The sequence below is a fragment of the Schistocerca cancellata genome, chromosome 3 (genome assembly GCF_023864275.1).
Source record: "Schistocerca cancellata isolate TAMUIC-IGC-003103 chromosome 3, iqSchCanc2.1, whole genome shotgun sequence".
Classification (NCBI taxonomy): Eukaryota; Metazoa; Arthropoda; class Insecta; order Orthoptera; family Acrididae; genus Schistocerca; species Schistocerca cancellata.
The window spans coordinates 211,407,312-211,479,400 of record NC_064628.1 but is presented as its reverse complement, the minus strand read 5'-3'; the positions used below and the strand labels follow the sequence as shown (position 1 = coordinate 211,479,400).

The window sequence follows — 72,089 nt, the reverse complement described above, 5'->3', positions numbered from 1 at the left end:
TATGTATATACTCATTCCATGTATACAGTTGACGACATCCATACAACACAAGTTGTCTACGGATGAATAAATAAATAAATATCTGATTATGGTATTGCTGCAGATCTGTTCCAAGGAGAGTGGGATCTAAATAATGTAGAGCACACAACCATAGCTTTTGCCAGGCATAGTCTAAATAAGCATGAATTAAATTATACAGCTACCGAAAAAGGACTATTGGCAATTGTATGGAGTATTCATAAATTTCAGACACTAGTATGGGAATTGGAAATCCATCTTTATACCGATCATCAAGCTCTATCCTTTCTAATGAGTAGTCGAATGTTGCACAGTAGGTTAATGCGATGGATGCTCTTCCTACAGGAATATGATATCCGAATACAGTATGTAAAAGGTTGGAGAGTATTGCACTGAATGCTTTGTCAAGGCTACCAATAGGAATGGAAGAGTTAAGACGTACAGAAGGAACTGGCGTTATTTTTGCAATTAATTTTATGTCAGTAGAATATCCGAACATCACGGTACAAGAGATGTCTCAAAGAATAACAGAAAATATCCATCATAGTCCCTATTTTACAGAAATGTTTCCTATGTGTCTCTGAAATTCCTTACCTCCTAATCAAGTCTGTCTGAGCATCATATTGTCACTGATATGCAAAAGGTTAACATCAATGGGTACAAATTAGCAGCACATGTAAGTAGAGATAATATGATGAGAGGAGGAGTTGCCATATATGTCAAAAGCTTCCACAGTGTAAAAAATTTAGAAACTAAAAAAAATTGTGTAGAGCAACACATGGAAGCATGTGCCACTGAACTTAAACTAAATGATGGCACTTTCATAATTGTAACAGTGTGTAGGTCCCCCTCAGGGAATTTCCAGCTATTTCTAGAAAACTTGGATGCTTTGTTGTGCTATCTGTCAGACAGGGGGAAGCAAATTATCATTTGTGGGGATTTCAATGTTGATTCCCTGAAAGAGTGTAATAGGAAGAATGACCTTGTAGTATTACTCAGGTCTTTCAATTTGAGCTCCGTCATTGATTTTCCTACTCGGATAACAAAGAACAGCAGTACATTGATAGATAACTTTTTTAGAGACCAAGATAAGTTTAAGGACATAAATGCTTATCCTGTTGAGAATGGTCTTTCAGATCATGGTGCACAGCTAGCTACAGTACATGACATAGCTCCATGCAGTATATCAAATCAGACTTTCAAAGCAGTGCGTTCAATTAACAATATAAATATTGCAAACTTTAGGGAAAGCCTACAGCAGCTAGACTGGGACAAAGTGTATAAGGAACCCGATGCAAATTTGAAATACAACTTATTTCACGATACATTTTTAAGGGTACCTATTTGAAAATTGTTCATCATCATCATCATCATCATTTAAGACTGATTATGCCTTTCAGCGTTCAGTCTGGAGCATAGCCCCCCTTATACAGTTCCTCCATGATCCCCTATTCAGTGCTAACATTGGTGCCTCTTCTGATGTTAAACCTATTACTTCAAAATCATTCTCAACCGAATCCAGGTACCTTCTCCTCGGTCTGCCCCAACTCCTCCTACCCTCTACTGCTGAATCCATGAGTCTCTTGGGTAACCTTGCTTCTCCCATGCGTGTAACATGACCCCACCATCTAAGCCTGTTCGCCCTGACTGCTACATCTATAGAATTCATTCCCAGTTTTTCTTTGATTTCCTCATTGTGGACACCCTCCTGCCATTGTTCCCATCTACTAGTACCTGCAATCATCCTAGCTTCTTTCATATCCGTAACCTCAACCTTGTTGATAAGGTAACCTGAATCCACCCAGCTTTCGCTCCCATACAACAAAGTTGGTCGAAAGATTGAACGGTGCACAGATAACTTAGTCTTGGTACTGACTTCCTTCTTGCAGAAGAGAGTAGATAGTAGCTGAGCACTCACTGCATTAGCTTTGCTACACCTCGCTTCCAGTTCTTTCACTATGTTGCCATCCTGTGAGAATATGCATCCTAAGTACTTGAAACCGTCCACCTGTTCTAACTTTGTTCCTCCTATTTGGCACTCAATCCGTTTATATTTCTTTCCCACTGACATTACTTTCGTTTTGGAGATGCTAATCTTCATACCATAGTCCTTACATTTCTGATCTAGCTCTGAAATATTACTTTGCAAACTTTCAATCGAATCTGCCATCACAACTAAGTCATCCGCATATGCAAGACTGCTTATTTTGTATTCACATATCTTAATCTCACCCAGCCAGTCTATTGTTTTCAACATATGATCCATAAATAATATGAACAACAGTGGAGACAGGTTGCAGCCTTGTCTTACCCCTGAAACTACTCTGAACCATGAACTCAATTTACCGTAAACTCTAACTGCTGCCTGACTATCCATGTAAAGACCTTTAATTGCTTGCAAAAGTTTGCCTCCTATTCCATAATCTTGTAGAACAGACAATAACTTCCTCCTAGGAACCCGGTCATATGCCTTTTCTAGATCTATAAAGCATAGATACAATTCCCTGTTCCACTCATAACACTTCTCCATTATTTGCCGTAAGCTAAAGATCTGGTCCTGACAACCTCTAAGGGGCCTAAACCCACACTGATTTTCATCCAGTTGGTCCTCAGCTAATACTCACACTTTCCTTTCAACAATACCTGAGAAGATTTTACCCACAACGCTGATTAAAGAGATACCTCTGTAGTTGTTACAATCTTTTCTGTTTCCATGTTTAAAGATTGGTGTGATTACTGCTTTTGTCCAGTCTGATGGAACCTGTCCCGACTCCCAGGCGATTTCAATTATCCTCTGTAGCCATTTAAGACCTGACATTCCACTGTATTTGATGAGTTCCGACTTAATTTCATCCACCCCAGCCGCTTTATTGCACTGCAATCTATTAACCATTTTTTCCACTTCCTCAAATATGATCCTATTTCCATCATCATTCCTATCCCATTCTACCTCGAAATCTGAAACATTACTGATCGCATTTTCACCTACATTGAGCAACTCTTCAAAATATTCCCTCCATCTGCCCAAGGCATCCACAGGATTCACCAGCAATTTTCCTGACCTGTCCAAAATACTTGTCATTTCCTTCTTACCTCCCTTTCGAAGACTGCTAATTACACTCCAGAATGGTTTTCCAGCAGCTTGACCCATAGTCTCCAACCTGTTTCCAAAGTCTTCCCACGATTTCTTCTTGGATGCTGCAATTATCTGTTTGGCTTTGTTTCTTTCTTCATCATAACTTTCTCTGTCTACCCAGGTTCTGGTATGTAGCCATTTTTGATACGCCTTCTTTTTCCTTTTACAGGCTGCCTTGACTGTATCATTCCACCAAGCTGTTTGCTTCATCCTACTTTTACATACTACTGTTCCAAGACATTCTTTAGCCACTTCTAGTACTGTGTCCCTGTACCTTGTCCATTCCTTTTCCAATTACTGTAATTGATTACATTCAACTAACTGGTACCTTTCTGAGATCGCTGTTATGTACTTGTGCCTGATTTCCTTATCCTGAAGTTTCTCCACTCTTATCCTCCTACATATGGACCTGACCTCCTGCACTTTCGGCCTCACAATCCCAATTTCACTGCAGATTAAATAATGATCAGTGTCATCAAAGAATCCCCTGAATACACATGTGTCCCTCACAGCCTTCCTGAATTCCTGATCTGTTATTATATAGTCAATGACAGATCTGGTTCCCCTGCCTTCCCAAGTATACCGGTGAATGTTCTTATGTTTAAAAAAGGAGTTTGTGATTACTAAGCCCATACTGGCACAGAAATCCAAGAGTTGTTTCCCGTTCCTGTTGGCCTCCATATCCTCTCCAAATTTACCCATAACCTTTTCATACCCTTCTGTTCGATTTCCAATCCTGGCGTTAAAATCACCCATGAGCAGAACACTGTCCTTGTCCTTTACTCTAACAACTACATCACTGAGTGCCTCATAAAAACTATCCATCTTATCTTGATCTGTCCCTTCACAATGCGAATATACTGACACAATCCTAATTTTCTTGCTAGACATTGTCAAATCTATCCACATCAGTCGTTCGTTTACATACCTTACTGCAACTACACTGGGTTCCATTTCTTTCCTGATCTAAAGCCCTACACCCCATTGTGCTATTCCTGCTTTGACTCCTGACAGGTAGACCTTGTATTCTCCCTCTTCCTCTTCTGTCTCACCCCTTACCCGAATGTCACTAACAGCTAAAACGTCCAGCCCCATCTTATTTGCAGCCTCTGCCAGCTCTACCTTCTTCCCAGAGTAGCCCCCATTGATATTAATAGCTCCCCATCAAATTACAATTTGTTTGCCAAGTCGTATCTTAGGAGTCCCTGGTTTGTCAGTTAGAGGTGGGACTCCGTCACCTCCAAAGGTCCGAGGCATTTTGCTCTGATTGTTGCCAGCATCATATTTAAAGTACCAGGGAAGCAGGTTGCTAGCCTTACTTGCCCCGAGTCCCATTGGGTTTTACCCCTAACGGCTGAGGGACTAACCGGTGGATTTGGTAGTCTTTGCCGTATGAGCACAAAGGTGACCACGACTCAGAATATGTTCGAGATGCCCAGCCTTATTCCAAAGTAACTGGTATCCCGACTGTCGGGACCACTTACTTGGCCACTCATACGTTGCCTGTGGTTCATGAACTAGGACATGACTACAGGAACCCACACCATGAACCATTGTTTTCCCAAGAAAATAGTTAAACATAATTCCAAGAAAACATATAAAAAACCTTGGCTAACTAAAGGAATAAGAATAACTTGCAACCGTAAAAGAGAACTGTATCTAACAGGAAGAGGGAGTACTGACCCCGAAATTGTTCAATATTATAAAAACTATTGTGCGGTACTAAGAAAAGTTATTAAAAAGTCCAGAAGCATGTGTATCATGTCTGAGATCAGTAACTCTAATAATAAAATTAAAGCAATTTGGAATATTATTGAAGGGGAAACAGGGCAACCAAGAGCACAGGAACACCTTAGTGCCATAAAACTGAATGACAAGTGTACTAACAAACAATCAGAAATTGAAAATACACTCCTGGAAATGGAAAAAAGAACACATTGACACCGGTGTGTCAGACCCACCATACTTGCTCCGGACACTGTGAGAGGGCTGTACAAGCAATGATCACACGCACGGCACAGCGGACACACCAGGAACCGCGGTGTTGGCCGTCGAATGGCGCTAGCTGCGCAGCATTTGTGCACCGCCGCCGTCAGTGTCAGCCAGTTTGCCGTGGCATACGGAGCTCCATCGCAGCTACACTGGTAGCATGCCGCGACAGCGTGGACGTGAACCGTATGTGCAGTTGACGGACTTTGAGCGAGGGCGTATAGTGGGCATGCGGGAGGCCGGGTGGACGTACCGCCGAATTGCTCAACACGTGGGGCGTGAGGTCTCCACAGTACATCGATGTTGTCGCCAGTGGTCGGCGGAAGGTGCACGTGCCCGTCGACCTGGGACCGGACCGCAGCGACGCACGGATGCACGCCAAGACCGTAGGATCCTACGCAGTGCCGTAGGGGACCGCACCGCCACTTCCCAGCAAATTAGGGACACTGTTGCTCCTGGGGTATCGGCGAGGACCATTCGCAACCGTCTCCATGAAGCTGGGCTACGGTCCCGCACACCGTTAGGCCATCTTCCGCTCACACCCCAACATCGTGCAGCCCGCCTCCAGTGGTGTCGCGACAGGCGTGAATGGAGGGACGAATGGAGACGTGTCGTCTTCAGCGATGAGAGTCGCTTCTGCCTTGGTGCCAATGATGGTCGTATGCGTGTTTGGCGCCGTGCAGGTGAGCGCCACAATCAGGACTGCATACGACCGAGGCACACAGGGCCAACACCCGGCATCATGGTGTGGGGAGCGATCTCCTACACTGGCCGTACACCACTGGTGATCGTCGAGGGGACACTGAATAGTGCACGGTACATCCAAACCATCATCGAACCCATCGTTCTACCATTCCTAGACCGGCAAGGGAACTTGCTGTTCCAATAGGACAATGCACGTCCGCATGTATCCCGTGCCACCCAACGTGCTCTAGAAGGTGTAAGTCAACTACCCTGGCCAGCAAGATCTCCGGATCTGTCCCCCATTGAGCATGTTTGGGACTGGATGAAGCGTCGTCTCACGCGGTCTGCACGTCCAGCACGAACGCTGGTCCAACTGAGGCGCCAGGTGGAAATGGCATGGCAAGCCGTTCCACAGGACTACATCCAGCATCTCTACGATCGTCTCCATGGGAGAATAGCAGCCTGCATTGCTGCGAAAGGTGGATATACACTGTACTAGTGCCGACATTGTGCATGCTCTGTTGCCTGTGTCTATATGCCTGTGGTTCTGTCAGTGTGATCATGTGATGTATCTGACCCCAGGAATGTGTCAATAAAGTTTCCCCTTCCTGGGACAATGAATTCACGGTGTCCTTATTTCAATTTCCAGGAGTGTATTTTCAATAATCATTTTTTAAATGTTGCGGAGAAAATAGGATATAGATCTTCACTAGAAGAGGCAAGGCTACTAATAGAAGAGGGCATACCTGTACAGTTTGAAACAACTGTAATTCCACCAACCTCTCCCTCTGAAATCAGTAAAATAATAAACTCACTGAAAAGTAAAAGCTCTTACGGAATTGATGGCATTTCCAGCAAGGTACTTAAAGCTTGTTCCCCACAGATAAGTAGGATTCTCAGCCACGTATGTAATAGCTCTTTGGAGCAGGGTGTTTTCCCCGATAGACTGAAATATGCCATTGTAAAACCATTGCATAAAAAAGGGGATACGTCGGATGTCAACAACTACCGCCCAATCTCTCCTCTGACAGCTCTATCAAAAATTTTTGAGAAAGTAATGTATTCAAGAGTAGCCTCCCATACATGTAAAAATAAAGTACTAACAAGATGTCAGTTTGGTTTTCAGAAAGGCTTTTCAACAGAAAATGCTATATATGCTTTCACTGATCAAATATTAAATGCTCTGAATAACCGGACATCACCCATTGGTATTTTTTGTGATCTGTGAAAGGCCTTTGATTGTGTAAATCATGGAATTCTTTTAGATAAGCTAAATCATTATGGTTTGAGGGGGGCAGTGCACAAATGGTTTAATTCATACATAACTGGAAGAATGCAGAAAGTTGAAATAAGTGGTTCATGTAATGTTAAAACAACAGCTGATTCCTCAAACTGGGGGGCTATCAAGTACGGGGTCCCACAGGGTTCAGTCTTAGGTCTTTTTACTGTTCGTGATATACATTAATGACTTACCATTCCACATTGATGAAGATGCAAAGTTAGTTCTTTTTGCTGATGATACAAGTATAGTAATAACATCCAAAAACCAAGAACTAAGTGATGTAATTATAAATGATATTTTTCACAAAATTATTAAGTGGTTCTCAGCAAACGGACTCTCTTTAAATTTTGATAAAACACAGTATATACAGTTCCGTACAGTAAATGGCACAACTCCATTAATAAATATAGACTTTGAACAGAAGTCTGTAGCTAAGGTAGAATTTTCAAAATTTTTAGGTGTGTCCATTGATGAGAGGCTAAACTGGAAGCAACACATTGATGGTCTGCTTAAACGTCTGAGTTCAGCTACGTATGCTATTAGGATTATTACAAATTTTGATGATAAGAATCTCAGTAAATTAGCTTACTATGCCTGCTTTCATTCACTGCTTTCGTATGGCATATTCTGGGGTAATTCATCGTTGAGTAGAAAAGTATTCATTGCTCAAAAACGTGTAATCAGAATAATTGCTGGAGCCCACCCGTGGTCATCCTGCAGACATCTATTTAAGGATCTAGGGATCCTCACAGTAACCTCACAGTATATATATATTCACTTATGGAATTTGTTGTTAATAATCCAACCCAGTTCAAAAGTAATAGCAGTGTGCATAGCTATAACACCAGGAGAAAGGATGATCTTCACTATGCAGGGTTAAATCTGACTTTGGCACAGAAAGAGGTAAATTATGCTGCCACAAAAGTCTTTGGTCACCTACCAAACAGCATCAAAAGCCTGACAGATAGCCAACTAACATTTAAAAATAAAGTAAAAGAATTTCTAGGTGACAACTCCTTCTACTCATTGGCTGAATTTTTAGATATAAATTAAGGGGAAAACAAACAACAACTTAAACATTGGTGTCATGCAATATTTTGTGTAATGTAATATCTTGTACAGACATCTTTTATTAACCTGACACATTCAAAATCATTACGAATTGTCGTATTCATGATCTATGGAACAAGTATTAATCTAATCTAATCTAAGTAAAAAAATGGAAAATTGTAAGTCATAATTTGTTTTGTAGAGACCGTGTAACATCGCAATGTTGGCGCTTACACATTCCAAAGGTAATGAAAGACGCACTTGTGAGGTATGTTCATACAGGATATGGGCCCTTTGGAATAAAAAAGTGTATACCCCATATGAATAAGTTTTATTATTTTATGAAGCTAGGACCTAAAGTAGCATCTTTGATAAGAACTTGTGAAATTTGCTAGAAAGTGAAAGAGAATAATACTCATATGAAGTACAAGATGTATCCAATTATTCCTAAGTTGTTGCACGATCTCACAGCAGCATATTTTTTTGGACCAGTTACAAAAAAGAAAGGGAGAAATGTCATACATTTTGGTTATCATAGAGTGTTGGACAAAATATGTTAAACTATATCCAATCAAAAGAGCCAATATGCAGACAGTTATACACTGTTTACAACAATGCTTTCTGGAAGTAGGTAAACCGAAACAGTTTCTTACGGATAATGGCCCACAATTTGTGAGTAACAAATTTAAAGAATTTCTAACCTGGAGGATGTATTTGTCAAGTGTTAATATCCAGCTATAACCCATCCTCAAATCCGTGTGAAAGAGTAATGAAGGAAATTGGAAAACTATGCCGTACCTACTTCCATGAAAAACATACTTTATGGGCAACGAAAATTAAAGACTTTGAACTTATTCTAAATGAATTACCACATTTATCGACTGGGTTGACACCATTGGAAGTAATAAGCAAACCCTTTGTAGGAGAACCTCTGATTAAATGTTTTAATTGGCCCGAACAACCTATTGTCCAGAATGAGATGAGGTACTGGCAGAAGTAAAGCTATGAGGACAGGGTGAGAGTCGTGCTTGGGTAGCTCAGATGGTAGAGCACTTGCCCGCAAAAGGCAAAGGTCCCGAGTTCGAGTCTCGGTGCGCACACAGTTTTAATCTGACACAAAGTTTCAACCTATTGTCGATTACAAACTGAATCAGGAATTTTTTTTTAAGAATTTAATTCAAAAAGCACAACAAAGAATAAGTAAACATAATGAAAAAGCTGTTGAACATAAGTACAAGGTTGATGACCTAGTTCTTCTAAAACAACATCTTCAAAGCTGTGCCCTGAAGAAAGAAACACAAAAATGTTTCCAAAAATATGGAGGACCACACAGAGTACAAACGGTAATCCATTCCAAGACATTATTTTCAGTGGATCCTACAACTGGATCAGAAAAGGGAAAGTACAATGTAAAAGATGTAAAGTTGTACATATCCCCCATGGACGTTAACAATCTGAGTTAACGGACAGAGTGACGACCGTCGGGTCCTGAGTTATTTTCGGTGTTTCTTCTGTAATAATTTTCCTGCACCAAATTCCCTCAAATTCTTAAACTATTCTATCATCCCCCACTTAGAGGTACTGGAAAAAACCATACCAGCGAAAATTTGTGATTACGTCATCCAAAATTCCTCCTGGTAAGACATTTCCTTGTTCCAGCCAGACTACTAACAACCTCTTACTCCTCTTGTGGAACTAAAGAAGCGTCTGCATAAGTGCTTCTGGCACTACTCTTATGTACCTTCCAAGAGTATGCAGGAGGTAGGAATTTGCACAATGCATTTGCACCTACTTGTCCTCAATCTGGACTTTTCTCGACTTTGCTCAGCTGTAGCATGAGGCGGAAATTAGCACACATGTTGTCTCCGATCTCCGTCATTTGGCACAGCCTTGGGACAAGATATATTAGGTGCACCTGGTCAGCTCTTATCTCCCTCTGTTTCGACTGGCGTGGTCTCCAAGTATAGTTAGGTCATATTTTTGCTTAGAATGATTGTAGTATGTGATCTCTTCACCAATTTCCTTACAAACCTGTGTGTAGAGATCTGGGTGAAACCAACGTTATCAATTTTGTATATCGTGATGATATGAGGTGACATTACAATGACCTCAACAATGGTTTTCTTTAAGGCTGCATAGTGTTCCCTTTCTTCGTCAAATAATTTCTGAAGTCATGGGAATACTATTCTCATACTGAATGTAATATAGTCAATCCAGCTTTTGCCCTTTTGCTCTACTCAAGGTTTCTGTCCTTGCTGAGCTGGCATTAGGACACCTGCGTTATTCTTTGACAAATGTACCACCATAATTGGCCAGAGTTCCAATTTATCTTTCTTGAAGCATATTTTTCTTAGTGAACTGAAGGAAATATTAAGTTAGCAGAACATATAATATTGGATGACTAATTAAACAACTTTGACAACATAGTATGTAGATTGTCTACTTTGTATAGAATATTTTATACCTTTTTATGAGATGTGATGTAGATGGGAGGGTTTGTATCAGTTTTGAAAGGGGGGGTATTGTGGATAAAAGCATGGTTTACGAAAACACACAAATCATGACTACGAAACACACACCACACCTTTCAGACAACCTTCACAAGCAAGTGTGCCTGATTCATCACCACGTACCGTTTCCATAGGGTTGCTAAGATTTCCTTCTGGGACCTTAAGGGTGAAGGTGAGAATGTCCGCAAGGGTGAATGTGGGAATGTCCATTCTGTAGGAGACGATTTAACACCAAACCTCCTCCAGTTTCTCACTCAAGTACGTGTGAGGTAGGGGTCCTGGGGAAGGGGGTTGGGAAGGATTTCATATCTTTGGGGCTATCTTCTTTCTCTTCTATGATCTTAGCAACCATTTCTATTGACTTCCTTTCTTACTTCTCATTTGAGGACCTATCTATTTTTTCCCCTTTCCATATTCATCTACTTCTATTGCAGAAGTCCTTCCTGGTTTCCATGGTTTCCAATAACCTGCATCTTATCTTCGATAAGAAGGCCGAAGAATCAGACTACACGAACACACTTCTACATACACACACAAAGAGAGACAGATACACAAACAATGAGGTAACAGATTAGAAAGATGTGAGAACCACCAAGTGTTGTAGGGGGAAAGATATGTGTACATCGGGAAATATGCACACATCGTTTTTTATTATGACGGTTCTACATTGTCTATTTATATAAAAACTATCACACATTTATATAACTATGACAATTCCATATCGCATAGATACATAAAAAAAAACTGTGGGACTTGAATAATGTATGTAAAGATATTACCTACTCAATAGTATATAGACACGGAATCCAATAAGCATATAGTAGAAGGGCTCCAGGGCTTAGATAAAGTATTAAGAAGTAAATGTGAAGTGTAGAATAGATTTTTTATCTTTACCAGAAAATATTTAGTTATAGTATAGATAGGAATGTATACTTGGGGTAATGAACCATGAAGCCTACTCAGAAAGAATAAGGGGGGTGTACCCAGCATTTACTGAATATAAAGGGCAGGCGTACCTACATGGAGGTAGGATGACCTGTAGCCTAATGACTATTTATTTATTTATTTTATTTATTTCATATTCTGTAGATCCAGTTAGTGAGTCAATCATAAGGATATGGAACGTGTCAAATTGTACAGGTTTCAATTTAAACTTACAAGAAATACAAGGGGAATTCAACACCAAATTGTACATAGTTTAAGTAAGACATACTATAAATGCAGTAATAGATACAATGTCAGCTAGATAACACAACAACCATTTAACAGAAAAAGGAGTTTCAAATAAAGGTTAAAGATAAGAGCACAAAGTTGAATCAGATATTAGGCCTACAAGAGTAAATACAGGTACAGCCAATTTGTTGTTACAAAAAGTGTGCTAATGCTCAAATGCACAATAAAATCAATTGAACTACTTCTAGACACTATAAGTTTAGTGATGGTATACATTTTCTTTCAGATATTCATCCACAGTATAAAAAGATTTCTCTGTCAGGTAATCTTTGAGAACTTGTTTAAATTTTGGCAGTTCTGTATGAACACATTTGATATGTAGTGGTAGAGCATTGAACAGCTTAATGCTGGAATAGTAAACTCCTTTTTGTACCAGAGTGAGACGTTTCATTTTGAAATGTAGATTGTTTTTTTTCTGGTGTTATAGCCATAGAATTTACTGTTGTCTTGGTAGATAGAATAATTTTTGCACACAAAGGTCAGCAAGGAAAAAATATACTGTGAGGCAGTTGTTAGGATACCTATCTTCCAAAACAAGTGCCTGCAAGAGTGTCTTTGATGGACCCCACACATTATTCTGATTGCTTTTTTTTGGATGGTGAAAACTTTTTTTGCAAGTGGTTGATTCCCCCAGAATATGATAGCATATGACATCAATGAGTGGAAGTAGCCAAAGTTGGCAACCTTAATGGTGTCAACTTCAGCCACTGAAGAAATTACCCATAATGCAAATGAGCTAAGTTTTTTACATAGATGAAGAATGTGAACTGACCAATTACGTTTGCTGTCTATGTAAGCACCCAGGAATTTTGTATCTTCAACTTTCTGTATTGGTTGATCTCTACATTTTATGTTAATTTCATCCAGATTTGTGATGTATGGTATCTCATATAATGAGTTTTATCTGCATTGAGTGAGAGACCATTTGAGGAGAACCAATTTAAGATGTCATTAAAAACAGTATTTGTAGTTTGTTCAAGATCATGATCAATCAAATCGTCAATTGGAATTGTGGTATCATCAGCAACAGGGTAAATTTGCTGTTTGTCTCAGAACAAAGAGGAAGATCATTAATAAAGATGAGGAAAAGCAGTGGGCCCAAAACGGAGCCTTGAGGCACACCACACATTATCGTGCCCCATTCAGCTGAGGCAGGTTCTCCAGAAGAGCTATTCAGCATTACAGTCTGCTTCCGATCCTGTAGATATGATTGTAGCCACAAGCCAACAGTACCACCTAAACCATAGTATTCTGCCTTTTTCAAAAGAATTTGGTGGTTTACACAGTCAAAGGCTTTCGTAAGATCACAAAAAATATCCACTGGAGACATTTTTTTGTTAATGGCTTCCAAAACTTGGTTGCTGAAAGAGAATATTGCCTGTTCAGTACAAAGACTGGCAGGAAAACCAAACTGATTTCTGCTTAAGATACTGTGGACGTTGAGATGGTCTACAATCCACCTGTGCATGAGTTTCTCAAGAAATTTCGAGAAGGTACTTAATAGGGATATTGGGCGATAGTTTGTAACAATGCTATTACCTTTTTTAAAGAGAGGAATCGCTACAGCCAACTTTAGTCTGTCAGGGACAATCCCTTCTTGTAGGGATGTATTGTATATGTTGCATAAGATGGGACTAACAAATTTATAACAGTGTTTCAGTATTTTACTAGAAATATTGTCCACACCACCAGAATTTTTATTTTTTAATGATATAATTACTCTTATGACTTTGCTTACAGTTACTGGAGTAAAGATAACTGTGGGATTCTGTTGCTAATAGCTTTCTGTAGGAGGGACAATAATTCTTCCATAGAACTATTACAGCCTGTCTTCTCTGCTGCTCTCAAAAAGTGGTTATTAACCCTTTCTTTACCAGCGTAGCTTATAAGAAACATCGTTTTTCCATAGATGTATTTTGCATCAAACCGATTTTAACTACTCTTTGCCACTGTTTACTTGAAGCTCCATGCCAGTAGTTACTGCTCCTGACAACAGATGGCAGGAACTAACGCGCGGGAAGAAGGAAACAATTGTTGAGCGTGACTAGTTGCTGAGTCTTCATTGTGAAGAATTGATGATAAAAAACGTGTAAAATACGTAAGTTTTGCACTTTCGTTAACAGTCAAATAATTATCGTGTGTTGTGACAATCCTTCCTGCATAAGTACATCATACATTTGACTTGCATAATGATTTCCAGATAAGATAAACTGCAAAAAACCTTATGTTGCTTCAAAGCAACAGTGGAATTGAGTGGAAATTCCGTAATATAATGCCTCGCTTTACAAATCTATTGATGTAGGTGTTTGAAATTTTGCTTTGCAGGTATAAAATCACACTCTAGACACTTTTGAAATATTGCGTCACTATGTCTGGCTTTTTGACTGATGCTGACCTAGAATATATTATGAATTTACCCGATAATGAGTTCAATGCATACATTGATGTCCCTGATGGGGATATATCAGATGTTGGGGACGAAGATAAAGATGAAACTATCGAAATTGATGAAAGTTCTCAAGCTATTTCCGAAGCAGCTGTCATGAATTTCATTCAGATGGTGGAAAAGGAGGATGGAGCTGAAATTTCGGCAATTAGAGAGGAGCAAGAGACAGAATATGAATTTCCGAAGGTAGGGACCACTAACAGAAGTAACAATATTGAGAAAGTACATAATATAAGTATAATTACGTATTTTAGACGTCAATGTCTTTAAATTTCAGGCTGATGCAGTCAGGAGTGGTAAAGTTATTGATTCTCAGCCAAAATCAGATGTAATCGACAACAATACAAATGAAGGAGCACCATTTACACGTGAGCAGGAGCAGCAGCAGCAAGTAAAACATAGATGTAAGCGTAGTGATTATAAATTTAGAAAAAGTGGTTTTGTGGTACAAGACACAGAATGGAAAGGATCACTTCCACCACCACCAGTAGAGGAAATGACACCTTCGCAATATTATAAAATATTTATGAATGATGACGTATTTGAACTCATTGCTGAGCAATCCAATATCTATGCTTGGCAGAAAGATTCAGTTTCTTTGCAGACGAGCAAAAATGAAATGGAGCAGTTTGTTGGTATTTTACTGCACATGGGCATAATCAAAATGCCTTCCATTCATTTATACTGGTCGAATGAGTGTAGGTATTCACCAATAGCTGATGTGATGAGCAGAACTCGCTTCTTCCAGCTACTGCGGTATTTTCATGTTGTCAATAATCAAGACTTGCCTGAAGCTAATAGTAATCGTGACAAACTCTTCAAGATTCGCCCACTTTTATCTGCATTGCAGTCATCATTGAAGATACTCCCTCCAGAAGAATACCAAGCTGTTGATGAACAGATAATACCATTCAAGGGTAGAAGCGGTTTGAAACAATACGTAAGAAATAAGCCTCACAATTGGGGCTACAAATCTTTCACGAGAGCTGGTGCTTCAGGCATGATGTATGATTTTGAAATTTATGTTGGCAAAAACACCTGCAGTGATAGAGGATTAGGTTTGTCTGGGGATATTGTTTTGGCATTGACGGAAACATTGCCAGAGAAACAGCATTTCAAAGTGTTTGCTGATAGTTGGTTTTCTTCTATACCATTAGCAATTGCCCTGAAAGAAAGGGGGATTGAATTCTGTGGCACTATCAGGACAGACAGGATGGGAAAATGTCCCTTGAAAACTGAAGCGGAGCTCAAGAAAACTGGTCGTGGCTCCTGTGACTGGAGAGTGGAGACAACAAACAATGTAGCTTTAGTACGCTGGTTTGACAGAAAATGCATAAATTTCGTGTCAACATACGCTTGTGTTGAGCCATTGGCAACATGTAGACGCTATTCTGCATCTGAAAAGAAATTCATTGATGTACCTAGACCTTACATAGTGGAAAAGTACAACAAACATATGGGGGGCGTGGACCTTGCTGACATGTTGATAGAACTATACCGTATCAACTTGAGGTCACGGAAGTGGTATATGCGCATTGTGTACTGGTGTTTGTCTGTAGCAGTTGTCAATGGATGGCTACTCCACCGTCGTCATATGGTCCAACGTGGCAAAACCTCAAAGATGTCACTCCTGCAGTTCCAAGCTAATATTGCTGCAAGTCTTCTGCTTGCGGGGAAATCGGGTTCCAAAAAGAAGAGAGGAAGACCAAGTTCTGAAATGTTGACAAGGACTCCCGCAGCAAAAAGGACTGTAAGTGCAGCTCCAGTTATGGATGTGCGTTTTGATGGGTTCGAACACTTTGCAGATATGGTAGAGAAGAAAGGTCGATGTAAAGTTTGCATTAAGTCTACTACACAAATTTTTTGCACCAAGTGTAAAGTGCATCTGTGTCTCACAGTAAATAAGAAGTGTTTCCACATCTTTCATGGAATATAATAACTTCATAAGGCAAAGATACAACACACACTGATGTCTGATGAGATACGTGAAAGTAAAACAGTGAAATGTTTGCAGTGCAAAAATTTCAAATTTTTACTAATACACAGAGCTGAATTTGTTAATTACTCGAAGGAAAATAAGTCATCACCACATTGTCAATATTAAAAATGCTGTGCATAGACTTCTAAGCTATAAAATGTGATGTATAAACCAATATTTTCCTTACATGAACCCATGTTTATTGAATTTTGTTTCTATGATGTCACTACCTGTAAGAACCACTGTTGCTTAAAAGCAACATTAAAAATTTTTTGAAATAAAACTTATTAAAAAAAAGATTATATCATATTTTACATTTATGCACCTAAACAAGTGTAAAAACGAATGCAGATATTTTTTTTTCTCAAAACTTCGAAATTCGGTAAAGAAAGGGTTAAATATTTCTGCAACCAACTCAGGTTTCTTTATGATACTGTCCCCTGTTTTAATCTCTACCTGAGACATGTTTCCTGTTGTCCTGCCAGTTTCCCTCTTTATTACATTCCATATAGTTTTAATTTTATTTTCTGAGCTTTCAATTTCTGACTTTATGCACATACTTTTAGATTTATTTATAAACTTCTTGAGAATGCTACAGTAAAGTTTGTAGTGTTGTCGTTTCTTTGGATCATTACAAGTCCTTAGAGAACTGTTTAACATCCTCTTTGTTCTACAAGATGTTGTTATCCCTGTAGTGATCCAAGACTTCTTGGCATTGCCTATATGACTATTTCTAACTACTTTTTTGGGAAAGATGGACTCAAATAAAGACATGAATTCATTTAAAAATGAGTTGTACTTATTGTTTACATCTGTTTCCCTATAAATTGGGCTCCACTCTATCTCTTTTAGGCTGTCATTGAATTTTTTAAGGCCCTGTTCATTTATTATCCTAAAAGATTTCCAAGAATGCTCGGAACTGTTGTATAAATGGGAATACCTACCAAAATGGAAAGAGGAACTGCAATTGTATGGTCAACCCGCAGGCAAGGTATAGATACTGATCCTAGGGGAAAAGGACAGTATCGTGACAGAAGTCACACATTTTATAGGGATTATTCTGGTAAGTTTGAATTCTATACACAACGATCATTATTACATGCTATGTAAGTTTACAAGTATCAAAAGGAACACTTTCATGTTGCCCAGAGTTCCTCAAAACTACATAAAATATTAGAAGTATACATACCTAGGAAAGATAGTATTTTAATACTACCTTTACTAAGTATGAAAACAGAAAGTAGATTACAATAGATGACTCAAATGTCACAAACACCTGTAGTTTACGATTGAAAATAAAAATAAAGTCTCAAGGTTCCTAAATACTAGTCAGGTTTACTGGATCACTAATAAATACTCAGATCTTGATATCAAAGAATTGCTCAATGTATACTGTTAAAATGTGAGTTGTTATTAGGTGTGATATTAATGTACATGATGATTATGTATAAAATATCGCGTGTTCACTGTGAGGAGGGGGATATGTAGTGTTTCGAGAATTTCCACATAAATTCTAGAACCACTCGGCCTTCAACCATCTCGAACACACAATATTTTCAATATAAGTGTGAGAGATCCTCCTACTGCATGTCACCTGTCTGTATGTGCAGGTCCAAAGTGTGTAGTAAGAAAACTGTAGACATGGCGGTCGAACAGCACCAACAAGTGTTTACCGGTCGCGCAATGGAAGTTTAATGAGAGAACACGGCAGACTCAAGGAACTTTTGTGTTATTCTGTGCTGTTTTGTAACTTTTACTATTGTTGTGAAAAAAAGTAGAAAGGCTGAAATATTGTTAAATAAATGCTTCTCTTGGAGAGGATAAGACATGCATTCAGATTCAGGATTCAGGATGAGAATGGACTTTTTTTTTTAAGCCAACTTTCTCTTATGTGTAAATGAACTTTGTTTCTAACCTTTGGATATGCGAAGAGACTTACTTGACAGTGTTTGTTTATGTGGAGAATGACATTTTTTTTTTTTTTTTTTTTTAAATAAGTAGAAAGAGTCTTGAGAAATTCCTGTTCCTAGCAAATATACTTCAGAGAAGAAGAGAAAAGGAGGTTGTAGCAGGAAGCTAACCAGCAAGGAAAGTTGGCTGACAATCTCAAGTAAGTTGTAACTTTAAAGAAGTTGGAGTTTACACACCTCCTTACCACTTTAAGTCATCCAAAGCATTAGACCAGTGAAACATCCGTCACTAAGAGTGCGGCAGACAAAGTGTTAATTCTTATGCTTAACAAAAGAAGTTTTGTGTGTTGGTAGGATTGTAGAAAGTATGACCACGTAACTGACTATTTAGCCCTGGGAGCTACATTTTAATCCCTATGTTGCTTGAGTCTGACCTGTTGTTTTGAGAGGAGAGATTCTGGTGATACCAAGAAAGAGGTTTCTTTGGAGTATTCTAAGAATATCTCTATCAGAATAGGTCAGATGCAACTATAGAATGTTACAGTCTACTAAGGCTATACAAATCTTTGACACACATTCTAGCCAAAAAGTTATTTTGAACTATACATTTTGTACCCAGTTGTCACTACTGACCTTTCATTTTACATGACCGTTGCACTGAGCATTGAGATTTTTGATAGACTTTATTTATTTATTTGCATAGTTTATGCCCAGATTGGAGCACTAAAATCGAGCGTAATACAACAGAGTCTACAATGATTTAAGTTTAGTCCTTATCAGTCAGCAATTTATTCATTTCCCAAAATTTCTTCATTCACTGTGATCTGGCTGCTCGTTCTTCTGCAGATATGACATACTTTTTCCATTCTGATGGTTTGAATGTCAGCCGTTTGTATTTGTTTTTGAAAGCAGTTTCTCTTCTCTGTGTTGAATCTGGTGTATGGTGATGTTCAATTCATCCAGATCACTTTGTACTTCTTTAAACCAGATGTTTTTGGTTTTGTTGGTGTTCCATAATTAGTCAAAAAGTTGCTTCAGGATTCTAGTATTTGGTAGGTGAGATATGTGGCCAAAAAATGCAAACCTTCTTTTCTGCATTGTTTCAATAATGGATTCACTTTCTTTATACACTACTGAATTGGGCAAAAGTCTCCACTGCCCATTAACTTGATGTTTTTTACTGATAATTGTTCAGAGTATTCTTTTATCAACTTTCTGCAGTTTGTCAGTTGTTGCTTGAATATTTAGTTTGAATAGTGTTTCACTTGCATATGTTGCTTTTGGTTTGATGATGGAGGAGTAATGTCGAAATTTAGCATTTATCGAGAGAGATCGTTTTTTGTAGGTTGGCCATGTGGTCTCTGCGCTCACTGTAGTTTTAATGTTCTACTATCTATTGATGCTCTTTCATTAGCATTCTAGGTAATAATCTCACCAAGATATTTAAACTTTTTTACTACTTTAATTTTTTGATCATTATTGAGTATTATATGGGATATGTCAACTGGGAAGCTGGGCACCATTTCTGTTTTCTCTGGCTAAATCTGCAGTCCAGTCTTTGTCACTAATTGTTCTAGTTGTTCTATCTGAATCTTTGCTTCATCAATATTATTTGCTAACAGCACCAAATTGTCTGCAAATGCAAGGCAGTAAAGTCGAATCTTTCTTACAATCTTAACAGATGGCGGCTATATCTTGTTCCATTCATGCATGAGTTTCTCCAGCACACAACTGAACAGTAATTGGGGACAATCCATCGCCTTGTCAAAGGCCAGTATGAATCTCAAAAGGTTCAGAGAATTCATTTCTGAACCTTACTCTAGCTTTGTTATTTCGAAGGGTGACTGCAATGAAATTGACAAGTTTCTTATGTATACCAGATTCTTTAAGAATTGATAGTAGAGATTCACGATGGATACTGTTGTTGGCTTTTTTGAAATCGACAGAAGTGATCACTAGCTTCTTGTTCCTGACCCTTTGACGTTTGATTATCCATTTGATACTAATAATTTGATCAAGACAGCTTCATCCTGGACAAAAGCCTCCTTGATATTCGAGTAGTTCACCACCAAACTGTTCATGAATTCTGAAATACAGAACCTTGGAAAATTTTTATAAGTAATATCCAGCAGGGATATACCCCTATAATTATTTTGATCCAATCTATCTCCTTTTTTGTGCAGTGGATGAATTATTGCAACATTCCATTCCTCTGATAACTTGCAAGTTTTCCAAATGTCAGTAGGATGTTTGTGTAAGTTCAGAATAGTTTGTCAATTTGCATATTTCCAAAGTTCTGCCACTGTCTGCTGCTTTATAATTCTGAAGTGAGTTAATTGTTGCTTTTACTTCATCTGCATGTGGTGGTATAACTCTTTTTAAATGTGATTTGTTTCTTGGATAGGGATCAAATTCCAAATGATGGTCAGGTTCCCCACTATTTAGTAACTGTTTGAAATATTTAGCCATTATCATTGAATTGTCATAATTGTTATGTGTTACCTTTTCATTTGTATCCTTCATCATAAGAGTAGGTGGAATGTATTTTGACTGGTATTGTTTGAATGTCTGATAGTAATCTCTTGTCATAGTGTGGTCAGGTTTCGGGTTCCGCTGGATAGGTCAGGAGTCCACTACACACAGCAGGCAGCTACACGGGTAGCAGAGGTTGTGTGGCGTGGACTGGGCAGTTTTTTTATGTTGGATGGCCTCAGGCAAGTACAGAAAGGGCAACAGCCTCAAAGGGTGCGGGGCAAAGTCGGGAGATGCGGGGACCAAGCAGCAATCGGTATTGTAATTGTAAACTGTCGAAACTGCGTTGGTAAAGTACCAGAACTTCCAGTGCTGGTAGAAAGCACCGAAGCTGAAATTGTTATAGGTACATAAAGCTGGCTGAAGCCAGAGATAAATTCTGCCGAAATTTTTACAAAGGCACAGACGGTGTTTAGAAAGGATAGATTGCATGCATGGTGGCGTGTTTGTCACTGTTAGTAGTAGTTTATCCTGTAGTGAAATAGAAGTGGATAGTTCCTGTGAATTATTATGGGTGGAGGTTATACTCAACAACCGAGCTGGGTTGATAATTAGCTCCTTTTACTGACCTCCCAACTCAGCAGCATTAGTGGCAGAACAACTGAGAGAAAATCTGGAATACATTTCACATAAATTTCCTCAGCATGTTATAGTTTTAGGTGGAGATTTCAATTTACGAGTTATAGACTGGGACACTCAGATGTTTAGGACAGGTGGTAGAGACAGAGCATCGAGTGACATTATACTGAGTGCACTATCCGAAAATTACCTCAAGCAATTAAACAGAGAACTGACTCATGGAGGTAACATCTTGGACTTACTGATAACAAACAGACCCGAACTTTTTGACTCTGTAAGTGCAGAACAGGGAATCAGTGACCATAAGGCCGTTGCAGCATCCCTCAATATGGAAGTAAATAGGAATATAAAAAAAAGGAGGAAGGTTTATCTGTTTAGCAAGAGTAATAGGAGGCAGATTTCAGACAACCTAACAGATCAAAACTAAAATTTGTGTTCCGACACTGACAATGTTAAGCGTTTATGGAAAAAGTTCAAGGCAATTGTAAAATGCATTTTAGACAGGTACGTGCTGAGTACAACTGTGAGGGACGGGAAACAACCACTGTGGTTCAACAACAAAGTTAGGAAACTACTGCGAAAGCAAAGAGAGCTTCACTCCAAGTTTAAACGCAGCCAAAACCTCTCAAACAGAAGCTAAACTATGTCAAAGTTAGCGTAAGGATGGCTATGCGTGAAGCGTTCAGTGAATTCGAAAGTAAAATTCTATGTACCGACTTCATCTGTATTCCAGATTTCCTCTCAGTTGTTCTGCCACTAATGCTGCTGTGTTGGGAGGTCAGTAAAAGGAGCCAATTATCAACCCAGCTCGGTTGTTGAGTATAGCCTCCACCCATAATAATTCACAGGAACTATCCTCTTCTATTTCACTACAGGATAAACTACTACTAACAGTGACAAACACGCCACCACCGGTAGCATGCAATCTATCCTTTCTAAACACCTTCTGTGCCTTTGTAAAAATTTCGGCAGAATTTATCTCTGGCTTCAGCCAGCTTTATGTATCTATAACAATTTCAGCTTCGGTGCTTTCTACCAGCACTTGAAGTTCCGGTACTTTACCAACGCAGCTTCGACAGTTTACAATTACAATACCGATTGCTGATTGGTCCCCACATGTCCTGACTTTGCCCCGCACCCTTTGAGGCAGCTGACAGAAAATCCTAGGAAGTTCTGGTCTTACATTAAATCAGTAAGTGGATCGAAGCAACATATCCAGACACTCTGGGATGATAATGGCATTAAAACGGAGGATGACACGTGTAAAGCTGAAATATTAAACACCTTTTTCCAAAGCTGTTTCACAGAGGAAGACGGCACTGCAGTTCCTTCTCTAAATCCTTGCATGAACGAAAAAATGGCTCACATCGAAATAAGTGTCCAAGGAATAGAAAAGCAACTGAAATCACTCAACAGAGGAAAGTCCACTAGACCTGACAGGATACCAATTCAATTCTACACAGAGTACATGAAAGAACTTGCCCCCCTTCTAACAGCCGTATACCGCAAGTCTCTAGAGGAACGGAAGGTTCCAAACGATTGGAAAAGAGCACAGGTAGTTCCAGTTTTTAAGAAGGGTCGTCAAGCAGATGAGCAAAACTATAGGCCTATATCTCTGACATCGATCTGTTGTAGAATTTTAGAACATGTTTTTTGTTCACTTATCATGTCATTTCTGGAAACCCAGAATGTACTCTGAAGGAATCAACATGGATTCTTGAAACAGTGATCGTGTGAGACCCAACTCGCTTTATTTGTTCATGAGACCCAGAAAATATTAGATACAGGCTCCCAGGTAGATTCTATTTTTCTTGACTTCCGGAAGGCGTTCGATACAGTTCTGCACTGTCGCCTGATAAGCAAAGTAAGAGCCTACGGAATATCAGACCAGCTGTGTGGCTGGATTGAACAGTTTTTAGCAAACAGAACACAGCATGTTGTTCTCAATGGAGAGACGTATATAGATGTTAAAGTAACCTCTGGCGTGCCACAGGGGAGTGTTATGGGACCATTGCTTTTCACAATATATATATAAATGATCTAGTAGATAGTGTCGGAAGTTCCATGGTGCTTTTCATGGATGGTGCTGTAGTATACAGTGAAGTTGGAGCATTAGAAAATTGCAGCAAAATGCAAGAAGATTTGCAGCAGATAGGCACTTGGTGCAGTGAGTGGCAATTGACCCTTAACATAGACAAATGTAATGTATTGCGAATACATAGAAAGAAGGATCCTTTATTGTATGATTATATGATAGTGGAACAAACACTGGTAGCAGTTACTTCTGTAAAATATCTGGGAGTATGCGTACGGAACAATTTGAAGTGGAATGATCATATAAAATTAATTGTTGGTGAGGCGGGTGCCAGGTTGAGATTCATTGGGAGAGTCCTTAGAAAATGTAGTCCATCGACAAAGGAGATGGCTTACAAAACACTCGTTTGACCTATACTTGAGTGTTGCTCGTCAGTGTGGGATCCATACCAGCTCGGGTTGACAGAGGAGATAGAGAAGATCCAAAGAAGAGCGGCGCATTTCGTCACAGGGTTATTTGGTAACTGTGATAGCGTTATGGAGATGTTTAGCAAACTCAAGTGGCAGAATCTGCAAGAGAGGCGCTCTGCATCACGGTGTAGGTGGCTGTCCAGGTTTTGAGAGGGTGCGTTTCTGGATGAGGTATTGAATATATTGCTTCCCCTAACTTATACCTCCCGAGGAGATCACGAATGTAAAATTAGAGAGATCCGAGCATGCATAGAGGCTTTCCAGCAGTCGTTCTTCCCACGAACTATACACAACTGGAAGAGGAAAGGGAGGTAATGACAGTGGCACGTAAAGTGCCCTCTGCCACACACTGTCGGGTGGCTTGCGGAGTATAAATGTAGATGTAGATGTAGATGTCTTGTGGTGATTGAAAGCATCCCTGATAGATTTTAGCAAGTCCTTATGAAATTGCATTTTGACATTTCTAATTTCTCTGTTGGTCGATTGTCTAGCATTTATTAATTCCTTCCTGGAACTTTAAGTTCTCTCTTGTTGGTCATTTAACCAGGCCTTATGTCTATGTTGAATCGTTACATAGCATTCCTCATTCCACCAAGCAAGTTTCTTGTGTTTCCATACAGGAGCTACTTCTTCAGCCAAGCCTTTTAATCGATTAACAGTGGCTTCTAGATTGTCACTGAAAGGTATTCTTGATCTTTTGTAATATATATGATTATTAATAGTATAACTAGGGTCATATGTTCTCTTTGTGTCTAACTTTTGAGGTTTGCTTTTTCTTTTAGGCATCAGTTTGATTTTAATTTTTGAAATATAGTGGTCTGAATCAACATCAACGCCATGCAGCACTTTAACATTATAGATTTCCTTATGGAATTTGTGATCTATGGCCACATGGTCTATCTGGAACTCTCCTAGCTTGATGTTAGGGCATTTCCATGTCATTAACTTATATGGTCTTCTCTTAAACCTTGTTGTCATAAAAACCAATCCATTTGTAGTGCAACATTGAATTAACCATTCCCCATTCTTGTTTGTAAGTTTATGCGCTGGCCATCGCCCCACCACACCTCAAAATTTCTTCTCTTGTCCTGTCTTCACATTACAGTCTCCAAGCAGAATTTTAAAGTTAGTATCTGGTATGGTCCTTACTAGCTGATCAAGTTCATCCCAGAATTTTTCCGTTTCACTCTTGTCAGTTCTATTTTTAACATTAGTTGAAACATGAATATTTATCATTGTATCTTTTGTTTTCCACCTTAATTGTTAACAATGCCATTCTTAAGGAATTGTATGAAATATCTCAGTGGAACCCAATATTCTATTATGTACCAAGAAACCCACACTTGATTGGGGAAAATTTTCTATTACCCTTTCTCCTGGTGGTCCCTTATAAAGTAGATATTCTCCTGATTCAATCAGTTCCTGGTCAGTACTGTATAACTCTTGAAGGGCTGTGATAACAATGTTCTGTTGATCTAAGACATCTGTTAAATGTTTCAATTTACCAACTTCCTTAAAGAATTAATATTTACTATTGCAAAATATGAAAATCTTCCTGGTTTGTTAAACTTTAGCATCATCTTATGTGGAATATGTTGCATGTTTGTTCATTCAGTGCATCACTAGGCGCACCGACTCACCTTTGTCGCCTATGTGACACCCCACCATATCCGAATGGTGTCTTTGCCTGGATAATCTCGTCGTGACTGTCCAAACCGGTGGATTCTTTCAATAGAAGATTCCTCATACTTGTTTGATTCTGTGATCACTAAGTGTCTGACCAAGGTCAAGGTTTAAAGTTCCAGATGTGATCTGGAAAGATGATGGGTGAATTATGGATGGTAAAAAATGAGATTGACAGGATGTGTGTTTGGTCCACGAGAGCTATTTTATTTTGCTTAAGTCCACCAGCAAGCTGGTGAGGACCCCCATCTGCCACCTGGGATGCGCCACAGAAGAGTGCACCTCTCCTCCTTTTAAGACACTGTAACAGGGTCGTGGTTTAATAGACTTTAATATACTGCATGATGAATGTGTTTTAAAGTATCAGTTTCTAACACACAGAAAATTGTAAATTGTGGAAGTTTCACTGTGGATTTTAGTTTATAGGAAAAATGCATAAAACTCTTATGGGTCAGCTGTAATAAATTTAAAAACCTTTATTATCGTAACATGTACTAGCCAGCACACAGTCTCATACTGTTCTTATGTACAATCAACATTTATTTATGAGGTTTTCTTTTCTCAATCAAACATGCAATGTCTTTTTAGACAATGTCCATAAGAATATCTGAAAGAAATAGCCTAACTGCTTTTACCTTAAAAATCTGTTTTAAACCTTCAGGATTCTCCAACTAAGCTATGAAAAATCTTTACTGTAAAAAGACGTAGCAGTTTCTTTAAGAGCTTGGTCGTTTGAGTGAAATGTTCAACCAGTTAGCCAGTTTTGACCACAGGTCAATTATCAAGTGTCATTTGCATATGAGCTTACGGATGTTAATAGGATATTCTACATGCAGCCATAAATAATAATTAATGCCAAGGCATTGCCATGCCAATAGTAATGCATAAAATTTTTTTATTGAAATTATTGACAGCCTCAGCAGAACCATGACAACGTAAGATCTGAAATTAATAATTCAGATTGCAAAATCATATCAATAATCGAAGTTCATGGATGGAGAAATACAATTAATTAGGGAAAGGCAATCAATTGCTTATAGTGGACTAATGTGGGGAATATAGAAACATGTAACAGGAAACAAGGTTCACACTAGCTTTTGAACTCTTGCTCTTTTTCTAGTAAAAGTAGACCAAGACACTCAAAACACTCTCCTGTGGCCATGGGAGTGCATTTGGGTGTCAGACTCCAGTGGCCTGGAAGTGGAACAGCCCTCAGAAAGTTTCTACAAGTTAATTGACTGCAGCACAACAGCCTCTTCAGCCATTGACCTTTTTTCTAGAAAAGTTCTGTGTGACACATAAACTTGAACACTTCCACATAGTCTATCAGGATTAGCCGCATTTAATCCCCTCCCAACCAACCACCTTTGTCAAAGAGCTGGGCAGCAATGTGACATCCAGCCTGTGCTGTTCATTGCCCTATCAATAATGTGGCTACCTCTACAGCCATCAGGCTAGGAACTGCTGTCACCTGAGCATCTGGGTGAACAGGCAACTGAGCACACTGCCACCTTCACACAACTATAACACGGAGGCACCCACTCATCCCTGCCCCTGCTAAGGTATCAACAGAAGACTTCCATATCCTGCACTAATGGGCATGGTGTAGCCTGACATAATCACAGTGGAGCAGCTACACTGGGCCAGTGAGTCACAAGTTGGGAAACGTAAGCTTTTGCTTGATGCAGCAGCTGCAATGGAGGCACATGCTCAGCACTATCGTCTACCGACACAGGGACAGAGATCAGTGACATGTATTATCCTCACTCGTTATCCATGCTACCTGCAGTCTCTGGCAACTGAAGCCTTTCCCTGGCGTCAGTTGCCAGAGACAGCAGTCGTGTGTGTGAGTTGCGTGCGCACATATATATATCTCTGTGTGTGTGTGTGTGTGTGTGTGTGTGTGTGTGTATTCTGTCATCTAATTTTGACGAAGGCCTTGCTGGCTGAAATCTTATTGTGATAGCCTTTTTGTTGTGCCTATGTGTGACTCAGCATCTCTGTCATATGGTGAGTAGCAACTTTCCTTTTCTTAAATTATACTGGTTGTTATACTTATAAAAGGGGCTCATAAGTGAATATGAAGGAAACCTTCTGTTTAGGTAAGAGGCTGAAAGAATTTTTGGGTGAAATTTTTACTCACAATATTGTTTGTGATAGCACAGTCTAACACATACAGTCGTGATACTCCTACTAATTTTTGTTATACACTGCAACAGCAGTGGCCCAAGCAGACGGGAAGCTGCACCTCTGAACACAATAGCTGATGAGTGCAAATAGTATTGTTTATATTTATTTGTAACATAGTTTTTACAAGAGGGAGTATGTGTAGGGTCTTGAAAATCAGCAATAATTAATAAATTACAGCACATTCCCCTTTCTTAGTTTCCTAAGGCTCCTGGGAGTTATGTAATTGTACAGCACAGGGCATTTTATATAGGGTTCTCTTTAACCTACAGCTATTAAATGAAAAATGTTGTTTCTTTTTAAGAATAAAAAATGTATAGTAAAGAGCAGAAGACCTGACCTTTTGCAGAAAAACGTCATACGTCTAATCAGCAACGTAAAATTTTGTTTACTACATTTCCAGGCAAACCAATGAATGTGGAATGTTGGAAATTTGTATGAATCGCAATAGCTACATTACTTTATGTACCAAATAAGTCACCACAACTGTAGCTGAAAAGAAAACCACACAGACTTGAAAATAAAACATCAAAATCTATCAAACTATTCCCCAACACAGAAGAAACCAATTCCACTGTTACATCTGAGGCACAAGAGGCAATATGGAATTGGTTTCTTCTGTGTTGGGAAATAGTTTGATAGATTTTGATGTTTTATTTTCAAGTCTGTGTGGTTTTCTTTTCAGCTACAGACATTTTGTCTGCTTGTGTCTATATATGTGTGGATGGATATGTGTGTGTGTGTGTGTGTGTGTGTGTGTGTGTGTGTGTGTGAGTGTGTGTGTGTGTGTGTGTGCGCGCGCGAGTGTATACCTGTCCCTTTTTCCCCCTAAGGTAAGTCTTTCCGCTCCCAGGATTGGAATGACTCCTTAACCTCTCCCGTAAAACCCACATCCTTTCATCTTTCCCTCTCCTTTGCTCTTTCCTGACGAAGCAACCGTTGGTTGCGAAAGCTTGAAATTTTGTGTGTGTGTTTGTGTGTTTTTTTATTGTGTCTATCTACGAGTGCTTTCCCGTTTGGTAAGTCATGGAATCTTTGTTTTTAATATATTTTTTCCCCACACACACACACACACACACTTCCAAACCAAAAGTAATTACATTTACAGAAATATTCTTGTATGAGATATCTAATGGAGTGTAAAAATGTGTGAATCATTGCCTACTTGTTACATGTACATGAAAGTGTCTATCATAATACAAATGGTCAATAGAAAGATATGCTTCTCATACTTGAAATATGTGTTTCTATTCTCTTGCCTTCATTGGAGTTTGGTGCAGTTAAGGGCCTATTCAGAAGTATTTATTCTTGAATGAGTTGTAGCTAATGTCACTGAATTAGTTGAGATTCAACCTTTTTTTACATTTCTTTCATGACTGTTCATATCTTTTAACCAGTTACTAATGCTTGTAACACAAAAATGTGATAACTATTTCATTACTTAAGAACAAAAAAAATTAAAAACAAACATTAACCTTACAGCTGGCCTTCTCGCCACAAAGTGTGGTAATGCCATTCCAACTGTCAGATGGTAACAATTTTCACAGAAGTGAGTGATGCGACTGTGTATGTTAGACTGTGGTGTTAGTAGAACCTTGACGCTTAGACTGGTAGGGAAACATCAATGTTCATTGTACAAGGCATTAAATATTTAGTGAATAGTGCACGTTTAGTTGATTTGGAAGTGGTTGTTTATTCTCAGCAGATCCTGGGGAGGGGGGGGGGGGTGGGGGGTGTACCATGTTAGTCCTGGTTATGTAGTTTTAAAGATAAAGATTTTTTCTAGGTCATTTTAAGTATGAAAGATGATTGGTGGTAGCCAGGATGTTACACACAGAAATTACTGAACTGCTGAGTTGGACAGATGACCATCTGCCTTGCACAGTGGGTACACATCATCCCCAGGTTGCAAGAGTTTACCTAATTCCACTCCCAGAAAACTACAACAGAAAGTCCAGAAGAGGTAATCACAAACAAAACATAAATGTTCCAAAGGGTATGTCTGTATTGATTACACTCCATGGCAAACGCAGTGTTTATTATTTTTGTTATAAGCAAGGATGACACAATGGCACACAGTGCATGGAGAAACAAGGTCACGGGTTTCTCATCAACAGTATGCAATGTGATATTTCCAGACCATTTTTCCAATACTTGCCACCCTAAATATCATTCACACATTAATTTATGTACCCTTATATAGCATATCTGCTGAAAACATGACTTACTGAAATAACTCCTTAGATCTGGCTGTGCTGGCCTCCCTAGATCAGATGTTAGCTGCACATAACAGTTGTGTATCAAGAGAGCACCTTTTAGATCAGTGCTTGTCAAACTTTGTTGCTCAAGAGCCAATACGAACATTGTGGGGCAGCACCTTCAGCCGATATGTACTGATCTTATTATTAACTGGTAACCTACTTAAGCTAGTATGTTGTGAGACCCCAGTGACCACCAGTCTCTAAGTACTGATTGATTAAAGTCTGCACTATTCAGAACTCTTTGTGTTAACTGTCCTTTGTCTCAGACTGCACAAAGTTGTGACACTGTAATTGCCTAACAAGGCGGTGTTGTGTTTCATGAGTGAAAGGCTGATTAATAGATAGTAATAGTAACTGTATGTGAAACGATCTTGTTGGATGTCGAGCACATCCTCTCTTGTGGCTCCATACACACCCCCGTCCACATTAAACCCACCATCCACCGACAGTACCTGCATCTTGACAGCTGCTGCCCCTTCCACATCAAACAATACCTCCCAGTCAGCCTGGCACCCAGGGATGGCATATTTGCAGTGACAGGAGCTCCTTTGCCGCTGAGGGTCTCACAAAGGCCTTCACTGACGGGCACTATCACCTAGACCAAGTCTACAACCAAATTTCCTGTATGATATCCCCACACACACCCCCAATCCTCCTAACAAACCCCAAGAACCAGCTACAAAGGAGTGCCTCCTGCATCAGCCAATACCACCCTGGACTGGAACAACTGAACCACATACTTTGCCAGTGCTTTGATTATCTATTATCATGTCCTGAAATTAGGGACACCATACCCAAGATACTTCTCACCCCATCTACAATGGTGTTCCATCACCAACCCAACGTCTACAATGTCCTAGCATGGACCTAGGCCACTCCCAGTCCGAGCCCCTTGTCACACGGATGATAGCCCCAAGGGACACCCATGTGCGAGATCTGTCCAATCCACACAGTCCTGTCACAAGCTTTATCCTACCCTATCAGAAGCAAAGCCGCCTGTGGAAGCAGCATCATTGCACAGTTTTTTATAATGCTATGATTACCAACCAGCTGCCCACCAGAATGAATGGTACCTGCCAAACTGTGGCCAAGAGTAAAGTGGACCACGCTGTGGCACAGCAAGTAGCTGAACATAACATGATTGATTTCAATAGCTGACAACCCATACCATTTGGATACTTCCCTCCACCAACAGCTTTTCTGACCTGCGTAGATGAGAGTTATTCTTACAACACACCCTATGCTCCCAAAATCATTCTGGCCTCAACCTACAGTAACCTACTGTCCCCAACACATTCACGTAACTGTTACTGCCCATCTGTCTTGTCACCTCCTCACAATTTGCCTCCTCTCAAGCTCATTGTGTGCTGCTCTCTCTCAGCACACCCGCCAGTCCTTTTCCCTTCTCTGCTCCTCTTCTTTCCCCTTCCCTCCATCCCCCACAGCCTCCCAACACTGCACCCGTCAGCCCTGTTGCGCCACCTCCAGCCCTGCATGCTCCACCAGGCAATGGCGATTCCTCTTCCCCCATTCATGTACCCTGCCATCCCTACCCCATCCCTGCCCCACTCCAGATTGTTCTCCTGTTTGATATATTTTAGTTGCATTCTGGCTCGAATCGCCGGAGATGGTGGTTACTTGTGTGTGAGGTGTGCTTGCTTGTTTGAACATGTATGCATTTTTCTTTTTTTGAAGAACCTTATATGTTACAGTTTTTTGCATGCCTGTCTGCAAATCAATGTGTCATCTTAACAGTGAGCAGCAGTCTATCTTTCTTGTAATATTATTAGTAACTGTACTTATATTTAAGTGCAGTACACAATATGAGACACACAAATGTTTACTACATGTTTTATCTCCTTATTGCATTGTATTATAACAGCATTAATTAATTTAATGTTCCTTGCTACAAATAAATACCACTTTTAAAGATAACCATTTCTGCAAAGTGCACTCATGAAGTCAATGTTACGTCCGCATCAAAATTAGTACCATAGCAGGGTATCAGTATGAGTCACACACACCAGTGAGTTGTCAGCACTAGAACATGGACAGTAAAACATTCCCCCTTGCTCATCCTCTAACACCACAGTGGCTGTACTACTTACCCTTTGTGTCCCTGAGATAAGTGGCCAATTTTATTTAGCTCACTAGTGAATTCACCAACATCAGCTGAAATTAAGTATATCTCTAAGTATTTCTGTTTGTTTCTTAATAAGCTTCTAATGTTAGTTGACATTTCTGGATTTGGCTGTTAATTATTAGAGACATTTTATTATAAAATATGACTGAGAACTGCATGTCCCACGAACAATTGATGTGACCCACAGTTTGATGACCACTGTTTTAGACCATGTAAAAAGGTATTGTTCTGAACCTTCTAAGTATAGAACCCTTAACCTCAGCTGCCTGCATGATTCTCGCTGTAATAGGTGTTGCTTACAACCAGTTCAAGTGGAAAGTTGCTCAAAATCCATAGCTGCAAACCTTCAACCTACAGGTTCAAACCAATAAAAAGACACCAATGAGAAACGACCTGACAAAGGACAAAAATCAGTTGTGAACTTTATGTGTGAGGCAAGTGCTGGTGTGATTGAAAAACAAGTGTAAATAGAGTAAAGGATCAAGTGTAACCATGAGTGAAGTGGGGGGGACAAAATGTAAATACTTTGTGACAACTTCAGTCCCCTTACAGTAGATGAGGGAATAGTAGCAACAACACACATTACGTTATTGAACGTCATTTTATTCGTAAATATCAAATACACAATAACAAAGTACATGAACCATCAAGTGCACAAAAAAGAAACTTAAGTTAAGCCAAAAGACTCTGTTCAGTCAAAGCACAAAGGTGCCCTTCCCATTGTAGTGCAGAGCATGGGTGACACACTGGACATGACGAAGTCATGTGGCTATGTAGGAGGTCGAAGTTGACGTCCTGTGAAGAGGCATTGTTTATGCCGTTGGAGAGAGAAATGTTTCGTTCGTGGCAGGAGCGTCACATGGTTAAGTTAGGGAGGGGTTATTGGCTAATGTCCAGGCCTGTTTCACCCTGTTCACTGAGACAGTTTGGCATTTGTTATTTAACAGTATGCCCACAGTGTTCTGTCCTCAGCTAAGAACTTTGAGAAGGCCTGAGTATGGAGACTGGGGAGATGCGTGAACTGAGTCACCATGATGCATGACATATTCACAGTTAGAGAGTTCTTTACAAACAATGGTTCATGGCAAGGTGTGCAGCTTCAGCAAGGGAGCACAAATGAGAGAAATATGTGAGCATACTCATTCAACTAGAGTGGAAACTTAACTCACGTTGGGAGTCAGATTGATCTCTGAACTCAGCTCTCAAAACAAGCAGTTCACCATATAGAATGTTGGCAAGTAACACTTAGAAGTAGTCCACATGTGCATCACGGATGCCAAGAAGGATCCATGATAGAGCCTCTGACCAGGACTGCCTTGGCACATGACAGCCACCTGAAGGGTGCGGTGCCAGCATTTGGCAAGTCATTGCTTGTGGTTATAAGCAGCAGTGTGGAACTTGTCAACATCGCACAGCTCACATAATTTGGCAAAAAGGCAAGACTCAAATTGGCAGTGCTGGTCAGTGGTAATGGAGAACGTGTAACCAAAGTGGGAGATCCAGCAGTTGATGAAAGTGTGAGCAACTGAGTCAGCTGTAATATCAGATAGTGGGACTGTCTCCACCCACCTTGTGACTCGATCAACGATCGAGAGTATGTATCAAAAACTTTGGAAGGAGGAAGAGGGCAGCCAATGTCAATGAGCATGAGTCATATGGGACCCTTGGGGACATTAAATTGACCAAAATGGAGTTGTGCAAGTTATCCATCTTCACTTTTCGGAAAAGGAATGTATGCGTGCATCCAGTTGCGGCACTCGGTCTTGATTGCAGGCCAGATGAAGCATTCAGTAACAACTCATATAGAGGTCATCAAGCAATGTGAACATTGCTTGTTGGATTGAAGGAGGTACGACTGGGCAGGGAGTACTTGTTGAAGTATGTCACACAAATCGCAGGGAGGAGCCTGGCAGTATGTGTGATTCAATTCAGTGCGCATTTGGGATACTTTTGCATGTTTGCAAGTTCAGTGTCGTCTTCTTGTAAGAGCCAGCTCATTAATGTCGATGGAAGGAGTGATGATGTTGACTCGTGACAAATAAACAGTGGTGATACTATGAACTATGTGTATGTATCGGACATCTTTGGAATATTGACTGATTAAGTCCATGTGTCTGAGGCATCTGGGGGTGGGGGGAGGGACATGTCTTTCACTGGATTACAGATGGCAAACACAAATAGCCAGTGACCAGTAGAGATGGTAAACTCATGGACTTCCATATCGTTATAGAAGTGCCTGACTGCCTTGTAAACTGTGACATCATGGTCGAAAGTTGACCAGTCACTGTGAGAAGACAGTAACTTTTTGGAGAAAAGTCTGAGGGTCCCCATGGGACATTGGTGATGTGTTGCTGCAGGGCTTTGCAGTGTATCACTGACATTGGCAGTGATCAAGATGAGTGTGATAGGTAATAGGTGCACCAGCACAACAGCATGGCTACAACCATTTTAATAATAAATTCCCACATGTCAGGCATTTACAAATCACCACTCCCGACTCTGGTCTAGTGCCCCACCTCATACATCACAATAACTGAAAGCAATGCTGCTATTTCCTGCCTCGTCATTGCTCCACTCAAAACAAATCGTGCATTCTATGGACTGCATGAAATGGACTGGTCCAGAATGTTTTAATTCTCAATAACCGACACAACTGTGTCATTAATTCATACATGAAGTTCATTCCCTAATCCATAATTATGGTATCAGGCAACCCAAATTTCAATAACCAGTTATTGACTAAGGCTTGTGCTACCATACTTGCCTGTTGATCTGGTATGGTGACCAAGGCTAGAAACCATGAAAAGTGATCAATTGTAGTTAAAACATAACGATTCCCTGCCGCTGTTTTGTTGTATGGCCCACAAATATCTAGCCCAATATACTCGAATGGTTTGAAAGCCTCTGGTAACCATTGCAATGGAATTCTTGCGTGCGTCACATGCATTCGCTGTGCAAATGGCACACAATTTGCCACATATTGTTCCACATCCCTTCTCTGAGTGCGCCACCAAAATTGTTCTGCTACTTGTCTTCCCGTTGCTCGATGACCACTATGCCCCGAGAGCACATGATCGTGGGGCTGCTTTAAGACTTCCTCTCTCAAACTCTTTGGTACCACTATCCGTGGTCTACACCTGGTAACTCTACACAACAAATTTCCCTCCACAATGAAATGTGGTTGAGTTTCTAAAACTCTGGCACTCCTCATCCTCTGCTTGTACTCTTTGCCATTCTGTGACACTCTTACCCATTACTTCTAATATATCCAATTTGCAACTTAATGCACCTACATTTCTGTGTTTCTTCTCTGGCGTATGAATTACTTCAAAGTCAAATTTACTTAATTTTAGAGCCCACCGTGTCACTCGACTAGAAGGGTCCTTGAGTCCCAGTAACCATCTCAATGCTGCATGATCCATCACGGCCTTAAACTTTCTTCCGTAAAGGTAACAAAGAAAATACATTACTCCAAATATTACAGCCAACAACTCCTTTTCTGTTGTGGAATAATTCTGCTCTGCCCTATTTAACTGTCTAGAAGCATATGCCACCAGATGCTCCTGTCCATCACCATTTGCCCCAAAACACATCGTACTGCGCCACTTGAAGTGTCACATGATAAGATGAAGTCTTCTTCAAAATTTGGAAACACCAACACCAGACCAGAAACTAATCTCATCTTTAACTCATCAAAAGCTACCTGACATTCCTCTGTCCATTGAAATTTAACCCCTTTCTCTAAAAGCTTTGTTAATGGCTTGGCTATTTTAGCAAAATCTTTTACAAATTTATGATAATATGAACATAACCCAATAAACGATTGTAATTGCTTCATTGTATGTGGTGTCAGAAAATTTTGAACTGCCTCTGTTATCCGAGGATCGGTTTGAACCCCTTGTTCACTGATTACATGACCTAAATATTTGAACTGCATCTGCACAAATTTACATTTTTCTAAACTTAATGTTAACCGTGCTGACCGCAATCTTCTAAAGACTTCTCTCAAATGCAATACATGTTCTGGTGTATCCTTAAAAAATACTATAATGTCATTTAGGTAAAACATACATGTCTTTGGTTTCAATCCCCTTAAAATCCCATCTAATAATCGCTGAAAAGTTGTCGGTGCATTCTTCAACCCGAACAGCATACGTATATACTGATAGTACCGTACCCCCCCCCCTCCCCCCCCTGGAACAGTAAAAGCTGTCTTTGCCCTATCCTCTGGTGCTACTTCCAACTGATGGTATCCACTCTGTAAATCCATCATCGTAAAATACTTACATTGTCCCAGATTGTCCAATGTGTGCGTGATATTCGGAATCGTGTATGCATCTGAAATGGTTTTCGCATTCAGAAACCTATAATCACAACAAAACCTATATTTCCTTGTACCATCCACCGACTTCTTAGGTACAAGAGCTACATTACTTGAATATGGACTGTCGCTATGCTCTATGATTCCGTCCTGTAGTTGTTTTATAAACTCCTCTAGTAGCGGTTGCATATGATATGCTATTCTATATGGTTTCCTAAACACTGGTGTATTATCCTCCACTGGTATGTGAGGCTTTGTAATTGGTGTTGCCAGTAATCTAACCTCCGTTCTGAATAAGTCGCTAAATGTCAATAACGATTCCTGCAATGCGACCCTGTCGTCTCCCTGCAAATGCTGTAATTTTCCCCTCCGACATTTTGCTTATGGCTCGCCTCTAAATCCTCCCTATCGAGGTCATCTTCATTTAAAAAAAACCAATGTGGCCAATAACAACCCTTTCAACAAGCTAATATCTATACTTACAGGAACTCTATAATCTCCTTCCACATAACTTGCATGAGCTTAACTCCTCCATACAAAACAGTGCACATTATCCAGCTGCTCATTACTCGAGAGTGGCTCCACCATGTACAATGTCTCCTTTGATAAGTCTGTATTTATCAAAACCCAAATCACCTTCCCCGTACCTGCCAGTATGTTATCCTGCTGATCGGACCGTAATGAATCCGTTTGCAATTTAGCTTGCATCACCTTCATGTTAAGTGAGCCTTGCAACATTTGTCCATTTGCAACAATTTCCCCCATGCGAAACATTGTTCCACCGAGTTCCACTGTTTGTTACCAAAGATCTATCTTCACACGATGTTTGTCAAGGAAGCCCAGTCTGAGAATCACCAAATACCCCTCACCTACACATGGTTAACACCTCTACCTGCTCACTAAACGTAGTTCCTGTGATCACAAATTGAAATACCGTTGTACCCAATGGCTCCACTTTAGTATCTACCAGCCCATATAACCTATAACATGGTGGTTCAAGCCTTCTCCTGCTAACCAGGTCTAGACTAATAACAGACACGTGTGCCTCCTGTGTCAACCAGAAACCTTTGTTTCCTTCTGTTCACCAAGCCTAATAAGCAGCATTCCATCTGCACCTACAAGCGCATTACCTAATTTCACTGGGACTGCTCTCCGATGGTTGAAGCAATCCCGTTTTTATTTAATGGCTGCTGCCACCGAGGTTCCCCCCTATGTTAACTTCTGCAGTTCACTGCTTGGTGACCCATTTTCCCACATGAGTAACACCACAACTGACGCTGACATTGCCTCCTAATGTGCCCTACCTGGCCACAACCAAAACACTTAATTTCCACTGCCAGGACTCTATGCTCCACCCTTTGCTTCATTACATAATCTACCTCCTCTATATATGTGTCAATCCTTAGAGCCGCCACAAGATCACTGGGATTCTCCATTTTCACCCGACGTGACATCTCTGGCGGTACTCCCCGCAAAAGCACATCTAACGCCCTCTTCTCAGCCTTTTATAACAGCACTCCATTAGTCTCCCCATTCTGTGATAGTTCGAACGTTTGTGTATTCAGTTTTCGAATCCTGTCTGAGAAAACTTCCACAGTCTCATTTCTCCTCATAACTAACACACTTAATTTTTCATGAAAAACCTGGTACTATTCTGTTTTTGGTACCTCTGGCATAACCCAGCCTCAAGCTCTGAGAACGTTCCCACATTGTTCAACATTTCATGGTACAGTACAATATGTATGACTTAGCATCCCCTATCAAGCTAATTTTGCCACTCTCTACATTACAACATCCGACCACCCATTGGCCTCAGCCATTGTGATAATGTCATTAAGGAATACCGACACATCCTCTGTCACTTTATCCGGAAAAGGGTTAATCAATGCCGCGATTGCCAGGTCAAACGGTCTATGACACTCCAAGACTTGTAATTTACTTTCACCCGACGTCCCTTCCCCTACTTGCAGTGCCTCAAATCTCCCTGCTAATTCTTGATATTTGTCGTTGTCACTTATCCTTGCCTCTGACAATACCCAAATTTGCTCTGTTAGAACTGCTACAGCTTCCGCAGTCTCCGCTGCTTGCCGTGTTTCCACCATTCTTCCTTATAGCTACACTGTTGCCATTAATTTCACTCTACTACTCCTTAAACTTAGTTCTTGCGGCGAATCATCGCCCATCTACATTCTGAATGGTTGTGAGCCAAATGAGCAGATTTCTTACAAATAAAATAATTCTTTGGCACCCACATTGTACACAGTAATCCGTGGCCTGACAGGTTACAAAAATTACATCGCTTAGGCGCTATGTTATCATGTCCCCCATTTACCCTGAATTCAGATAAATCTACAGGCTACTCTGGCCTTACAAAAGACATCTTTAAAAAGTCCATCCTAATTAACAAAAGAATGACACAGAAACCATAAATCAAACATCACTCACCCCTCCACATTGTGCTCGTGTGCAGGTGAATAGTCCTGCTTTCCTCCCTATACTGGTATGGACGAACTCCTCCCAAACGAAAAGACTTATCAAGAAGTGCACGACCACCCATCATGAATGCAACCAAACACCTCAACTACCCATCTACACAGGTACACCTCAACGCTACTTGCTTGACGTAAGGTATGGGAGTGGAAATCCGGTACCAGCATTGTAACCGGCACCACTTCTGACACCACTGTTCCGGGGCCAGGGGGGTCGAACCTGGGACTCCAGAGGGCAGAGCTGAAGCAGGGACCCACTGCGCCGTATTTTGTCAGGAGGCCGAGCAAGATCAAGAGTGTCGAGGGGCAATGCAGAGTGATACAGCAATATTTGGTAACATTGCTTTATTCAGCTAATTTACTGTACTTGATGGTGAAGCGTAGGGTGAGAGTGCCGCCTGCCGATGTCCTGTGGGGCCAGCCGCCTCAGTGGACTCAGTAGACTCCTGGTATGCCAATGCCGCTGCTGTTGTCATCATGGCTGCCTGCGATGGAAGTCGGCCGCTGCTATCCCGGACCCCACTCGCTGAAGCGTTGCGACTTGGGCCGCGCTGCCGGCTGTGATTCCAGAGACTGCTACAGCTCCTGGTTCTCGCCACCCTCTGCCCAATTTGGCCAGGTCTGTCTGACCACGGGATAAAGGTGGATGTACTGGTCGCCCTCGGCCCTCGGGCCGCTGCTGCTCCCAGGATAGGACCGGCCTCGAACCCGTGCCCTCCTGGACATTGTGCCACAACTTGACACTAGTGGTGCATGCCAGATGGCAACACCCGCCGCTGTCTCTGGCACTGTTGTAATGCTGCTGCGCCTCCCGCAGCGTACGCCTTGCCCGGATCCCAGTACGTCAGGTGGGACGCGAACCTGGCCTGTAGACTGGAGTGGAATTGAGCCGCTCCTGGATGCGCTGCAGACACCTGCCACTGCTCTCTTTCAGGCAGACCATACGATCTCAAAGTTCCAGGCTGCCATTCTGTCCCGCCACGGTGTTATGTCCCCAGAGGCAGAATATAGCCCGAAGAAGTACATATATACAAAGTACAAGTTTATGCTGAATACTTATAACATTGCTGCTAGAATGGCCCCTATATGCATAGACCGGCACAGGTCTGTCCCGACGCTTGAATGACCTGCCATACTCTGTCAAGCTAAAATTGCCCATCTATTTGTATTGGTTCCTCCCTGATTCTGACATAGTGTCAGAGAAAGACAGAAACTGGCAGGGATAAATTCCCACACATCAGCCATTTACAAATCGCCACTCCTGGCTCTGGCCTAGTGCCCAGCCTCATACATTGGAATAACTTAAAGCAAAGCTGCACTTTCCTGCCTTGTTGTTGCTTCACTCAAAACAAATTGTGCATGCAATACCGCCATTGCAGCTCTGCGCCCGCGAGGCCCGTGTTTACCTTGCCTGGCCTGCTGGCTGCTGTCTATTATCAGACTCTGCCAGCGGCCCCAGATTTTTTCGCCCAACAGTGCCTTCATTGAATTTTGATAAAATTTCCCTTTCCCTTGACTAGGACTGACACTGGCACAGCAGAGGCATGGAGTAGTAAAGAGGCAGATTGAATATTTGGAGACAATGTTTAAGAAAGTCCAGAATGGGAGTGAGGTGTACTTGGATAGTGTGAGCTTAGTTGGGGATGTGCAAACAGGTAGGGATGATGGTGTCAAAGAATGTTATGTGGTAGATCCATGAAACAAAGTTTGGCCTGCAAGTGGTCAGAAGCATGTGATAGGAACTGTAGTTGCAATTCACATGGTAGTTTAACCAGCCACAGAGATGTTATTGCAATATCAGGCATAAAGTCAGCATCTAACATTGCTCATTGATGATACCAGAATTGAGATGGAGTCCAAGAATCAAGGCTTTCTTCTGTCGGTGGGTGCAACAGGCATTTGACGTAATAGCTTTAGAAGCAGTGTACTTATGATCAGTAGGCACTTGTTGATAGTAGCTTTAGCAGCAGTGTACTTATGATGAGTAGGCAGGCAGAGGACCAAATCATTGATGAAATCAGTGTGGTCATGCAAGTGACTGACAAGGCAAATGAAATGTGAGTCATCATCCGTGATGTCATGGATGTTGAGGAGGTTGTTAACTAAGGCAAACCAAGTCTTGTGATTGCCTTTTAGCAGAGGAGAGAATTTTGGAAATCTGCTGCATAGGAGTAGACTGAGCCAGGGTACCTCGGTAGGGATAAGAAGCTGTGGTTGACAAAATCCAGATTGAGCACAGGAGCTTGATGTTGCATAGATGCACCACCCAAGGCTGCCCGGGGCGGTGGTAAGGGGGGTGGGGTGAAGGGTGTGGTTGACCGACATGGCAGAGAAGACTGTGGTCAGTTAGCTGCAGTAGCAGTTTGCATTTTTGAGGTGATAGCGCATGGTGTGTTGCATTGCCAGATGCCTCTGTGATAGGGGCAGCGTGAGTAGATGGAATGTGGAAGGTGCAGTCAACCAACAGCTGTAGTACAGCTGTGGCTGTCAAAAATGGTAGCAGTAGATGTGCAGAAAACAAATCTGTTAATCATACAGTACACTGAGGTGCATTGTACGATTAGTACTTAATTGTTCAATAATCACTGAACACCGGTATATGTTGTGTACTCACATGTGGAGTCTGAAACATGTATGTTCATGAGACTGTGCAGCTTATGGATTGTTAAGGTCTGCATGACATTGAGTAGACACTTAAGCTGTGAACTTGGATAGTTTAGGGAACTCACATGTGTCACTTGTGGAAGTAAATGCTCCTGCCCCTTTTTTAATTGTGGTGTGCATCAACAGGAACTCTTGAGCTTCACAGTCTGGAGCCAAGACATGAGCAGGAAACAAAGGATTTGGTACATTGTACAGTGAACAGTTCATTGTTTATAGTGAACACACACACAACACCATAAACAGACATCAGAATAAAACACAGATAAAGAAAAACAAGTTCAGGGGCACCCCCTGCAGTAGATGAAGGAAAAGTGGCACCAATACACGTTAACTTACTGAACACAATTTTATTTGCAAATACTGATTACACAAGAAGCCTGCAGAAATGAAAGTGAAGTCAAACTAAAGAGTCTGTTCAGTCAAAGCACAAATGTTCTTTTTGGGCAGTCAGTAGTGGCCACACTCTATTGGAGCCAAAAGCTGCACACAAGGAAACAGATATTGATTGCCCATCTGTGTGGGCAGCATGCCAGCAGAAGTTGCCAGTCCCATATCATCAAGACTTCCTGTGTCAATGGGCTGGGAGTGGGGCAGCCTCGGGAAGCTTCTTCAAGTTGATTGATTGGCACATTACAACAGCCATTTCAGTCATTGTCTCTGTTCCAGATCATTTCTGCATGACACACAAATGCAAATACTTCTGCAAAGTCAAGTGGGGACAGCTAAATTTAAACCTGCCCAGACCAGCCAGAATTGTTGAACAGCTGGGCAGCAGTATAACATCCAGCCTGTGTTGTTCTATGCTGCATCAATGATGTGATCTTATCTGCCATCACCGGGCTTTGAAATTCTATATGTTGTCCAAACATCTGATTGAACAAGCAGCTGAACATTCTGCCACCTTCACAGAAGTGCAACACAGGGAACACAGCCTCCTTGCCCCTGCACCACTGGGCATGGCGCAGTTTGACATATTCACAGCAGAGCAGCTACACCTGGCCAGTTCATCACAGGCCATGAAATATGAGCCTTCCCTTTATGCAACAGCTACAGTGGAGACGCATGCTCAGCACAATCACCTACTGACTCCAGTATGGAGACACCACATCATGTATTAGCCTAGTTCACCATCAATGCTAAGAGCTAGAAGATCCAGTTATTGTGAACAAACAGTAAGAAAGAAGAGAACTATCTTCTCCTGTTGCATCCATCTTCAGCAGAAAACCTGCCCTCCACACCCAGCTTTCTTTGAAACCCCTTTAAAAAAGGGATTAAGTTATTTTGTGTACTTACAGGAATGATCTGGAAGCCAAATGTGAGGATTGTAATGATTTTTATTTCATGTAGTACTTTATCACAGAATTATTATTCCACACGTCAGTAACTTAGTTGCACTATAATAATTCTTTTATCTTGACCACAGTTTTTATTGACTTTGTTACACCTTATGCACTACGGAATTAAGCCATTTTCAAAGGATCTACAATAAAATGAGTATACATAAGAAACCTGTGATGACATCAGATAGTAGTAAATTTTCATGACAAATGAATTAACACTTGTCAAATGCGTGACACAGACTGTTTTATGGACCAACAAATAGAAAAAATCAATACATCCAACATAAACAGATACACAGTATTGCATCTGTCTTAATGTCATGAGATGTAAGTGCAAAATCATTGAAATGTACTCATGAAAGCCTTAAGGAAAAAAATCCACAAGGTGACACTTCACACATGGTGGTTATGATGTATGATTTTTGGCAGTATGAAAGTAATTTACATTTTGTGATCATTATATAATATTGGGAACTTTTATTCTGGTATCAAATTTATAGTAACATAAATACAATTATGCTTTAGAGCTAAAACTGAAAAAATCTTGTGCAAGTTCCAAACTAGATGGTGCTAGAATTTAGTTATGTCTTTACCATTCGTCAATACAGTGTTTAGAAAGTTTAGAAAATTACAGATCATATTTATTTATTTATTTATTTATTCATGTTCCATAGATCCGGTATACAAAAGAATTGCACGGATATGGAACGAGTCACAATATAAATTAACACAGTGGCCTAATTGTATATGCTAACAAATGTAAATTGCAATTGGTGTATAAGAAACCAAATACGTTAATATTTACAGGCTTCAGCGTTTTCCATGGTACAATAGAGGTATAAAATGATAAAATAGTAAATTACAATTTTCCATATTACAAGCTATACATTAGCAGGAATTTGATAGTGCCAGTTGCCTGAACACGAATTCCCATACTGGTGTAAGATGTATTAAGTTACAAAGTGGCAATAACAAATATTACAAGTAAAGTATTACATCCAAGTTACAATGTTACATTAAAGAATAGATTAAGAGAGTAAAACGCTTTTTCCAGAAGATATTCCTTCAATTTACTCTTAAATTTTGGCATTTCACTGGTAAGATTTCTTATGTCAGACGGTAGTGCATTAAACACCTTTATGCTTGAATAGTGCTGAACCACTTATGGAGGACATGGGACACCAAGTTGGCAGATGATGCAATATCATTTTCAGGTGTTTTTTTTTCAATTTTAGGTATGTATTATCTACAAAAAGAGTAAATTTTATGGTAGTCTTAGAACCGTGAGGAACGTCATTAATAAAAATAAGAAAGAGCAAAGGGCCAAGCACCAAACCTTGCGGCACGCCTACACAAACTGTTCCCCAGCCAGATGAAGATATTGAGCCATCTTCATGAGTCAGCAATACTCTCTGCTTTCTGTCAGTCAGGTATGATCTGAGCCACATTCCCACTGTGTCAGTTAAACCATAATAGGCTGCATTTGAAAGGAGGATTTCATGGCTCACACAGTCAAAGCCTTTGGTTAAGTCACAAAAAATACCAACTGAAGCCAATTTATTGTTCAGTGCCTCTAGAACATTATTAGTAAAGGAGAATATGGCATCATCAGTTGACAAGCCTGATTGGAAACCAAATTGGCATTGACTAAGAGCCTTGTGGAAATTCAGGTGTTGTGCAATTCTCCTATGCATCAGTTTCTTGAGAACTTTGGAGAAGCATGTTAAAAGGGATATAGGGCGGTAGTTAGAAGCATCAGTTTTTCCCCCCCTTCTTGAACAGTGGCTTCACATCGGCATACTTCATTCTATCAGGGACAATACCTTGTCGAAGCGATTCATTAAATATATGGCAAAGTATTACACAAATGGCATCATGGCAATGTTTAAGTACCTTAGTGGAGATATTATCAAAGCCAGATGACATTTTGGTTTGCATTTTAGTGATGATCCTTTTTCACTTCACTGACTGTAACTGGGGCTAAGAGCATTTGATTAATTTTGCACAGACCAGATCCTTTCAGAAGTCAATTCAATTCAATTCAATTCAATTCAATTTATTAGCGTCCTTGTAGTACATCATCGAAATGACATAGGACTTGTCAATAAACATTACAGTTTAAAATACATATACATGAAAATTTGTAATTGAATTTACTTGTCACTTAGACATTACAATTTTAATAGAACTTTTAGAACATTAACACAAAAATATACAAGTAGGATAACAACGTACAAAAAAAAAAAAAAAAAAAAAAAAAAAAAAAAAAAAAAAAAACTAGGGATTCTCACATCAAAGACTATTTACATTCTTACATTAACACCGTTTCACAATTTCATAGAAACGGCAAGTATTTAAATGTGAGCAATTACACATATTTATCATGCCAGGGAAATATTAACTGCGCTTTTATTGTCAACGATTCATAAACTCTTCAATACTGTAAAAGCTATTGCTCAATAACATGTTTTTTAATTCTCTTTTAAATATGTACAGTTTTGGTATTATTTTTAGTTCTTTGGGGAGAGCACTGTAGAGGATTTTGGGTTGGTATAGTACACTTTTGTGATACATAGCTGTTTTATGAATTTCTCTGTGGAAATCATTCCTATTCCTTGTTTCGTAGTTGTGAAATTCTCTGTTTAATGTAGAAAATTCCTCGTGTTCTTTTAAGAAACATATGCTTTCATATATGTATAAAGATGGTAGTGTCATGATTTTTAATTCTTTGAAAGCTTGCCTACAAGAGTCTCTATATCCTATACCTTTTATTATTCTGACTGCCTTCTTTTGTAGTCTAAATGAGTGTTTTGTTAGACTGGTGTTCCCCCAAAACTGTACGCCGTATCTTAATAAACTGTGCATGAATGAGAAATAAACACATAACACTGTTTTAATATTACATGAGCTTTTAAGCATTCTAAGCATATAACATGTTTGACTTAATTTTTTGTTCAATGATATTACATGCTTTTCCCATCTTAAGTGTTCATCAAACCATACTCCCAAGAATTTAGTGTATGATGCTTGTTCAATCTTACACTTACCCAGTTCTACTGTAAGGTTAGTTTTTATTTTATTTGTAATATGTCTGAAGCTGATCCACGTTGTTTTTTTGGCATTCACAATGAGTCTGTTTTCATTAAACCATCTGTCTGCTTCGTCTGTTGCTAATGTGACATTTTCCTGTAAGTCAGCTTCACTATTTGCTTTAACAAACAAACTTGTATCATCAGCGAACAGTACTGCCTCTGCTTCAGATAGTTGACTTGGTAGGTCATTGATAAATATTAAAAACAGTAATGGCCCTAATACAGATCCCTGGGGTACTCCATACAAAACTCTCTCGAATCTTGATGAATATGTCCTATCTGCCTGGCTTATCTCCACCTTCTGATACCTGTCTGACAGATATGATTCAAACCATTTGTGGGCAACTCCACGTATCCCATAGGCATATAACTTCCTAAGCAGTAACTTATGGTCGATGACATCAAAGGCCTTTGATAAGTCTAAAAACAATCCACAATTTAATTCTTTTCTGTTTATGGAATTTAGAACAAGTTGCAAAAAATTGAAGACAGCTGTTTCAGTTGATTTATTTTTACGGAAACCATTTTGCGCATTAACCAATATTCTATTCTTAATAAGAAATTTGTATAGTCTCTGATACATTATCCTTTCTATTATTTTTGAGAAACCTGACAACATTGATAAAGGCCTAAAGTTACTAACATCATATTTATCACCATTCTTGTAAAGTGGCTTTATAGTAGACATTTTAAGTTTTGATGGAAACACCCCTGTCTTAAAAGATTCATTTATAATTTCAGTGAGATGCGAGGCTATGTTTCTTGCACTTTGCTTAATGACTTTGTCAGGAATCTCATCACACCCACATGACATTTTATTTTTTAACTTATTTATAGCATTTAGTACCTCTGAATCAGTTACTGGATAAAGGAACATTGTCATGTCATTCATGGGGATTGGAATTGCATTTACTTTTAATTAAATTTATGGCTATATTTGTGAAATGTTCATTAAATATGTTGGCAATCTGAAGTGGGTCCTTAACAGTTTTACCCCCACTTTTAATGACAAAGCTGGTATCTTTTCTTTTGTGTCTACCTATATTTTTATTTATTACCTCCCAAGTTGACTTCATTTTGTTGTTACCTTTCTCAATATAGGTATCATTATCAAGCTTCTTAGCTGCAATTATTACTTTCTTGTACAGGCTTCTATAACATTTCACATGTGCTTTCAGTACTACATTCTTCCTGGCTGATTTATTTAACTTTCTGAGAGTGTCTGATGATTTTCTAATCCCCTGTGTAACCCATGTTTTGGTTTTATGTTTATTTTTGACTCTTTTTATAGGAAAGGCAACATCGAAGCAGTGTTTGTAGCTTTCAAGGAGTGAGTCAAACATAGTGTTGACATCACCACTTGATTCAGTCCCCCAGTTGTTATTTTCCAGAATGTAATTAAAAATTCTTATGCTGTCATCATTTATAAATCTCCTTTCCCTGTAATTATTATTGATAACAGGGTCCTTGTAAGATGTGATATTTAAACTCAATTTGATACCCTTGTGATCCGAGAAACCAGTGTCAATTACTTCAGTGTTATATTCACACTTGTCCTTGTTTATAAATACTTGATCTATTATAGTTTCAGACATATTTCCGCATCTGGTAACTTCATTTACAGTTGCCATCATATTATGACACAAAAACAAATTGCACAGTTCCTGCTGTCTACTACAATCATTCTTAAAGTTAACATTAAAATCACCAAGAACAATTACATTATGTTTAAGTTCATTCAGCAGTCCCTCAAGGTTTTACATAAAAATGGCAAAGTTGCCCAGTGGTGATCGGTACAAACACACAATAGTAATTTTTAATTTGGTTAGTTCACATATACTGTATTCAAAATCTTTTTCTATGCATTTTAGTTTACATTTAATTTCTCTTGATTCTACCCCTGTCCTAACATAAATACATGTCCCACCCCCTTTATGGTTGATTCTACAAAATTTGCTAATCATTTCAAAATTTGGAATAATTATGCTAGACGCTTGCATTGCATTGACTGAACCTCTACAGCCAGTTTTCTCAGAAGCTGTTAGAAAGTGCTCATTTAAGACTGTTGCGACTGCATTCATTTCTTTAATTAAATTACTGCACTGTCTTATTTCTATGCTGGATACACTCTCCTCTTTTTTTCCCAACTCCCTTTTGATGACATCCCAGATAGTTTTTATTTTATTGTTAGAGTTGTCTATTTCACTTTTAATATGTAAGGTTTTGGAGCACTTTATAATTCTTTTTAGGATTTTACAATAAAATCTGTAGAGTTCTTTTATTGCAGGATCTTCAGGTTTGATGTTGCAATTCTGGGGGTTAATTTTAATAGTTTTTTGGTGAAATACTGCTTCAAAGAGCGACATGAATGTACATGTGAATAGGTTGAATTTAATATTAACATTTCTTTCTTTGTATATGTAATATAAGTACAAAATATAGATCATAATCAAACTATACACAGGAGTAGACATGGTCAAACATAGTCAGTAATGAGTACCAAGAGGAAAATACAAAGTTATTATTGTGAAGTTTTACGCGGGTCTGTGAGGAATGAGCATACCATACTCTCTAAGATCCATCAACCGGTAATTAATACTGACATAAAAACAAGATAATAGGGGGGGGGGGGGGGGTACACATCAGTAGAAGCTGATTACATATCATTTAAACTGCAAAATAATAAAACAACCTCCACACTGTTCCATGATATAACCATGTTGAAGACACTAGTTGTACAGTGTTCATGAAATGTGTAAGGAGCATTACATCCAAGGAGCATTACATTCATTTTTTTCAAAATTGGTTCACTAGTCCATTTATTAAGGTATTGTTATATGTCATGGTGACCATTATCCTCTGTTTATTTTTACACTTCTGAGTAATTTTATTTTTTTAGTCCATTATACAAGAACTGTACCTCATTGCCCTCATATCCACAGGATTTAGCAACCTGTTTGAGAATGTTCAACCTCTTTCTATGACTCTCAAATAAAAAAAATTATTAATCTACATAACATTGATTGAAAATAGTCCCATTTGTGAGTTTGTGAATGACATGAATCAACCGCTATGATCCCATCGGTATATGTCGGTTTTCTGAAAATACGAAAGATAGATTTTCCATGGCTCACTAAACAGGTAGACCCAAGAAATTAAGTTTGATTGCAGATCCAAAGTCTGTTGAGTTAGATATTAAACCTGTAACAAACATTACTCCATTGCCATAGTGTCTTATTACTATTTAAGACAGCGTGGTTAATGAAATGCAAAAATTCTACCATCTGTCTGATAATTTTTCTTAATTGCTAAATCACAGTTTGGTTGGACACATTATTTGTAGTAATGACATTTGCTAGGAGCCAACTAAGTTAAATATCCCCTATATGTTGTAACACCAGTTCCTCATATTTCTCCACTTAATTCAATATGAAACACTACAGCCATCCTTATGGTTTTATTTATTGTGTAGCTACCAGTTTTTGCACTTAAATGCACCATCCTCAGGCTGTAATTGACACTTAAGGGGTTGTCCTGATCCGTATATACACTGCATCAAAGACCAACATAACTGGTTTCTGCAGACTATCTGTGACTGTGGTGTCAGCACTCTAACCATCAACAACAAGATGGATCTTTAAAGCACCAAAACTGGTGGCTACATAATAAAAACGATCATAAGAAGAGCTGTAAGCATTTTATTTTCTTACAATAGTGAATGGTCCTGGTTCCCAAGACCTCCAGTCAAAAGAATGGACATACAAAAACTTAATTCAATATTAATCTCACAAATACACATGTCCTTCCATCACCTGACACTAATGCTTTGAGATTTACATTGACAGTATTCACAAATGCTGTTTTAAAAGAATCGACTATTTATTTCAAGTTGTATGAAAATAGTCTGAATATAATTGTCAAATAGTGTGAGTAAAGTATTCTGTTGACATTAAATACAAAAAATGCTTTTCTGGAGAAAACCATAACTAATGATTAGCTTAGAAAATTTCCAGGAAATTCTGTGGGAAAGGAGTCTAAAAGAATGTACTATGATAAGAAATTTAATAAAATCATTTTAAAAATATGTACATCTACATCCATACTTTGAAAACCACTGAAGTGCATGGCAAAGGGTACTCCACATTTTACCACTTTTTTAAAGGCTGCTTCCTGTTTCTTTCATGTATGGAGCAAAGGAAGAATGACTATTTGAATGCCTGTGTGTGCACTTAAAAAAACTAATCTGATTTTGTCCTCATGGTTTCTACAGAAATATACATAGGGAGTTGTTGTGTATTCTAGACTCGTCACTTAAAGCTTGCTCTTGAAGCTTTGTAAGTAGGTTTTCTCGGGATAGTTAGCACGTATTTTCAGAGTAGCTGCCAGTTCAGTTTCTTTGGCATCTTTGTTACTCTCTCCCAATGGTCAAACACACCTGTGACATTTGTGATGCCCTTCAATGTCACCTGTTAATCCTATTTGGTATGGCTTCCACACACTGTTGGATGTGTTGCAAGAGTGTTTCCTATGCAGTTTCCTTTGTAAATGAATTGCATTTCCTTGATATTATACCAATAAACCAATGTCTGCCTCCTGCTTTACATGTGACCGAGCCTATGTGGTCATTCCATATTGTATTCCTACCAGCTGTTACAGCCAGGTATTTGTGTGATTTGGCCAATTCCAACTATGACTTGTTGAGACTGTTGTCATACAATATTCCTTTTTTCATTTTGTGAAGGGCACAATTTTACATTTTTGAACATTTAAAGGAAGTCGCACCACAATGAAACTTATCAATACCTTACTGAACATTAGTGCAGCTTTTGTCATAGTACTTCATGATAGATAACTGAATCATCTGCAAAAAGTCTGAGGTTACTGTTAATAGTATCTGCAAGGTCGTCAATATAGAATGTGAACAGGAAGAAGGAACTTACTACTTCTGCATCTGCATTTGCATCTGTCAATGACACTCCATCCAAACTAACTTGCTGCACCCTGCCTACCAAAAAAATCCTCAATACAGACACAAATTTTGCTTGATTGTCATTTTGATAATAAGTATGGATGTGATACTGAATCAAATGCTTTTCAGAAAGCAAGAAATACTGCATTTACCAGACTGCTTTGATCCACAGCTTTCAGGATGTCCTGAAAGAAAACTGCAAGTTGGATTCTATGTGACTGACATTCTAGAATCCATGCTGGCTGACATGGAGGAGATCATTCTGTTTGAGATACTTAATTACATTTGAACGCAGAACATGTTCAAAGATCTACTATAAATGAATGTCAAAAATGTTGGATGGTACTTTTCTGTATCACAATTGCTACCTTGTCATCAGGTGTGACCTGTGTTTTCTTCCTAGCACTGGGCAAGTATTTTTGTTCTGGGGGTTTATGGTAGATTAGAATTGAAAGACATAACTGACCTCTGCTGCAAATTATAGGGATTCCACTGGGTCCTCAAGCTTTGTTCAATTTTAACAATTTCAGTTGTCTGTCAACAACACTAATTCTACCGTCTGTTACACTCATCTTTTCACTGGTGCAAGAATTGAAATGGGGCACTACAAAAATAATTAGCTAATGAGGTCTGTATCCTGGCAGGTTATGTACATAGTAATTGTGCACAACTGTTCTTCTGACAGGCAAATATATCAATTACTCCTTTGTTGATGTCAAGAATTTCACTGACTTTCTCCTTATGAATGGAACAAACAGCCAGCAAATCCAATCTTTCTTGAACTGTACCATTTCTGAGGAAGGTCTTGTGTTTTTGTTGTTGAAACAGGTGTAGTTAGTGGAACTTACAAACTTCTGTGCACTTCAGTGAATAATTCTCCAAAGGAGTGTTAGACAAGTAAAGTGCATACCAAAGTAATGCCTTTGAATGTACACACATCAAAAAAAGTTTTGAATCACCCCGGTTCCTAGAACCCCTGAAGACAGATGTTGATTGTGGATATTTTATCACAGACGCAGTCCCCTTGACTGTTCAGAGATGTCACTAAACCCAGCCAACGATGTAAACAACCATGCATGAGCAGTGCCTATTGGACGGAGGTGGTCTGATAGCCTATCAGTTCCAGTTATTCCACCAGGAAGGAGGTACAAGGCTTGTGTTGTCTGTAGTTCAACCATGCCTAGACGGTCAATACCGTGGCTTGATCACGTCCACATTGTTACTTTGTGCCAGGAAGGACTTTCAACAAGGTATGTCCATGCATCTTGGAGTGAACCAAAGTGATGTTGTTCAGACATGGAGGAGATACAGAGAGACAGGAACTGTCGATGACATGCCTAGCTCAGGCCGCTCAAGGGCTACTTCTGCAGTGGATGAACACTACCTACGGATTATGTCTCAAAGGAACCCTGGCAGCAACACCACCATGTTGAATAATGGTTTTCATGCAGCCACAGGATGTTGTGTTATGACAAAAACTGTGTGCAGTAGGCTGCATGATGCGCAACTTCACTCCGACATCAATGGCGAGGTACATCTTTGCAACCACAACACCCTGCTCCGCAGCACAGATGGGCTTAACAAAATGCTGAATGGACTGCTAAGGATTGGCATCACATTCTCTTCACTGATGTGTGTTACATATGCCTTCAACCAGACAATCGTCAGAGACATGTTTGGAGGCAAGCCGGTCAGGCTGAATGCCTTAGACACACTGCCCAGTGAGTGCAGCAAGGTGGAGGTTCCCTGCTATTTTGGGGTGGCATTATGTGGGGCAAATTAGGTGACATTTTCAGCTTAATACAATTTTAAGATGTGAGAAAAAACATTGCACGTATAAAATAAGCAGTCAAAAGATTCAGGCATTATATTCAGTCTTAAATGATAGTGTGTATATTTTTACATAGCTGCAGTCCCAATAATTACCATCTGGGAGTGATGGACTAAGCAAATGGAACACCTGTATACAACGGCTAAAGTAGTATAACAAGACATACAGATAAAAATAATAACAGCACATTTCTTCATCCTTTGCATACAAGGGTTATTACATTTATTATTAGGTGCAGGCATAGGAAATTTAAAATTTGTATTTGAAGTTAACTTTCAGCAAATACTGAATGTTTACCTACCCAACAACATACACAATATATATGAAAAGTTGTTAAGGAAGAAAATAAGAATTTTAACAGCAATTCAAATCGTAATTATAGCACACATCCTTGCAACACATTGCTGGAAATAGCAGTTCACCTGCACATTAACAGTATTGATTTACTGCTATCTCGTTTTCAAGTTTTGTCTCACACCATATAAGTCATTTTTCAAATGATAGACCGATGACAAATATTGCAGCAGAGATGGCGTCAAAAACTATTCTTTCGAATACATATTTCTTTCTGCAGAGGAACATCAGTTGTCACACATCCCCCATGACAGATTAGAAGTGTGTTTTTGGTTATGACACAAACCTACACTCTCGCATAGAACATCAACTGTATTTGGAAAGTTCAGGTAGATACCAACAGAATCTACATCTACATCCATACTCCACAAGCCACCTGATGGTGTGTGGCGGAGGGTACCTTGAGTACCTCTATCGGTTCTCCCTTCTATTCCAGTCTCGTATTGTTCGTGGAAAGAAGGATTGTCGGTATGCCTCTGTGTGGGCTCTAATCTCTCTGATTTTATCCTCATGGTCTCTTCGCGAGATATACGTAGGAGGGAGCAATATACTGCTTGACTCTTTGGTGAAGGTATGTTCTTGAAACTTAAACAAAAGCCCGTACCGAGCTACTGAGCGTTTCTCCTGCAGAGTCATCCACTGGAGTTTATCTATCATCTCCATAATGCTTTCATGATTACTAAATGATCCTGTAACGAAGCGTGCTGCTCTCCATTGGATCTTCTCTATCTCTTCTATCAACCCTATCTGGTACGGATCCCACACTGCTGAGCAGTATTCAAGCAGTGGGCGAACAAACGTAGTGTAACCTACTTCCTTTGTTTTTGGATTGCATTTCGTTAGGATTCTTCCAATGCATCTCAGTCTGGCATCTGCTTTACCAACGATCAACTTTATATGATCATTCCATTTTAAATCACTTCTAATGCGTACTCCCAGATAATTTATGGAATTAACTGCTTCCAGTTGCTGACCTGCTATATTGTAGCTAAATGATAAGGGATCTTTCTTTCTATGTATTCGCAGCACATTACACTTGTCTACATTGAGGTTCCATTGCCATTCCCTGCATCATGCGTCAATTCGCTGCAGATCCTTCTGCATTTCAGTACAATTTTCCATTGTTACAACCTATCGATATACCACAGCATCATCCGCAAACAGCCTCAGTGAACTTCCGATGTCATCCAAAAGGTCATTTATGTATATTGTGAATAGCAACAGTCCTATGACACTCCCCTGCGGCACACCTGAAATCACTCTTACTTTGGAAGACTTCTCTCCATTGAGAATGACATGCTGCGTTCTGTTATCTAGGAACTCTTCAATCCAATCACACAACTGCTCTGATAGTCCATATGCTCTTACTTTGTTCATTAAACGACTGTGGGGAACTGTATCAAACGCCTTGCGGAAGTCAAGAAACACGGCATCTACATGAGAACCTGTGTCTATGGCCCTCTGAGTCTCGTGGACGAATAGAGCGAGCTGGGTTTCACACGATCGTCTTTTTTGAAACCCATGCTGATTCCGACAGAGTAGATTTCTAGTCTCCTGAAAAGTCATTATACTCAGACATAAAATGTGTTCCAAAATTCTACAACTGATCAATGTTAGAGATATAGGTCTATAGTTCTGCACATCTGTTCGATGTCCCTTCTTGAAAACGGGGATGACCTGTGCCCTTTTCCAATCCTTTGGAATACTACGCTCTTCTAGAGACCATCGGCACACCGCTGCAAGAAGGGGGGCAAGTTCCTTCGCGTGCTCTGCATAAATTCGAACTGGTATCCCATCAGGTCCAGCGGCCTTTCCTCTTTTGATCGATTTTAATTGTTTCTCTATCCCTCTGTCACCTATTTCGATATCTGCCATTTTGTCATCTGTGCGACAATCTAGAGAAGGAACTACAGTGCAATCTTCCTCTGTGAAACAGCTTTAGAAAAAGACATTTAGTATTTCGGCCTTTAGTCTGTCATCCTCTGTTTCAGTACCATTTTGGTCACAGAGTGTCTGGACATTTTGTTTTGATCCACCTACCGCTTTGACATAAGACCAAAATTTCTTAAGATTTTCTGCCAAGTCAATACACAGAACTTTACTTTCGAATTCATTGAACGCCTCTCGCATAGCCCTCCTCACACTACATTTCGCTTCGCGTATTTTTTTGTTTGTCTGCAAGGCTTTGGCTATGTTTACGTTTGCTGTGAAGTTCCCTTAGCTTCCGCAGCAGTTTTCTAACTTGGTTGTTGTACCACGGTGGCTCTTTCCCATCTCTTACAATCTTGCTTGGCACATACTCATCTAATGCATATTGCACGATGGTTTTGAACTTTGTCCACTGATCCTCAACACTATCTGTACTTGAGACAAAACTTTTGTATTGAGCGGTCAGGTACTCTGAAATCTGCTTTTTGTCACTTTTGCTAAACAGAAAAATCTTCCTACCTTTTTTAATATTTCTATTTACGGCTGAAATCATCGATGCAGTAACCGCTTTATGATCGCTAATTCCCTGTTCTGCGTTAACTGTTTCAAATAGTTCGGATCTGTATGTCATCAGAAGGTCTAATATGTTATCACCACGAGTCAGTTCTCGGTTTAACTGCTCAAGGTAGTTTTCAGATAAAGCACTTAAAAAAATTTCACTGGATTCTTTGTCCCTGCCACCCGTTATGAACGTTTGAGTCTCCCAGTCTATATCCAGCAAATTAAAATCTCCACCCAGAACTATAACATGGTGGGGAAATCTACTCGAAATATTTTCCAAATTATCCTTCAGGTGCTCAGCCACAACAGCTGCTGAGTCAGGGGGCCTATAGAGACATCCAATTACCATGTCTGAGCCTGTTTTAACTGTGACCTTCACCCAAATTACTTCACACTTTGGATTTCCGTCAATTTCCTTCGATACTATTGCACTTCTTATCGCTATAAACACATCTCCCCCTTCACTGTCCAGCCTGTCTCTGCGGTATACATTCCAATCCGAGTTTAGGATTTCATTACTATTTACGTCTGGTTTCAGCCAACTTTCTGTCCCTAGTACTATGTGGGCATTGTGACCATTTATTAATGAGAGCAGTTCTGGGACCTTTCTGTAGATGCTCCTGCAGTTTACTATTAGCACAGTAATATTGTTATTCCCTGTTGCATTTTGCCTACTCCTACCTTGCCGCGTCTCAGGAGGCGTCTTGTCGGGCCTAGGGAGGGAATTCTCTAACCTAAAAAACCCACATGTGCACTCCACACATACTCCGCTACCCTTGTAGCCGCTTCCTGCGTGTAGTGCACGCCTGACTTATTCAGGGGGACCCTACATTTCTCCACCCGATAGCGGACGTCGAGAAATTTGCACCCCAGACCTCCGCAGAATCGTTTGAGCCTCTGGTTTAAGCCTTCTACTCAGCTCCAAACCAGAGGACCGTGATCGGTTCTGGGAACGATACTACAAATAGTTAGCTCAGATTCCACCCAGCGAGCGAGGCTTTCCGCCTTCACCAACTCCACCAACTACCTGTATGAACTGAGGATGACCTCTGAACCCAGACGGCAGGAGTCATTGGTGCCGACATGAGCAACAATTTGCATTCGGGTGCACCCAGTGCTCTCTATCGCCGCCGGCAGGGCCTCCTCCACATCTCGGATGAGACCCCCCGGCAAGCAGACAGAGTGAACACTGGCCTTCTTCGCCGACCTTTCCGCTATTTCCCTAAGGGGCTCCATCACCCGCCTAACGTTGGAGCTCCCAATAACTAATAAACCCCTCCCCCTGTGTGCCTGCTCGGACCTTGCTGTAGGAGCGGCCACATGTCCACTCACAGGCAGAGCGGGCGATGCCACACGGCCAGCCTCCACACTGACCCTCCGCCTCATGCGCCACGAACACCGCTGAACCCGCCACTACCCTTGGGGAGAGGGTGGCCCAACCGCGCCCGGTACCCGCGAAGATGTCTCGACAGCAGGGACAGTGGGTGAAGCATGTAACACCTGGGGTGTACCATGCGACACACCAGACTCCCCACTGCCGCTACACTCTGAGGCAGCAGCCTGTAGATGGCTGACCGCTGCCATCAACACGTTCAGCTGTTCGCGAACAGTGGCCAGCTCCTCCTGCGTCCGTATACAGCAGTCACACATCCTATTCATCCCAAGAAATCAATTTACTGTAGAGAGTTGATCAACTTTTAACTAGACTGCTAATTCACTAAAGGCGGCTGATAGTTGACTAAACTGTGATTACTAGACACTTTTTGTAGAAAACAATGAAAATAGCACTTCCTGTCTCTGGACTGTATTGAAAACAAACACTAGCACTACTGGCACTATGGTTGACTAAAGGGACTCTCTCTGACTGTATTCAAAACAAACACGAAATCTATGGAACACTATTACTAGCACTCGACAATTAAAGCTTCCTAAAAGTAAAAACACGGAAGAACAAGTGACAAGTAAGAAAAATACAGTTAATACTTAAATTAACATAGCTCGCTGCACAGCAGAAGTGACGCAGATGGCAGTTACGACGACACTGGCACTACTGGCACTATGGCTGACTAAAGGGCAGCAGTGATGTGGGTAACGACGCATGCTTAAAGAGGTTATGAAGTAAGAGGTTCATCCACAAAATGGTGGTGAGGCTCCTGGCTCCTTCACAACTTATGGAAACAAAACAACAAATGTTTTAAGATACGTGGCTTGAAATACTTTTTTATATTAGCTTGTGTCACACATTTTGTAACTAATGTCTTTATGAATTTTCTTTTCTTTGTAAGCTGTCTACACCTGGTACATAAGTTGCCTGGCCATCAGACCAGTCAATGATAAAAGAAATACGTTGTATAATATAACATTAAAATTTAAAAAATCAGAACATCTCTGCCAAATAATAATACTGTGTATTTTGTCAAACAAACAGTTCAAATCAGTCAATGAAAATCAGTCAAACCTCCGTTGTCAGAGAAGTGACCTCTTCATCAATTCCACTTGGTGGCCCTCTTGGCCAGTATCCATGACTTTTTGGCCTTCAGTTGTAGTGGTTCCACCTGCTTTATTTATTTCGTTGGTTGTCCTGGGTGTTGGCGTACTGCGTTGCACTAGACTCTAGCGACAGCGAAACACAGGAAGTGACGTAATTCACAGAAGTTACCACATCCATTTGAGGGTGTTGCGAGCATTATCTTTGAAGACGAAAGTTTTGGCGGGTAGAAACTTCTGTGTTTGTTATTGTTTTCATCGAGCTGGTGGATGCCGTGAGGGACTTTTGTAGTAACTCAGTAATAGGCTTTGTGGTATTGTGATTTCTAAGAGACGGAAAGCGGAACGCAAAATTGTTGGAGAGAAAACAGAAAACGTAATATACATTCGCTTTCTGGGAGGCAAACAAGCTGATCGGTTAAAATGGTTGTGGTTAGAATATCATATTTTCCCATAGAATATAAATGTATATGATTTATGTAATACTGTGACTTATGTACTCAAGCTGGACGTGTAGTGTTGTACTCATGAATGTTGTAAACGGCAGAAACGGCAGTTTCATAGCTGTGTTGTATGCAACTTAGTACTGTTGTAGTGGCTGTTGGAAGGCTTCTTCAAATGTAACTCTCGTTTAAACATGTTGAGATGTTAATTAATGGAGTTGTTGGACTTTATTTTTAGTCACTGAAGTATATAGCGACGAAACTCGCTGAAAACAGGAAGAGAAATGCAGCAAAACTGGAGATACTGTGGGAAATTCGCATTTGCAAAATAAGATGCTGAAATAGCAGGTAAGGGTTCATATGAATGTCTCGCCTGACATTCAGAAAATTCGTAAATCAAATAAGTGTCTAGTAAATTCACTCTTCATTATTAATCATAAGGACCACTAGGGAGTAAATGGTTTTGAATGTAAGTATTGAATTTCAATGTTAGAATGGACAATTTTTGGATCTTAGCTGCACTGCTTAGAAACGAAATGCTGTAGGACAGATTGAATAAAAGTATTGTGTTTGTGGGCCAGTACAGTGAGAAAGATCTCCTAAGTGCAAAGTAGGCAGTACTGGCCTTTTTGGGTTGTTCCAAAAAGATGCAAACTCTGAACAAATGATCCAACAGTAATTGAGTTTCATTCTTGATAATTTAATCCTGTTTTCTTGTCAATTGGCAGTCATTGCCTCATCACTATTTCCTATGAGAGGTTATTTGCACAAGATGAGTTGCTGATGCTACACCCATCTATATTGACCCGTAATGTCATGGTGAGCCTTGATGTTTTTGAGTCTTTGTAGATTGTGTGTTGTAGTACTTGGTGGCTCTCTGTTGTGCTGTATGTTTGTTAGTGAGTAGTTTGACATGAATTGAATGTTTCATGTTGGTACTGAAAGAATTTGTGCTGGCTTTCTGGTGAATTACTTTGAATTTGCATATTTTAGCTGATGGATTCATGTTTATGTTTGGAAATTTTAGTGTCGTGTGTTTCTTGTGGTCGGTGATAAAATATTTTTGTTTTTTTCTTCAGTTGTGAAGAAGATACAGACATTTACGAGTAGCTCATTGCTTGTTGCAATGGGTGAAGTTGTATGTGTATATTGAAATTGGTGGTGTTGAAAGTTTTCATGAATTTTTGGGATTTCCTTGATAGTGTTCTGTAATTGTTGGAATGTTATTGGTAGGTATCATGGGTACTGATGTACCATCGTTGTTTAGGATACCTTTCTGATATTAGTCATGTGAACATGGTTTGGTTTGCTGTACTGAGAGCTTTGTTTTAGATAAGAGTAAGTGAAAGTGTTGTATCTAGGGCTTTGCATGAGCTATATGGGTGAAGTGAAATTTGCAACACCATGTTTTAGAGTGGTTGGTTCGTGGTATCGAGGGCTTTTTTGGAACTTTGTAGCTCAAGTGAAAATGGGTTACTGGTGTTGAGCTCTTCATTTGAGATATATAGGCCATGTGAAATTTACAACACCAATAGTTTTCATTTTTGTAATTTTTTTGTTAAGTTTCGAGAATTTCATGTGCTTGATTTTTGGGTGAATTTTTGTTTTGCAGTGATGTCATTATTCTTACTGTCGTTTATTTAGTTTGTCCTCTTCATTTGGTTGTCCTGTTAGTTTCATTCTATTGCTGGAGTTAAATACTTCACAAGCTATTTGTGTTTGTTTGCAGGTGTAATGTGTGATGTCGTGGTCACCATATAGTATGTGTTCCAAATAGTGTACACCATGTTGATGGCATTACTGGTGAAAATAGGCAGGTGGAGTCATGACTTTACGCCAATCTATCTTTTATAATTGAGAAGTAGATCGCTTTATATAAACTGATTTTGTTCTTTGGATATAGTTTGTGTGTGCATTGATTAGTTAAAAATAATGCTGTGTTCCAAGGACCATTGGTCTGTTTCTATCAAAATTGAATAGATTACTTTGGATTTACACTCTATGTCTTTGTTTATGGCTAAATACTGACTATTTACAGATTACCAGCTAGCTTATTGGCTGAAAGGTAATGATAATGAACATACTGGTGTCTGTCACTGCTCATGTTAGTGTTACAGAATGTTTACATCTACTTTTAAATAGCACAAGCAGTCATTGTGGTCTTTTTATACCACAAGGTTTTTGTTAAATATCCTACTTTGGAGCAGAAGTTGCCAGAAGCAGCAATTTCAGTTCAGATTTAAATTTTTGTAAAGGTTTACAGCAGCCAGTTGTCTTTGGTTTTATTCTTGAGTTTCTATTTACCATGACTGGTTTTAAATTAACAAGCGATTTATCATCAGATGGTACATATTTATTGCATATTTGCAGCATTCTTGTGGCTTATGCAGCTATGGCAAGAGAACGAAACATATATGCACCGAATGTGGTTAGAAGTATGTACAGTTCACACCTGGCCATAGCTGCGCAACTCCAACAAAGCTGCAAACATGCAATAAGTATCGACCATCTGATGATACTGATTCAAAACTGGTCTTGGTAAATAAAGATTTAAAAATAATACAAAAGGTGGCTGACAGTAATCTCTGGAAAGTTTTAATTTTTTAACTTTTTTTGGCAGCTCTCAGATTATGTTAGTGGGACAGTAATAAAAAACTTTTGTGGCTATTGTTGAACGCTTTTGTGAACCTTTGGCAGACTTAGTGATAAACAATTATTATGTTTTCTTCTAAATTTTGATTAAAGTAACCCCTTGGTTGACAGACAGCTATGGTGGCACAGGGTCGTTCATTATATACATCATTTCACATACTTAGAATGAACAAGAGCTGCACATGCAATGAAAATAGAGCAAAACATACATTCAGATTACTTTTATTGTTGTCATTACCAGCAGCAGTGGGAAGTACATCAGTGTGGATGCTGGATAGGGGAACAGTTGGCTCTCGCCTTCCTGTGCATTGTACTGCAGCTGAGAAAGCTGTGTGGTGCCTAAAAAATCAGTCATTATAGTGGGCAGATAGGTGTCAAGAAAGAGCAGCAGTTGGCTGACTCTTAGCCACTGCCACAATCATAGAGTTATTTTAATCAAGGCATATTGTGGTTGTGAAAAAATCATTTCTACAAGACAGAAATATAACTTTTGTGTAAACTTTGCAACCTTAACTAGGATTTAACAAAGTTATGTACTATGGTATGAAGATATTTGAGAAGCTCCCATCTAACCTACAACAAGTAATTAGTTATCTCAGCAAATTCAAAGGAAAATTTAAAACATATCTCCTTAGTGACTCCTTCCATTGGTTATCTTAGTGCAAGGATTTGATTCCTTCTTTAGATGGATGGCAGGTAGTGTGTTGTAAACTGTCCTATGTAATTACATATTTATGTTACTGTTTTCTTCGAAAAAAATAGTTGATTAATTAAGTAAATATTAAGTTTCTTATAAGACATCCTGCAGCTACCTAATATAACTGAAGTAGCAGCAGCTTTCTTTCTAATTCACTAGAACACATTTAACTGGCATAAACAGAACTAACATTAAGCAGTATTGTGATAGTTTCTTGTTAATATAGTGTACAGTTTAAGCAATGTTTGGTTGTCTTTTGTTAATGTTTACCTTTACTTGCGCCCTGTAGGTTCACCTTCTTGGTGGTAGAGTAGAAGAAATTTCTATTCTTTTGAAATTTTGATGGTTTATTTATATCAAGCCACATTAGTAAATGTACATAATGTGAAGGTGCTATTAGAATGCTTAATGCCTTGAACACACACCTACATAATGACTGTCAGTAAATCCACAGCAACTGCTTTCCAGTTGCAATGTGAATGCAATACATGATCAGATTAGCTGATTATATGTTCCACCATTTAACAACTTAATATGTGCTCAAATGTAGGAGTTTTTACTCCTAGGTACTTCATTTGAGATTGATTTGCACCAGCCCGCAATAAGTGTTGTTCGTAATGGTTCCCTAGAGTGACAGCATAACCAACACGACCAGCAACCATCAAACCGTCAGTGTAGACAACGCCAGAGCCCTGATATGTGGCAAGGATAGAAAGAAAGCGGTGGTGGAAGGCCTCAGGAGGAACAGAGTCCTTTGGGACCTGTGCCAATTCGAGCTGAAGGCATGGGTGGGGAACACACCACGGGGGTGTATGCAGAGGGGCCCAGAAAAGAGGTGGAAGAGGGTAAACCCCAAGCCCAGAGAGAAGCTCTCTGTCGTGAACTGCGATCGTACAGCCTGACCGGGGCCGATGTTCCGACAGACTGAGGGAACAGGAGACGATAATTGGCATACCCAGGCAAGCTACAAATGCGTGTAGCATAAGCGGCCAGTAAACATTGGCGCCGTAACCGCAGTGGAGGGACACCTGCCTCCATAAGTATGCTGTTCACACGGCTGGTCCGGAAAGCTCCAGTGGCAAGTCGGATCCCGCTGTGAAGGAAGGGGTCCAGCACCTGCAATGCAGAAGGGGATGCTGAACCATAAGCCAGGCTCCCACAATCCAGATGGGACTGAATTAACGTCTGGTGGAGCCGTAAGAGGGTAAACTGGTTGGCACCCCAGTTGGTGTGGCTCAAGCAACGCAGAGCATTAAGATGCCACCAACACATCAGTTTAAGCTGCCGAATATGAGGGAGCCAAGTCAACCGGGCATCAAAAAACCACACCCAAAAACCAATGTGTCTCCACCACAGCAAGAAGTTCACCGTCAAGATAAAGCTGTGGCTCAGGGTGAACAGTGCATCACCGGCAGATATGCAAAACGCATGTCTTGGCAGCCGAAAACTGGAAGCCATGCACTACAGCCCACGACTGCACCTTGCGGATAGCGCCCTGCAGCTGACGTTCAGCAGCTGCAATGCCATGGAGCTATAGTAGAGGCAGAAGTCATCAGCATACAAGGAAGCTGAGACAGACACTCCCACTGCGGCAGTGAGCCCATTAATTGCAATTAAAAACAGGCAGACACTTAAGACAGATTCCTGTGGCACCCGTTTCTCCTGAACTCAGGGGGAACTATGGGAGGCCGCAACTTGCATGCGGAAGGTACGATGCAACAGAAAATTTCTTATGAAAATCAGCAGCGGACCTCAAAGACACCAACCATGAAGTGTAGAGAGGATGTGATGTTGCCATGTCATATCGTATGCCTTCTGCATGTCAAAAAAGACAGCGATGAGGTGCTGATGGTGGGCAAAGGCTGTATGGAGGGCAGACTCCAGGCTCACCAGATTATCGGTGCCAGAGCGGCCCTTTTGGAACCCATCCTGAGACGGAGCCAGAAGGCCCCGAGACTCGAGTACCCAACTCAACCGCCGGCTCACCATGCAACTTGCAAAGAATGTTGGTGAGGCTAATGGGGCAGTAGCTGTCCACCTCCAGTGCGTTCTTGCCAGGTTTCAAAATGGGGATTACGGTGCTTTCCCGCCATTGCGATGGGAACTCACCCTTGATCCAGATACGGCTAGGATGCGCCGCTGGCAGTCCACTGAGAGGTGTTTGAGCATCTGACAGTGGATGTGATCTGGCCCGGGAGCTGTATCAGGGCATGCGGCTAGGGCACCTTGGAATTCCCACTCACTGAACAGAACATTGTAGGATTCAGGGTGGCGCGTGTGAAATGAAAGGTGCTGACGTTCCAACCACTCTTTAATGGAGTGGAAGGCCAGTGGGTAATTCGCAGAAGCGGAACTCTGAGCAAAATGCTCTGCTAAGCAGTTGGCAATCATGTCGGGGTCAGTGCAAACTGCTCCATTCAGTGAAAGCGCAGGGATACTGACGGGGGTTCGATAGCCATAGAGTCGCCTAACTTTGGCTGAAACCTGCGATGGAGAGGTACAGAGGCCAATGGCGGAGACATATCGTTCCCAGCACTCCTGCTTCTCTTGGCGAATGGTGCGGCAGGCCTGCACACGGAGCCGTTTAAAGGCGATGAGGTCTTCTAATGAGGGATGCCGCTTGTGATGCTGGAGCGCCCACCTGCGATCTTTAATCGCCTCAGCGATCTTGGGCGACCACCAAGGCACAGTCCTCTGCCAAAGGGACTCAGAAGAACAGGGAATGGCAGATTCTGCTGCAGTAACGATGCCGCATCAATAGCATTGGTGGAAAAAGGCTCAATAGTAGCAATGGAGGAGAACGAGTCCCAGTGAGACTTATTCATAGCCCATCTGCAGTTACACCTAGAAGAGGGATGCTGTGGCAGTGACAGAAAGATCGGAAAGTGGTCACTACCGCACAAGTTGTCATGCACACTCCACTGGATACACAGTAAGAGGCTAGGGCTGCAGATCGAAAGGTCGATGGCTGAGTACGTGCCATGCACCACACTGAAATGTGTGAAGGCACCATCATTTAAAAGGGAAAGGTCGAGCTGTGCCAATGCATGCTCAACGATGCTGCCTCGACCTGTTGCCACTGATCCACACCACAGAGGGTTATGGGCGTTGAAGTCACCCAGTAACAGGAAAGGTGGTGGTAATTGGACTATCAGCGCAGCCAGGACACGCTGTGGGACATCACCATCCAGTGGAAGATATAGACTGCAGACAGTAACAGCCTGAGGCATCCACACCTGAACAGTGACAGCCTCTAAGGTGTTTGTAGAGGGAAAGGCTCACTGTGAAGGGAGTGTGAAGGACGTAGATGCAGATGCCACCAGATGCCCTTTCATAAACTGCCCGGTTCCTATAGTAACCCCGATAGCCATGGAGGGCGGGGGTTTGCATTGCTGGAAACCAAGTTTCTTGAAGAGCAATGTAAAGGAAATGAAGGCTGAGAAGTTGTCAGAGCTCAGCAAGGTGGTGGAAAAAACTGCTGCTATTCCACTGGAGGATGACATTGTCCGTAACTGAGAAAGGCGTGAAGGGACCGAGGAGGCAAATTATGCCACTGGGTCACCTGCTACCTCCGATTGAGTACCTGTGCAAGTGCTATCCATTGCGCCTGAGGGACCAGTGAGATCCAGGTCCTCAGTGGACGCCAGAATCTCCACCTCACCCTCAGACGCAGAGCTTGAAGGTTGCGGTTGGGTGGGTGCCACCGCCAGTTCCTTGGTCTTAGAGGTCTTCTTCTTGGATTTCTCATGCTGCTCCTTGGGTTTCACTGGCTGGGAGGGCTTCACCGATTCAGTCTCCAGGACAGAGGAGGATTGCAAAGCCCCACGACCAGCTGGTTGTGGGCACTTATGCCACTGTCGGGCGTCAGCCTTCCTGCTTGTGGAAACCTGGGAAGGGAGGGACCCAAGGGACCCCTTGCAAACGAGGGGAGCCAAAGAAGTTGGACGCTTCTCCGGCTTAGAAGCAGGGGTGGATGTTCCCGATAGGTGGGGGAGTGTTGCTCCCGAGGTAGGTGGTGCAGGAGAAACAGGGACATAGTGCCCCTATGGGCAAGGGGGCATGTGTTGTACGGTTCGGCGATCCAACTGGAATTCGCGGAACAGATGGGGCTAACACGGTTGTTGTAGCAGGGGCATATGAAGATGTCATTCATACAGGATGTAGTCGATCATATTTCCTCTTAGCCTCAGTATAGGTCAGTCGGTCCAGGGTCTTATATTCCATGATTTTTTGCTCTTTCTGTAAGATCCTGCAGTCTGGAGAGCAAGATGAATGATGCTCTCCGCAGTTGACACAGATGGGAGGCAGGGCACATGGAGTATTGGGATGTGATGGGCATCTGCAATCTCGACATGTGAGGCTGGAAGTACAACGGGACGACATATGGCCGAACTTCCAGCACTTAAGGCACCACATCGGGGGAGGGATATAGGGCTTGACATCACATCGATAGACCATCACCTTGACCTTCTCCGGTAATGTATCACCCTCGAAGGCCAAGATGAAGGCACCGGTAGCAATCTGATTATCCTTCGGACCCCGACAAACACGCCGAATGAAATGAACACCTCGACGCTCTAAATTGGCGCGCAGCTCATCATCAGTCTGCAAGAGAAGGTCCCTATGGAAAATAATACCCTGGACCATATTTAAACTCTTATGGGGTGTGATGGTACGGGGAACATCCCCCAACTTGTCACAAGCAAGTAACCATCGTGACAGGGCAGAGGATGCCGTTTTTATAAAGACTGACCCAGAGCGCATTTTGGACAAGCCCTCCACTTCCCCAAACTTGTCCTCGAAATGCTCTATGAAGACGTGGACGTGAAAGACTCTCCATCAGCTCTCGTACAAACTAGGAACCGGAGCGAATAACTGTCACTTCCATCCTGAGACTTACGCTCCTCCCATGGTGTGGCCAGGGAGGGGAACGTTTTGGGATCGTATTTCTGAGCATTAAATTGAGGCCGAGAACAGTTAGACTGCTGGCGGCTGGCTACCAGCGAGAGATGATATACCATGCTTCACTGCAGGTCATCTGCCCTGATGCCACCCACTCCGACCAAGGGCCCTCCCCATGGGCACCACCCAGCCTCAACAAGGGTCACCTGGCAGGATGGCCATTGCCGGGAGTCCCGCTGCCCCAGGGAGATAGGCATCTACTCCTTGGCATACGTGGGGAGTTAACGGCTCAGGCATCAGCAGAGTGACCCCTGTGTTGTCAGGGTGCTACAACCAACAGAGTACATGGTGGCCCCACCACAACGGACTGGCTACCATGCTGGATAATAGGTTACAAGTAGTCCATGTTCGTCATCAGTGCAGAAAGCGGCACTGCAGATTGCATTGCGGAAAATGCATGCAGGAACGTATCCATGCCCAAGAGATGGAGGGCGGGCAGGACTGCAATGCAACGATGAATAAGCTGGCAAAAGGTCTCAATGCACGATGGACACAATTCACCAAGTAAGGGGCCCTTCCCCAATCGGCTTGCTCTTTGGAAGAATTTTGAGATATGGAGGTCAAACCTGACAGGGGACCATCACATAAAGGCTGAAACGTTTGAGACTCCTTTTAGTTGCTTCTTATGACAGGCAGGAATACCGCGGGCCTATTCTTACCCCTGAACTCACAGGGGGGATTTTTTATTATGGTTTGACCAAAGGAAACTAGGGCGCAATTGTCTTCCATATGTTCCTTGGTGTATTACATAACTCACATACATCAGAATGTTTACACAAAAAGCATTAAATACAAAATAATTTTTAATCATTATGGGCTCCAAATATTTATGTTTTCTGTGTAGTATTATCACTCCTAGCAGATTTGTATGTTTGCGATATTTTTTATTTCAATGTTATAAAATAACTAATTAAAAAATTGGCTATTTAGAAATTGCTTTCCCACAAATAAAAAATATTAGATATGTATTTCAACACAGGAAGCAAGCTGTACAGGATACTCCCTCAAGGCAAAATTCACATCTTTTGGCAGTACTTTGTGAGTGGTGTTACTAATGCAATATACCTTATACCCTTGGTACCTGCAAACCAAGTTGAACCTGGAATATTAGACAATGAATGCCAGTGTAATAAAATCTCAATCAATACTGTAATGTTTAATACAATTATAATTCCACATTTTGCTCATATTTACTCTCGGTGCATTTTCTTTGCCACAACTGAATAATAAATCTGCAAAAATGTAATTGTAACGATCACATTACAGTGTGTAGATACGCTGTCAATACTGTAAAAATTACAGTGAGTACTGTTATTAACAAACAAAAATAGACACTACATTAACCATTGTTGATTAGCATGTTTATGACTTTAATGTAGAATAGAAGCAAATTCCTCAGAAGATGAGGCATTAATACAAAGAAAAATCTTTATACACACATCAAAATAAGACTTTAAAACTGTATCAGAATAATGGCCACAAAAGATGAACCTCAAGAAATGTACCGAGAACTGTTTTTTTCTTGTTGATAGGTAAAATAAAACTACCTTAAATGCACACATCGTAAGCTATTCAATTTCCAAATCTTATATATTTTACTTACCATTCCATGATTGAAATACAGTCATTTTTTGAGCACTGCTGTAACATACTCTTCCTGCCCATGTATCTTAAATAAGCCAAAAATCTGTAGCCATTCTTAAAGCACATAACAATGTCTTCTGCTGTATTTTATGCACATTCCTCAAGCATGCAACATCAATATTTGGGCATAGTCTGACAGCATAGAGACAATACTCAGTAGTTGAAGTGGATGGGGTAACTTCTGTGAATGATGTTACTTCCCATGTTTTGGTGTAGGAATAGTCTTTTGCTCATTTTTTATAAAGTTCTGTTGAATCATATTAAAAATAAGACACCTCTTTTAAATTACATATTTCTAGTTCGTTAATGAAGTTACTATAGGTGAACATGGATTCGATGTATTTACAACGAGAATCATCACATTCGTCGACATACTTCATTGGGAATCCTATACAATTTCATTGTGAGCAGCATACAATCTGCCGAGTTGGAAGCAGCCTGGCCCCTACCGAAGGAGGCTTGCCACCTACTGATCAGCCCACCACTGGCAAGCACAAGCAGAATCGTTATTGATGCAGGTCAGTGCGCAATTGGGTGTTACAACAGCCTCCAAATTTAAGATCACTCTCAACAACGCGAGAGACACTGACACCACAGGTGGACATCCAAAATGATCACTCTGATATGAAAGGCAAAGAGGTGATGGCAAACTGCACATGAATGATGGGGGCTACCTGAGAGGATAGAGTCAGATCAATGAAGACTGACGAAACAGTGATAACTGATGACGTAATGCACTTCAAAGGGTAGCTGGCACAGTAGGAAGAACTGAATCATAATATTAGCAACTTCGAAGAAGATAAAAGACACCGATGACTGAGTCATCTGTGAGACACCATGGCAGACCATTTTGGCTACCATACTGGAAAGGAAAAGATTAGTCCTAGCTAAGGCTGTAACTCGAGGAAAAAACTCCAAGACATAACATTATTTACTTGACATTTTCTTATAATATTTTCTTTAGCTATACACATACCACATATAAATTCATTGTTCTTGTCTTTTCTTTAGCTATATGTATTATTTGTGTGTAAAATTTGTAACAGCAATCTAAAGAAATGACTTAAAATGGTGAGATTGAACAAGAGAAATTACACACTTTTTGCAAGAAAAGGGATATAAATGTAATAAAAATAAAAGTTGTTAAAACCTATCGCTGGAAAGGGTAGTTAGCATGCTCTCAAACAGACTGGGGGGGGGGGGGGAGGGGGGGGTAAGGATTTTAATGTCCTTACCTTGAATTTTGGGGCGGCTCGGATAGCAATGGAGTGATTTGTGTTTGTCAATATCAATAAATGTAAGATACAGTGTTAAACAATGTTGTTAATGACATGGCATACCCATGGTTCTAAATTTCTGTTACTCAGGGAATATATTTGATAGTTATTTATCTGTGTTATTTCTTTGAGATAACATTATCTTTTTCTAAACAGTTAAGAGTAATCAATGGAGAACCTGTAGCTTGTCGCCTTTCTTATACCCCAGGCAAATTAAGAAAAATAGGGGAAACAACTTATAAGCTTTTGAAACTTTAGGAAAATAGTCATACTGGATGTAGTAGTGAGAAACAGAAAAGTTCCCTCCCCTAGTGGATGAGCAACTACTCCACCACCCCTTAATTCAATTTTTTGATCTTTATTTTTCTGTTTTTATGAAAAACAGTTCATCTTTCGAAGACATCTATTAAGACAAAAAATATTTCTAGTGAAATTCTGCTCAAAGAAGTTCATATGGATGTTTTAACCAAGATAAGCATATTAGGATTACTGGAGACCACTCACTGAAAAACAGAAGTATTGAGTTGTTGATTGGCACAAACAAAAGAAGGAAAACTTGCTAGCTTTAAGATTTATCCTTTGCCGAGCTAGACTGACAAAAACAAACTCTCTCTCTCACTCTCTCTCTCTCTCTCTCTCTCTCTCTCTCTCCATGCTGCCAGCTATGCTGACAGTGTCAGTGCTATTTTGATTTAGTGGCAGGTGGGCTGAATGTGGTGAGGTAGTGTCAAGCAGGGTGGGTAGAGGCAAAGGAGGTGGGAGGGCAGGGAGATGAGCTGGTAATGGGTAGCTAGTAGCTCAGACAGAGATGGCCAGTTTGCCAGGTAGGAATGTGGGAGGGAGGGGTGGCAGGTATATGAGCTGGCACAATTGTAGCGGCCAGTAGGAAGGGGCACATGCTGAAAGCAATTTAACTTGGGAGGGGTGACAGGATGGAGAGGACAGAAATTGTTGGCTTGAGGATGTGGGGACAGCAGGTTACAGTAGGTTGAGGCCGGGATAATTTCAGAAACAGAAAATATGTTGTAAGGATAACTCTGGCCTGTGTGGTTCAGAAAAGCTAGTGGTGGTGGTGGTGGTGCTGGGGGGGGGGATCTATATAATCTGGGTTGTGAACCATCCATTAAAATCAATCACTTTACGTTGTGCCAGAAGTACGGTCTACTTTCCATTTGCCCTTAGTTTGGGGGTGGCCATTCATCCTGGTGGACAGCTGGTTGATAGTCATACAATACCGAAAGCTATGCAGTGATTGCACCAGAGCTGGTATATGATGGCTGCCTTCACAGGTGGCCCAGCCTCTGATGGGGTAGGATAAACCCGTGACATGACTAGAGTAGTAGGTGCTCGGTGTGTGGACTAGGCAGATCTTTTACTTTGGTCTGCCACATGTATATGAACTCTGTAACAAGCAGATGAGAGTAGGAATGGCACAGAGATACACTAGGGTGATGTGTAGGTTGGGTGGGCAATGAAACACCACTTTAGCGGGGTGTGAAGGATGTTGGGTAGGATGTCCCTCTTTCAGGGCAGGAAGAGAGATACAGCACTGGTGACAATTGGGTGATGAGAGGGCACTCCTTTTAGCTGATCTTGGGGATGGTGGGAGGATTGCGGGTGTATGAGGATAGGGCATTGGAAATTTGCTTGTGGATTAGATTAGGGGAATGTTGCTGTCTGCGAATGCCTTTGTGAGCCCTTCAGCATACAGGGCAAGAGAGTTCTCCTCAGAGGAGATACGTCATCCACAGGTAGCTAAGCTGTATGTGGGGGAATTTTTTGTATGTGGAAGGGATGGCAGCTGTCAAAATACAGGTAGTTGGTGGTTAGTGAGTTTGATGTTGATTGAGGTGTGGATGGAGCCATCAGAGAGGTCGAGGTCAACTTCCAGGATGGTGGCACATTGTGTAGAGGAGGACTAGGTGAAGCAGATAGGAGAAATCATGTTCAGGTTCTGAAGGAATGTGGATAGGTTGCCTTGGCCCTGAGTTCGGATATATCATCAATGAACCAGGCTGGGGGTTGGGAGATGGATCATTGAATATTTGCGGAATGACTCCATAACTGTACTGTTCAGTCAATTTGTATTCTAAGCATTTTTACAGTAATTGTATCTCAGTCTGGGAGTCATTCATTGGCTTTCTGCAATAAATCCTACAGTGAAAATTGGGAGTTCTCTGAAGACTCTAGGAAATTGCATACTTCTTGCAAAGTGGCAGCAGACTTGGTACCAAGAGTGTGACCCCCATTT

The 72,089-nt window shown here is 40.6% G+C and overlaps 1 protein-coding gene across 1 annotated transcript; it reads left to right on the top strand.

The window, feature by feature from the left end:
* Positions 1 to 14,143: 14,143 nt before the first annotated feature.
* On the top strand, positions 14,144 to 40,635 carry LOC126176229 (piggyBac transposable element-derived protein 3-like). Its single transcript, XM_049923374.1, has 3 exons — positions 14,144 to 14,534; positions 14,626 to 16,171; positions 40,457 to 40,635. Exons 1-3 carry the CDS (start codon positions 14,271 to 14,273, stop codon positions 40,633 to 40,635), a joined length of 1,989 nt encoding a protein of 662 aa, XP_049779331.1. The 5' UTR covers positions 14,144 to 14,270.
* Positions 40,636 to 72,089: the final 31,454 nt, after the last annotated feature.

Excerpts from the sequence above, each read along its gene's own strand:
- LOC126176229 (XM_049923374.1), top strand. The coding sequence starts at position 14,271 with ATGTCTGGCTTTTTGACTGATGCTGACCTAGAATATATTATGAATTTA. Across the intron at positions 14,535-14,625 it reads CAGAATATGAATTTCCGAAG|GCTGATGCAGTCAGGAGTGG; the intron begins GTAGGGACCACT and ends TTTAAATTTCAG. Across the intron at positions 16,172-40,456 it reads AGATATGGTAGAGAAGAAAG|GACTGACACTGGCACAGCAG; the intron begins GTCGATGTAAAG and ends TCCCTTGACTAG.